The sequence below is a fragment of the Cupressus sempervirens genome, chromosome 10, assembly GCF_028749045.1.
Source record: "Cupressus sempervirens isolate cs-2001-9-10 chromosome 10, ASM2874904v1, whole genome shotgun sequence".
Taxonomy (NCBI): domain Eukaryota; kingdom Viridiplantae; phylum Streptophyta; class Pinopsida; order Cupressales; family Cupressaceae; genus Cupressus; species Cupressus sempervirens.
Genome location: NC_143127.1, coordinates 832,209,155 through 832,281,243, shown reverse-complemented (window position 1 = coordinate 832,281,243; position 72,089 = coordinate 832,209,155). Strand labels below are relative to the sequence as shown.

The 72,089-nt window shown below is 33.3% G+C and overlaps 1 protein-coding gene and 1 long non-coding RNA gene across 3 annotated transcripts; one reads left to right on the top strand and one right to left on the bottom strand.

Moving 5' to 3' along the window:
- Window positions 1-31,081: 31,081 nt before the first annotated feature.
- On the bottom strand, window positions 31,082-34,998 carry LOC149536563 (putative UPF0481 protein At3g02645). 2 transcript variants are annotated; one of them, XM_089806442.1, is made up of 2 exons: window positions 34,726-34,998; window positions 31,082-33,005 (listed from the first exon to the last, which is right to left on the bottom strand). In XM_089806442.1, the coding sequence occupies exon 2, from the start codon at window positions 32,966-32,968 to the stop codon at window positions 31,370-31,372; it is 1,599 nt and encodes a 532-aa protein (XP_089662568.1). In that variant the 5' UTR covers window positions 32,969-33,005; window positions 34,726-34,998; the 3' UTR covers window positions 31,082-31,369. The 2 variants fall into 2 exon arrangements, with proteins under 2 accessions (XP_089662568.1, XP_089662567.1); XM_089806441.1 differs by having other exon boundaries at window positions 31,082-33,009; window positions 34,726-34,997.
- Window positions 34,999-36,361: 1,363 nt separating this feature from the next.
- LOC149536562 (uncharacterized) lies at window positions 36,362-36,915 on the top strand. The gene is made up of 2 exons (XR_016358108.1): window positions 36,362-36,447; window positions 36,615-36,915. It is a non-coding gene; the product is annotated as an uncharacterized LOC149536562 (long non-coding RNA).
- Window positions 36,916-72,089: the final 35,174 nt, after the last annotated feature.

Here is a 72,089-nt window from a genome sequence, read left to right as displayed (position 1 = left end):
TTCCTAAAAATTGGCCCCTCCAAACTTGTGTATGAAGAAATAAGCTCTAATTTCTTAATAACGAGCCTTCTCCCTTTAGAGCTTTGGTTTTGCAATCACGTGAAACATTTTTATTAATTATTTTATTATATTTTAATTTCATTTGCAACCTTTTTGTAATTTAATTAAAATAAACTTTAATAGATTTCTTCTTTCTCTCTGTTATTAAATCATAAGACGTCTTTAATTAAATATTTATTAATTTAACTAATAATAATATTTAGAATTTATTATAAAAATCAAACTTCTAAATAAATTATAATAAAATAAAATAAATATAATTATGCCAAAAATTAAACTTTAATTAAATATTTTAAATTTAATTAATTTCTCAATTAATTAAATATAATTATATATTTATTTTCCTTTATAAAATTTTCATTAAATTAAATCATTAAATTATCTTTTAATTTGATTTAATTATAACTGAAAATCACAACAAACCCACAAAACTAAATACAAAAACCCATTATCAAGAACAAAGTACTAAATCAAACTCAAGGGTTAAAATCATGAATTCATGTCACTTGACAAATTTGGAAGGATAAAACTCAGATACTTGTCCTACTTTCTAGGACAACTAGCTTAAGGTTAGTATTTGGACTTGAGAATTATCTCCCCTCTTTTACCATTGAGATATTATGATAAGGCATGCTCATCTTGGCAATTCAAGGAAGTCGATGCCCATTACTTGCAATCTGCATAAAATTCAAGCATCTACATACACATGCAATCTAAATCAAACATGCAATTGAAGGGAGTGGTGCATCATGTAGATCCTGACTAATAGGTGACTATGAATCCCCTCCTCAACCACATTAGAAATGTCAAACATAAAGTAAAACATACAAATACACCATACACATGCAAGTATGGGGTAAGTATCCATGTAAACTGCATATAAATCATCCATCTATCTATCATCATGAAATGATTGAAATCATTAGATGTGTGGTGGGGGGGGGGGGGGGGGGCACGCCTACTATTTTGAAGGTAGATAAGTTGACTTATATCGAACAATTTGACACTTGAAATAAATACTATAGATAGCAGGGGAATTGGTGAGTATGTTGTTGCTACTGAAGGTGAATAAATGAGTTATTGGATTTTTCCAATATGAATATACATGTATTATTATCAAAAGGATAAACAAAAACTTATGAAATAGCTATAAACACATGAAATAAATGAGTACTGAGTAGCTCATCAAATATATCAACTGAATATGAAATAACATCTAAATCAAATCTGGTAACCAAGTACTACAGTCATAAAACATAATCATAAAATTGGCCTAAAAGAATCTGGCAATCTAGCTTGAAAAGGAAACTAGGGGTAGGGATTACATTCACCCTCTAGACTTAGTTTTACTCCTTGAAGCTTACAAGAAAGATAAAACTCTAGCACTCATTGTGCATGTCCCGTTGGACCCTTTACCCCATAGGAGGGTAAGACTCCATTGAAAACATCCTTTGTGATCTATCCATATCTCCAACCATGGGCTCTAAAGTTGTACATCTTTAATCTAAGAACTATGATTTCCATTAAAGACAATGGGATGACTCGTGTTGACTAGCAAAAGAATGATTACTCTATGATGGCCAATCATATTGGTTGTGCTTATCACACTAAGAGTACTAAGTATTCCTCAAGTGTGAACCACCACCACCACTCTGTATTGGAGAATAAGATCCTCCCTATTGCTATTGTTGATTAACTCTAGAAGAAGAAGGCTTCCTACTACTACTACCTACTCCCTAATTATCTTTGGACCTTGATGCTACAGGTGCTCTCACAAAACCACCATGTCCCAAGGTGACATTTTTCTCTACAAGGATAGCCTAATGTACTGCATCTTTTAGGGTTTTAGGTTGGAAAACCTTTACGCCCCGAATGAGATGGTTGATCAGACCTTGAATGAAATGCTGAACCATCAGAGGTGAACAGTCATTGGTCCCTGCATAAGGCATGCACTCATATAATTTTTTCTCATACTCTACCATGGTCATAGTAGATTTCCTTAGATCATGGAACTCATTTTCTCTCTGTTGGTGTCATTCTTTTGGTAGGAAGCCTTCATGGAAGTTCTCTAGGAATAACTCCCATGTAATGATGTTCATGTTTACACCTAGTTTCTTCTCCACAATGTTCCACCCTGTAGCCAAAAAGAGCTCTAGGTGGGTGATGACATACCTCTCTTTGACGTTAGATTCAAAGTCCTTCATTGCAAAATATCTATCTAATGTAATTAACCACTGCTCTGCCACATACCCTATACCAACCCCATTTAAGAGTTTGATCTTGGATCTCTGTAGGTCCTTTATCCAAGCTGCCTTAGTTGACCTCTATCGATCACCATGGAGATCTCCCCGAGGAATCATGGATCTATGTCTCTCCTCATTCCCAACATGATGTGATCCCTCTTAATCAACACCCATTGATGGAGGTAGGCACTCTAAGATTGTCCTCATTATCTCTCTCAAATTAGTCTCCTCTAAATCAACATGCTCTTCTTTATGGATGTCCTCCATATTTTCCTCTTGAATATGTTTCTCTCTATGAGTCAAAAGAGGACTATCATGTCTACCTCTCCCATGACCTCTACCTCTACCTACACTATGAACCCTAACATCATATCTAGTCTCAGACACCATCCTCCTACACCACCGAAGAAAGAACAACAAAGTACTGACAAAGTCAACAAAGACATACCACCATAAAGCACAATCATAATAAAATATGTTTGAAAACCAACTCAAGAGTTATTTAAGTTTTTCTTTTTTCTATGTTTGAAGGAATCAAACTAAAGATTTTAAGTGTTCAAGTTGTGATAAATACATAAAACTATTAAAGTTTCATTTCAATTAACTAGTTGACAACTAGCAATGCTCCAATATACCCAGAGCTCCCAATGTAGAAACTTGTTATTTGATACTAGATGTTATGCACGGCCAAGGAAACCAAAAGAAATTAACCTAAATTTTCATTAAGTTTACCAAACAACATCAACAGATGATATAGCGGAAGTAATAACTCACATACATACAATAATCCAAAATAAATAACATCTCTTAAGGGTTCTATGGTGTTGAATCATATGTATAAGTTTAGTAATATTAAATCTAACACAACCAAAATCCACATCATGGGATAACCACAAGTATGAATTTAATTAAATAATATACAATTACATAAGATGCCACTTGGCATAACTAGAATGCATAATCATCCACTATACAAGTCACATGGTATGAAAAGCTTCAATAATATATGTCATCAATGAAATACATCATCTAATAATATCTCTAATAATCAAGTATAGTATAAAAAAATATAAACATCCATCAGAAATACAAGATTAGAATGAAGAGAACAATTGCACAAGTATATCCAATAATGACATCCAACTATCAGATCTCAATGGTATAAGAAACACTACCATTCGACATTGTGGAACCTAAATGACCCACTCCCATTGTGCTTAGGAGATAGTCTCAAGTCCCATATAGATATCTATCCACAAGTCATAACCAACATCTAGGTCAAGGAAAAACCTAATAGCAAACTATCTCAAAGGGTGCCAAGACACCAATATCATCTAATCCCAGAGGAAAAAAAGATATGTGGGAAATCTACTATGTAAGTGGGAAAGTGTCATCGCATGAGCCAAATCTAAGGTTATCCTAGAAAACTCTCTAGACTTTGGCCCCCTAGTATCTTTATCCAACATCAGTATCCTTTCATCCACACAAGGCATACTAATGAAGCAAGGTCATAATCAAGCATCTTCTCTACTCCCATCCTAGCCTATACTAGCACTCAAGGCATGGACGATGAAAAACACTGACTCTTATTAATTGATTTTACTTTCATTTAATAAAATGTTATCACTTATTAAAATAACTTACAATGGGTTACCCAGGTAGCGTCTTTAGGGCTTTGACCTCCATTGCAAGCGACTTTCCAACATACACACATATTAATTACCCTAGGCTCATAAAATCACAATTTTTACCTCAGTCCTTTATAAGAAACTAGAAAGAACCTATAGGTAAAACATAGTATTCACCTTAGTCCTTTACAAGAAACTGAAAAGCATTGAAAGAAAAGTAGTTAAAACTCAAAAGTTACATCCAGAAAATCACAATAATCACCTTAGTTCTATACAAGCAATTGGAAAGCACTAACAAGCATTAATGAAAACGCATTATCGAAAACATGTGACACATCACCATGCTTGGGTATAAAAGATCATATACAAAACATCATCATAGAACAAAAATCCCCAAGCCTCTAGTAAACATCCTGACTAGTCAATGAACTAAATCAACCCCAAACCTAACACAAGGAAAACATACATCAAAACAAGTGTAGTTTCATAGATTTTGTTTGGTTTTGAAAATACATGATTTTTATTTACAAACAGGGTTCATGTTTCTGTTTCCTTTTTAACTCACTGATTCACTAAAGTTTACAAATTTCCCTTCAACAAATAACTAATTATTTAATTAAATCAATAATAGATTTAAAGTAAATGATCTAATTAAACCTTGTTGATTTAAATCAAAATCAATTTCCAAAACTTATATCTCATTAAGCAAAATTATGTTTTAAATAAATATTATTAATTATTAAAATAATAACTATTAAATATTAATAAATAATATAAATTTATTTATTTAATAAAAATTTATTACTAATATTAACTTTTAAGGAAAAAGCCTACCACAGAATAGTAAATTGTGAACCTCTTATGTGAGATGCCTTGGGTTCGAGTTTACTTGAGCTTAGTAAAATAATGATAATAAATAATCACAACACAATAATAATTAATCTTGGCATCAACCTCTTATAGATTTTTTTAAAAATGGTTTTATTTAATTAACTTAATTGACAAACAAACAAACTATATTGAAAAACTTTAATATTATAATAATTTAAAAATATAAAATAATGTTAATTTAAAAAGAAGAAGTAATTTTAATGTTTATGGCTTGTCGACCCTACTGCAGTTGATAGCCCTGGATACTTGGACAACCTTGGGTATTGCAGTAGCTACGGCTACTATCGGCAACCCTAGCTACCTTTGCAATCGGTTGTTGTAGCAGAGTGGGAAGGGGGGACAAGGAAGTCATGACCACAATTCCCTCTTTTCAATATAATTTTTTCAATATAATTTTTTCAATATATATTAAAAATATATATAAAAACAATTGCCCCTCATTTAATCGCAGAACCCAATTTTTAATTAGTAATTTCAAAAGTACTAAAATATATATATATATATATATATATATATATATATACACTTAATAGATCTAATAGGAAAAATGTGAACAACCAATCGAATTTTGTATATTAAATATATATATATATATATACACACACACACACACACACACACACACACACACACACTTAATAGATCTAATAGGAAAAATGTGAACAACCAATCAAATTTTGTATATTAAACTTTGATTTCTTTTCCAAACCCTACTCGAATCAAAATACAAATATCTAAACTTACAAAACAAGTGTTTCCAATCTTCAATTCATTTACATATGTTTCTGAAATGAAAAACAATAAAATTAACAAGAAAGGATTTCAAGCCAATTAAATTTTGTATATAGATCCACAATCATGGAGAAGATAAATAATTCAAAAGAAGAATTATCGCACAAAACTTCAACAAGATCCTACATAGATCTAATGCTAACGATCAAATGCATAGACCTCGCAAGAAAATTCCCTTTCTTTCGAAAACCCTCTTCCCTAAAATTGGCTCCTCTAAACCTGTGTGTGAAGAAATGAGCTCTACTTTCTTAATATAGAGCCTTCTCCCATTAGGGCTTCAATTTTGCAATCACGTGAAATCTTTTTCTTAATTATTTTATTATATTTTTCATTTCATGTGCAACCTTTTACAATTTAAATAAAATAAACTTTATTAAATTTATTCTGTCTCTCTTATTAAATCATAAGACACATTTAATGAAATATTTATTAATTTAGCTAATAATAATATTTAGAGTTTATTATGAAAAATTAAACTCCTAAATAAATTATTATTATTATTATTTTTGGAAAAAGTGGATGAGCCACTATATATATATATATATATATATATATATATATATATATATATATATATATATATATATATATATATATATATATATATATATATATATATATATATAGAAATAAAAAACTAGTTCAAGAGCTCAACTGGGAAAGAACTAGAAAGAACACCCAGCATCGTCTCATTATGTACAAATGTCAAACACTGATATTTACAACATATTATATCAATGAGCATAAACTAAATTACAAAATGTGGGACTATTCCCACCAAAATTCAAAATTTGTCAAATTTTTACATTTTCAAAAGAAAATCGAACATCAGGCATGAAGGGCTCAAAGCAAACCAAATACAATCATTTTCTTTCAAAAATCATTCCTGAAGTTAGAAAGACTAAAAAAGAAGGTAACCTTTCTGCAATCATTCTTCCATACCCTTGCAAGAGACACCCTCAATAGAAGTGGAAGCCATACTAGTTAGCAAAGAGTAATGCCAACCATATTCCAAGCATGGTAAAGGAGTAGCTCCCAGCCTGAACCTGACCCTCTAGTAGTGACATCAGAAATAACTATAGAAGAAGGCGCACCCCAACTTGGGGCTTTGGTATAGTCTAACTAAGATTGCTAGCTAGTTTCTTGTGTAGCAAGATGGTCTAAGCCAACAGCACTAGGAGCCAGGACATAGAAAACACCTAGAACAGATTTGGTTTGGGGGATCAATGATGCCATCATATGAGTAGTAATTGCCTAGGCATCAGAAATTAGTAACCCCAAATTATCTAACAATGAAAAACCTATTTTCTTTACACCCTCAGCCAATTGGTGGCCCAACACCTATGTTGTGACTTGCAAGGTCTTTGTCAAGAACCGTAGATTGTGCTTTTTGGAGGACTTTTGTAATGCCTTGAAGGTTGCCATAACATCATGTTTCTGTATGAGGAAAGATCTTGGGAACAAGCCACCCACCAAGGAATTTCTAGCCCACAAGTTGTAGTTCTGCATCACCCATTTTAGTTTGTTTTTAGCCCAAAATTCTGGACGAACCATCTTAACAACAATAATTTCCAACCACGATGTTGACTAGAGTAGGTCTATAACATTGGACATAAAAATCAAGACCAAGTTTGAAGGATACAACACGTGCCTTGAAGTTGCAGAGAAAAATTCTTCCCCAATAATAGTACAAATCATGTGCCGAGTAGAGTAGGAATGCACAATGAATATAATATCCAATGCAATATCATCGAAGGGATGAGGAAGTGCATTTCTTCCAATAATAGTTGAAGCATTATTCTAAAAATTTTGAGAAGGATATTTCTATGATATTGATAGCAAGAATCACATTTCACACAAGCATCATGTGGGAGTGACATCCTAAAATCAAATGTGACGATAGACACAAGAAAACTAAAGAAGACAAAATCAAGAAAAAATAGTGATTTTACACATCTTAATTCTGATGGTAGTAAAGATAAATCCCCGATCATATGCTTGAAGGATATGTTGTACCTGCTTCCATGTGAATAAAAAAATTAATGCCACCAAAATTGTAACCCAATTGCAGCCATAATGGTCAAAGTACAAAAACTAACAACTCCAAAATAATGTTGAAACGAGTGTTCTATTACCTTGTGTATTGAGATGCTACAAAATATTTCATTAAAAACTATTAGTATTGACCTTGATTAATACTTGAAGTTCCTTATGTTTATTGATAAATGAATTCGACTAAAATGATGCAAAGGTAATCCCATCGTATCCTAGGTTTAAGAGATAATCAACAACTTTATTCCCCTCTCTTAGAGTATGAGATAAATAGACCTCCTTGCATTGATCCATAAGTATCCATATCTATTGCAAAATATAATTAAGCTTCCAATTGAATATTTCTCTCTTAATGCAGGCATTGATAATAACTTGTGAGTCACTTTCAATATGAACTCTAAAGAACTACCCCTTTTTACTAGGGCAAGACTAGCAAGCAATGCTTGATCTTTTGCAATATTGTTCATACCATCTGGAATTAGAGCCATCATAATTGCTAACACAAGACCATTGCAATTTCTAATGAAAGCTCTCAATCCTAATTTACTAGGATTGCCTCTAGAAGCCTCATCAAAATTGAGCTTCACATATCTTGGACTTGGTGGTAACCAATGAATTGATGCTCTATTACTTTTAGTATGTGGAAAAAATGATGATCCCTGACTTGTTGGAATGACTAATGATTTCCATTCCCTAAGCATCAAGCTATCCCATGAAGTGATAACAAGATTTACCTTACAATGACAAAGACTCACATTCGTAACTTCTACAATTGATCTTTCAATGCCTTCCAACAACTTGACTAAGGAAATTGATTCTTTTCTGAAAATCCTCTTATTTCTTTCCCACCAAATAGCCCATAGAACTATAGCCAGTACACACTTCCAAAGTCTTGAAAATAATGCCCTTTGATGTAAACTTGGCCAGGTTTGAAAATTGTTCAATAAGGTATTTGGGAGTGGCGTGAAAAACTTAACCTTTTTAAAACAAACATCCAACATTGATATGCTGTTGGAGACCTTACAAAAAGATGATCACAAGTCTCCAATTCCTCATTGCAAAGCACACATTTGAAAGCCAGAGCAATATTAAGTCATTCATAAATTATTATTAAATTAAATTAATATAATTATGCCAATATTGAACTTTAATTAAATCTTTTAAATCTAATTATTTAATTTATTTAATTTCTTAATTATTTAATTTATTTAATTTCTTAATTAATTAAATATAATTAAATATTGATTTTAAAAAATAAAATTCTTGTTAAATTAAATAATTTAATTATCTTTTAATTTGATTTAATTGTAACAATAAATCACAACAACCCCACAAAACTAATTACAAAAACCCATTATAAAGAATAAAGTACTAAATCAAACTCAAGAGTCAAAATGAAGAATTCATGTCACTTGAAGAATTCAGAAGAGTATAAGTTAGATACTTGTCGTACTTTCTAGGACAATTGACTTAAGGTTAGGATTTGGACTCAAGAACTATCACCACTCTTTTACCATTGAGATACTGTGAAAGGGCATGCTCATCCTATCAATTTAGGGAAGTCGATGCTTGATACCTACAATCTACATAAAATCTAAGCATGTACATATACATATAATCTAAACTAAACAGAAAATGAAAAGGAGTGATGCATCGTGTAGATCCCAACTAGCAGGTGACTATGAATTCCTCCCTCAACCACATCAGAAATGTCAAACATAAAGTAAAATATACAAGTACACCACACACATACAAGTATGGGGTAAGTATCCATAAAAATTGCATATAAATCATCTATCTATTTATCATCATACACTAGTAAATTTGGACTCAATTTTTGATGAATTTTGGTCAAAATTTTGACCTAGGTTGGTTGAAATTTCAACCAAGTAGTTTGTGATAAATTTTCTTGTCAAAATTTTGACCAACTTGCAAGTTGGTCAAAATTTTGACCAATACATTCATTGAAAAATTTTGATTTATGCTAGCTTTGATTTGTCATTGTTGGTTGAAATTTCCACCAATGTTTGGTCAAATTTTTTTTAGAATTGGTGGAAATTTGACCAATTCTTGGTAGAAAACTATCAAGAATTAGTCAAAATTTCACCAATGTTTGGTTGAATTTTTTTAATAATTGGTGGAAATTTCAACCAATTCTTGGTAGAAAACTATCAAGAATTGGTCGAAATTTCCATGAATGTTTGGTCAATTTTTTTTTAATGTTGTATCAAGCATTTTTTTCTTATCAAAGCCATTTAATTTGTAACCTTTTAAATCTCTGCAAAGATAAAGTTGGAGCAGGAGAAATTATCTTCTCAAAGGTGTTCTCTAATTGTAAAGCATCCATTCCATTATCTATTGATCTCAAAGGTGTCCTTTGATTGTAAAGCATCCATTCCATTATTGAGATCAATAGATAATGGAATGGACGCTTTACAATTAGAGGACACCTTTGAGAAGAAAATTTCTCCTACTCCAACTTTATCTTTGCAAAGATTTAAAAGGTTGCAAATTAAATGGCTAGGATAATAAACAATTGCTTGATATAGCATGGAACAAATGGACATTTATGCATAAAAAGACGAATCAGAAACATATCAAACTTCTTTCCATCCTAAATTTTATTATGTTATTCTAAGAGCATTATTGATATTACTGAAATTGACATAACAAATATATTTGTTTATATAAATTTATCTCCATTATCTGAAGTAGTCCAGATATAAGGTTTATATAACTGATATTTGTTTGATCTAGATAACATCTACCAATGGAAAATAGTTAACCTCTCATATAGAAGTCTTGGGTTTGAATCTCCTCAAACTTAACACATAATAATAATTAATTACAACAAATAATGAAATAATGAAAAAAATAGACTTCGGCCCATTACTTATAAAAAAATTGGTCATATTATGACAAGTGAGGATATAGGACAAGTGTTGAAGTTCTTCAATTGTTTTACCTACCTTCCTATCTGCCTAAAGTATAAAATAATTACAAGGATGCGTAGTTATGGCTAGAACAAGTTGGAAAGAAAGAAAGTGGATTAAGAATTGATGATGTTGAAATTCTTCTTACTAAAGACATGAAGAGGAAGAATTATGAAACTTCATTGGGAGACACTTTCATAAAAAAAGAAAGGGCGGATCACAAGGAGGTAATCATTACCAAGGAGGAATGTTCATATGAGTGTTGCACTTCATATTCAACAATATCCACATTATCTATCATCCTAAATCCATTTATAGAGTGTCACAATGTATATATAGAGTGTCACAATGTCTATGACCTTACTTGTTTTCAAGAATTTCTTTTAAATAATATGGATTTTGGAAGCTTCCCATGCTATTCACAATATAAAACTTACAAAATATAATGTTCAATCATAAATAAAAGTATTAAGTACTCACTTTTTCAATTCAAAGGCCTTAGCCACTCGAAAGATCTATTCAAGTTCTCCCCACAATCAAAATGTCCTAAAAAACACCCAATCATTAGTCCTTGAATACAATTTGGATAAAAGGTATTCAGGTAGGAGGAAAAAAAGGCCATGAAAATTAAAACATCATGCATAAGAAACAAGCAAGTAGGCAATGCCTTCTCAAGAACAGGAAGAGGTGGGGCAAGTTCAATATATTGTTGACCTCATTTTTCAGTTATTTATAAATTACTGTAACTCTGTTGATCCAGTAGTAGTACGATCAAAAAAAATATGGCATCACATTTCAGAAGACAAGTAGGGGAGTTTCACATTATATTGTTGAATTCATTTGTCACTTTTTTTTTGTAGTGCTCATGAGTCATAACACAGGGACATGTAGCTAGCAGTATTCAAGCATTCAACTAATTCTTGATAGTTTTCTGCTAGCTAATGTGTATTTACAAAACTGACACAAAAGAATTAAGGAATCCTTAGGCAAGGGAAAATGTTTAGTTACCTTACATGCTCACTAATTTACATGGGAGGGTAAAAGTAAGAACTCAATGAAAAGAAAATAAAGAGCAATCCTCCTATAGTAGCAACAATCCCTTGTGAAATCTTGGATGTCAAAAAACTTCCCCTAATGAAAACAAGGGTAATGCATATTATGTGTCCCAGTGTTGCACCAACAACAACTCTAGTGAGGAACAATAGAGAGAAAAAGAATACTTAGGAAAGACTAGTGGAATGCTCAAAATAAAAACAAATGAATACTTAGTGCACAAACTTCTTTACATATAATGTGCAGAAAAAAATCCAGATAGCTTGGAGTGTTCCATAGACCCATAGAGCTTCAAGTGCATACACATCATCTTGTACAATATTTTTGAAAGGAAATTTATATAATAGTAATACATATTTATCATTTTTACTAACTACAATATAAATTAGACATACAATATAAATGAGCTATGATTATTTATTTTCCTTGTGTTCTACAACAATGATGGACATGGAAAGCTATAGATCATAAGAGATCAAATACCAATTTAGAGTTGACTAAAGATATTGAATGAGGGATAACCTAACTTGTTTATAAAACAAAGCAATAGATAAAACATAAAGTATGAGCTCCACTCACATGTCTATGGATGCTAGAGATGAGGCATGTTAGTGTTAATATATAAATATAGACTTGATGAATGCAACCTATAAGGATGATATGATTGACCACTAATTGAATTTTGCAAAAGGAAAAATGTTCTCAACTGGCCCACATAAAATATTGTGTCATTGACGATGATGATTCCATAGACAAAGGTCTTGATTCACCCAATTTAATCTTATGCAAATATAGAAAAGAATATTGAATAAAACAATACTTTTTCCATAAATGGTACCAACTGGTATGTCTTCATCAGTTTAATTATATTTTGAGGTAGGTCCTTTTCTAGTTCAACCAACTGATCTCTAGCAACGCAAAGAACAATAGTTTTACATATCAAAATCAAATATGGTTATTGATCAAAGTCCAACAATGAAAAAAAAATGAGAGACTAAAAAAAAATCTCATTAGATACATCATAGTAGCATGGTTATTCCAAGGACTTGGGGAAATGTCAAAACAATCAACCCATTGTCTCTTATCAAGAATTTTACAAAAAAAAGCCCTAGAATTAGTGGCACTACAGAAGGACGAGCTTGATAAGGAAAATAAATAAAAATAAAGCCCAACTCTAATAAAAAGATCATTTTTATTAGATTCTTCTATGTGTCCCCACATCATACTTAGCCCTCAACTACTGAAAATAGATTCCATCATCCATTCCAAACCATTTTAAATGCCAAAAACAATTGTATTAGAGTTGAAGGGGAAAAAGGGATTTTAAGAAAAGTTTGTTGGTACTACTTGAGAATTGTAAGAAATGGAGAAAAAATAATTACAAACCTCTTGGTGCCTAATGTTTTCTTCATCCTCTACAATATTTTTCTCCTCTGACAACTTCATAATCTCATTCAAAAATTTTTGCTCTAGTAATTCTACTATCTGAGGTAGACATTCTTGATAGCCAGCATTGATTTGTTGCTCATGTTTAGATCCTTTGACATCTTTGACATTTGTTTTTTCTGGCTATCCTTTAGAATCTAGCATTTGACTTGGATAGAAGCGGCTATTTGATTCAACACTTGTAGGAAGCATGTTGCCACTGCCTAGATCTGGATGACTTGGACCTATAATATGTGCACTTAGAAAGGTGTCAAACTTACATGCCTGATCCAATTTATCAAATTAGGTAATTAATATTTTTACTCTTTTTACATGTCTAATCCCATGTAGCTACTTGCTTCTTTAATCTTGACAATGCACAACTTGGAATCTTCTTGTAGAATGTTGGAGTAACTATACTTCTACAATTTGAAACTTTTGTGATAGATACATAGGGGAATTTATAATATACAAGCACTGCTACACTATAAACCTACCACAGAGCTCACATATTTTCTTTCCTCCTTTTTCACATTCTGTTCAAATTTGTCTCCAAAATTTGGTAATGAAACAAATATCACAATTTGATTATTATTTTAAAAAAGTAGGAAAAAAAGAAATTGAATGACCACTATCCCCCCAAAAAATTGAGTGCTACCTAGAGAAAATGTTTACGTGGTTGAGAAGGTTTGTCCCTACTGTAACTAAGCTTTTAGGACTTCAAGTATGATTTACTTTTGGAAGTGGCTTTCACCTCAAATATCACCTTATGCATCATCCTTCCTAAATCTTCATGATGCTATGCTATATGTTTGTATGCTATTCTGAGATTTGAATTTCTTCGAATTGCATTTGACATAGGCCTTTGCATTTATGATATTTGTTTTACCTACATTGTGTTGTGATCGGTTACTCTTGTTATGAATAGATCATGTGCATTAAATGATTATATATTTAATTGATGCATTCTTTAAAGTAGTAGCAAATATATCTCTGATAGATGTCTATATATTGATCAAAGATGCATTTCAAAAGCAATGCAGGAGCACACAAAAGTTTCCATATCTCAAACACAATAAAATTTAATAGAAGAGGCATCAAAATCCAATTCACTCTGGCCAAATGTACTTACCTATTCCTTTGGTAAATAATTTAAGTTAAAGGGCATGTGCAGGATCATGGTGTACTAAACTATGGCCTTAAGTGGCAATGAAAAATCAACAAATCAGGGTTATGTCAACTTGACACATAATTTTGAAGTTGTTATGGACTTTATATCGAAAATTTGTAATAAAATAATCTGTAGGAAATTGAATGTAGTTTCTAAACTATTAGGCCTTATCAAGAGGAAAAAATAATTGATTGGTCAAAAGTTTGAATTTTAATGTAGTACTACGAAAATTTTAGGGCAAAAATAAAAAGTAGGTGCATGTCTGACCACCTTAATCAAAATCAAATGATAATATTTTTTTAATATAATTATAGATATGAAAAGTAGACTCATGCCCGAATGTGAGACATATTTTTTGATATTTTTATTCTAAATAAATAATTAAATATGAATTTTCTACCAAAACATTTTTAGAAAAAAAAAGTCCCATGTCTGACCACCTTAACTAATAGAAAATTTTACCAAATTTTTTTTTTTCTTATACTAGGCAAAGCATAGAATGTGAAGCAACTTTTAGATTTAAAAAATGTTATACCGTTTGAAAGTTATAGCTATTTTTAAATTACTATGTCAATCAATGCTTTACAATAATCTTCATTGATAATTAACTAATAAATACTTATCGAACACAGAATTTGACAGAAATCATATCAATGGAATCTCGAGAGTGATTTTAAAAAACCCTTTTCATTTCATTCAATTTCGATTAAAATAACATTATTAGATGGCTACCCAAAGTTTGAGTATCACTAAAATCCTCTCCAAACACATCTTTTGGGTTGACCGGGTAGGCTTGGTAAATACCAAGCCTAATCGGATATCCAATTTCAAATTGGATATCAGATTTCAAATCGGATATTCGATTTGAAATCGGATATCCGATATGGCTCGGTGAATTTTGGTGGGAAATTTGAAATCCCAATCCATTTTCGAGGGAAAACTGAATTTAAGAGTTATAGCTTATGATTTATAAATTACTTTTGTTATATTACTATGTAAATATGTATTATAATTTATTATATATATATAATAACGTAATGTAAAGATATAACATATAATAATATATTATGTTATTCTTATTATAATCTATAAATATAATTTATATTATTATTATTTTACTAAATATAATAACATTATATTTTTACTAAATATAATAACGTTATATATATATATATATATATATGTTATTAATCTATATAATAACGTAATATATATGTTATTAACATATATAATAACGTAATATTTTTATTAAATATAATAACGTTATATATATATGTTATTAATATATATTATTATATTAATATGTATGTTATTAATATATAAGTATATTATTAATATATATGACTCAAAGGGGGTCATAGGTTGACCTATGACCCCCTTCGACCAATTACACAACGACATATGTCCCTAGGGGTCCTAGGATGCCTAGCAACATATTAGAATCATTCTTATGGGTCGAAGTGGGTCACAAATTGACCTATGACCCCCTTCGACACATTACATGATGACATATGTCCCTAGGGGTCCTAGGACCCCTAGAAACATATTATAATCATTCTTATGGGTCAAAGGGGGTCATAGGTTGACCTATGACCCCCTTCGACCTATTAAATAACAACATATGTCCCTAGGGGTCTAGGACCCCCAGGGACATATTAGAATCGTTCTTATGGGTCAAAGGGGGTCATAGGTTGACCTATAACCCCCTTTGACACATTAAATGATGACATATCTCCCTAGGGGTTCTAAGACCCCTAAGGATATATTTGAATCATTCATATGGGTCAAAGGGTATCATAGGTTGACCTATGACCCCCTTCGACCCATTACATGACAACATATGTCCCTAGGGGTCCTAGCACCCTTAGGGACATATTAGAATAGTTCATATGGGTCGAAGGGGGTCATAGGTTGACTTATGATCCCCTTTGACCCATTACATAATGACATATGTCCCTAGGGGTCCTAGGACCCCTAGGGACATATTAGAATCATTCTTATGGGTCAAAAGGGGGTCATAGGTTGACCTATGACCCCCTTCGACACATTACATGATGACACATGTCCTTAGGGGTCCTGGGACACCTAGGGACTTATTAGAATCGTTCATATGGGTCAAAGGGTGTCATAGTTTGACTTATGACTCTATTCGAGCCATTACATGAAGACATATGTCCCTAAGGATCCTAGGACCCTTAGGGAAATATTAGAATCGTTCATATGGGTCAAAAGGGGTCATAGGGTGACCTATGACCCCCTTCGACTCATTAAATGATGACATATGTCCCTAGGGGTCCTAGGACCTGTAGGGACATATTAGAATTGTTCATATGGGTCAAAGGGGGTCATAGGTTGACCTATGACCCCCTTTGACCCATTAAATGATGACATATGTTCCTAGGGGTCCTAGGACCCCTAGGGAAGTATTAAAATTATTCATATGGGTCAAAGGGGGTCATAGGTTGACCTATTACCCCCTTCAACTCATTAAATGATGGCATATGTCCCTAGGGGTCCTAGGACCCCTAGGGACATATTAGAATTGTTCATATGGGTCAAAGGGGGTCATAAGTTGACCTATGACTCCCTTTGACCCATTACATGACAACATATGTCCCTAAGACCCCTAGGGAGATATGAGAATCATTCTTATGGGTCAAAGGGGGTCATAGGTTGACCTAGACCCCCTTCGACACATTACATAATGACATATGTCCCTAGAGGTCCTAGGACCCCTAGGGAGATATTAGAATCGTTCATAAGGGTCAAAAGGGGTCATAGGTTGACCTATGATCCCCTTCAATCCATTAAAATATGACATATGTCTCAAGGGGTCCTAGGACCCCTAGGGACATATTAGAATTATTCATATGGGTCAAAGGGGGTAATAGGTTAACCTATGAACCCCTTTGACGCATTACATAAAAACATATCTCCCTAGGACCCCTAGGGACATATGAGAATCGTTCTTATGGGTCAAAGGGGGTCATAGGTTGACCTATGACCCCTTTCGATGCATTACATGATGACATATGTCCCTAGGAGTCCTAGGACCCCTAGGGAAATATTAGAATCGTTCTTATGGGTCAAAGGTGGTCATAGGTTGACCTATGACTTGCTTCGACCCATTACATGATGACATATGTCCCTAGTGGTCCTCAGAACCTTAGGGACATATTAGAATCATTCTTATGTGTCTAAGGGGATCATAGGTTGACATATGAACCTCTTTGACCTATTACATTATGACATATGTCCCTAGGGGTCCTAGAACCCCTAGGGACATATTCGAATGCTTCTTGTGGGTCAATGGGGATCATAGGTTGACCTATGACCCCCTTCAACCCATTACATGATGACATATGTCCAAAGGGGTTCTAGGATCTCTAGGGACATATTAGAATCATTCTTATGGGTCAAAGAGGGTCATAGGTTGACTTATGACCCTCTTTGACCCTTTAAATGATGACATATGTCCCTAGGGGTCCTACGACCCCTATGGACATATTAGAATCATTCTTATGGGTCAAAGGGGGTCACAGGGTGACCTATGACAACCTTCGACCCATTACATGATGACATATGTCCCTCGGGGTCTGAGGACCCCTAAGGACATATTAGAATTATTCTTATGGCTCAAAGGGAGTCATAGGTCAACTTATGACCCCCTTCGACCCATTAGATGACGACATATGTCCCTAGGGGTCATAGGACACCTATGGACATCTTAAAATTGTTCATATGCGTAAAAGGGGGTCATAAGTTGACCTATCACCCACTTTGACCCATTACATGATGAAATATTTCCCTAAGACCCTTAGGGACATATGAGAGTCATTCTTATGGGTCAAATGGGGTCATAGGTTGACCTATGACCCTCTTCGACACATTACATGATGACATATGTCCCTAAGGGTCCTATGACCCCTAGGGACATATTAGAATCGTTCATATGGGTCGAAGGGGGTCATAGGTTGACCTATGATCCCCTTCGACCCATTTAATGATGACATATGTGCCTAAGAGTCCTAGGACCCTTAGGGACATATTAGACTTGTTCATATGAGTCAAAGGTGGTCATAGGTTGACCTATGACCCCCTTTGACGCATTACATGATGACATATGTGCCTAGGACCCCTAGGGACATATGAAAATCATTCTTATGGGTCAAAAGAGTGTCATAGGTTGAACTATGACCCCTTTTGACACATTACATGACAACATATGTCCCTAGGGATCCTATGACCCCTAGAGAAATTTAGAATCATTCTTAAGGGTCAAAGGTGGTCATAGGTTGACCAATGACCTGCTTCGACCCATTACATGATGATATATGTCCTTGGAGGTCATCAGAACCTTAGAGACATATTAGAATCATTCTTATGGCTCTAAGGGGGTCATAGGTTGACCTATGACCCCCTTTGACCCATTACATGATGATATATGTCCCTAGTGGTCATAGAACCCCTAGAGACATATTCGAATGCTTCTTATGCGTCAAAGTGTCTCATAGGTTGACCTATGACCCCCTTCGACCCAATACATGATGATATATGTCCAAAGGGGACCTAGGACCCCTCGAGACATATTAGAATTGTTCTTATGTGTCAAAGGGGGTCATAAGATGACCTATGACCCCCTTTGACACTTTAAACGACGACATATGTCTCTAGGGGTCGTAGGACTCCTAGGGACATATTAGAATCATTCTTATGGGTCAAAGGGGCATCATAGGGTGACCAATGACAACCTTCGACCTATTACATGATGACATATGTCCTTAGGGGTCCTAGGACCCCTAGGAACATATTAGAATCATTATTATGGGTCAACGGGAATCATAGGTCAACCTATGACCCCCTTCAACCCATTACATGATGACATATGTCCCTAGGGGTCATAGGACACCTAGGGACATATTAGAATTGTTCATATGGGTCAAATGGGGTCATAGGTTGACCTACGACCCATTTCGACCCATTAAATGATGACATATGTCCTAGGGGTCCTAGGATCCCTAGCGACATATTAAAATTGTTCATATGAGTCAAAGGGGGTCATAGGTTGACCTATGACCCACTTCGACTCAATACATGATGATATATGTCCCTAGTAGTCCTTGAAACCCTAGGAACATATTAGAATCATTCTTATGTGTCTAAGGGGTCATAGGTTGATATATGACCCCCTTTGACCCATTACATGATGACATATGTCCCTAGGGGTCCTAGAACCCCTACGGACATATTCAAATGCTTCTTATGTGTCAAAGGGGATCATAGGTTGACTTATGACCCCCTTCGAACCATTGCATGATGACATATGTCCAAAGGGGTTCGAGGACCCATAAGGACATATTAGAATCATTCTTATGGGTCAAAGGGGGTGATACATTGACCTATGACCCCTTTTGACCCTTTACATGATGATATATGTCCCTAGGGGTCTTAGGACCCCTAAGGACATATTAGAATCGTTCTTATGGGTCAAAGGGGGTCATAGGGTGAGCCATGACAACCTTCGACCCATTACATGATGACATATGTCCCTACGTGTCCTAGGACCCCTAGGGACATATTAGAATTATTCTTATGGGTCAAAGGGAGTCATAGGTCAACCTATGACCACCTTCGACCCATTACATGATGACATATGTCAGTAGGGGTCATAGGACACCTAGGGACATATTAGAATTGTTCATACAGGTTAAAGGGGATCATAGGTTGACCTATGACCCCCTTTGACCCATTACATGATGACATATGTCCCTGGGAGCCCCAGGGACACATGAGAATCATTCTTATGGGTCAAAGGGTGTCATAAGGTGACCTATAGCCCCCTTCAACACATTACATAACAACATATGTCCCTATGGGTGCTAGGAACCCTAAGGAAATATTAGAATCTTTCTTATGGGTCAAAGCTACTCATTGGTTGACCAATGACCCGCTTTGACCTATTACATGATGACATATGTCCCTAGGGGTCCTTGGAACCCTAGGAACATATTAGAATCATTCTTATGGGTCTCAACCTGTGACCCCCTTTTACCCATTACATGATGACATATGTATCTAAGGGTCCTAGAACCCCAAGGGACATATTCAAATGCTTCTTATGGGTCAAAGTCTTTGACCCTTTACATGATGAGATGTGTCCAAAGGGGTCCTAGGACCACTAGGGACATATTAGAATTGTTCTTATTGGTCAAAGGGGGCCATAGGTTGACCTATGACTCCATTTGACTCTTTACATGACGAAATATGTCCCTAGGGACATATTAGAATCATTCTTATGGGTCGAAGGGGGTCATAGGTTGACCTATGACCCCCTTAAACCCATTAAAAGATTACATATGCCCCTAGGGGTCCTAGGACCCCTAGGGACATATTAGAATCTTTCAAATGGGTCAAAGAATTTCATAGGTTGACTTATGACCCCCTTCCACCCATTACATGACGACATATGTCCCTAAGGGTCCTAGCACCTCTAGGGACATATGTCATTATTTAATCAATCGAAGAGGGTCATAGGTAAAAATATGACCCCCCTTGATCCATATGAAGCATTCTAATATGTCCGTAGGGGTCCTAGGACCCCTAGGGACACTTGTCATCATGTAACAGTTTGAAGGGATGACCTATGACCCGTTTCGACCCATATGAACAATTCTAATATGTCCCTAGGGGTCCCCTAGGGACATATGTCGTCATCTCATGGGTCAAAGGGGGTCATAGGTCAACATATGACCCCCTTTGACCATATGAACTATTCTAATATGTCCATAGGGGTCCTAGGACCCCTAGGGACATATGTTGTCATGTAATGGGTCATGAATGATTCTAAGATGTCTCTAGGGGTCCTAGGACCCCTAGGGACATATGTCATCATGTAATGGGTCGAAGGGGGTCATAGGTTGACCCATAAGAACAATTCTAATATGTCCCTAGGGGTTCTATGACCCTTAGGGAGATATGTCATCATTTAATTGGTCGAAGGAGGTAATAGGTCAACCTATCACCCGCTTTGACCCATATGAATGAATCTAATATGTTCTTAGGGGTTTTAGGACCCCTAGGGACATATGTCATCATGTAATATGTCAAAGGGGGTCATAGGTCAACCTATGACCCCCTTTGAGCCATAAGAACGATTCTAATCTGTCCCTGGGGGTTCTAGGACCCCTAGGGAGATATGTCTTCATTTAATGGATCAAAGGTGGTCATAGGTCAACCTATGACCCTCTTTGATTCATATGAAGCATTCTAATATGTCCTTAGGGGTCCTAGGACCCCTTTGGACATATGTCATCAAGTAATGGGTCGAAGGGGGTTCAAGACCCATTAAAAGGATTCTAATATGTCCTTAGGGGTCTTAGGACCCCTAGGGACATATGTAGTCATGTAATGGGTTGAAGGGGGTCATAGGTCATCCTATGACCCCTTTTGACCCATAAGAACGATTCTAATATGTGCTTAGGTGTCCTAGGACCCATAGGGACATATGTCATCATTTAATGGGTTGAAAGGGCTCATAGGTTGACCTATGACCCCCTTTGTCCTATAAGAACGATTATAATATGTCCCTATGTGTCCTAGGACTCGTAGGGACATATGTCATCATTTAATAGGTAAAAGGGGGTCATTGGTCAACCTATGACCCCCTTTGACCCATATGAATGATTCTAGTATGTCCCTAGGGATCTTACGACCCCTTGGGACATATGTCATTATGTAATGGGTCGAATGGGGTCATAGGTCAACCTATTAGTCCCTTTGACCCATATGAATGATTCTAATATGTCCCTAGGGATCCTAGGACCCATGGTGACATATGTCATCATGTAATGGGTTGAAGGGGGTCATAGGTCAACCTAGGACCCCCTTTGACCCATATGAACGATTCTTATATGTCGCTAGGGGTCCTAGGACCCCTAGGGACATATATTATCATGTAATGGGTCAGAGGGGCTTATAGGTTAACCTATGACCCCCTGTGACCCATAATAATGATTATAATATGTCCCTAGGACTTCTAGGTACATATGTCGTCATTTAATGGGTCGAAGGGGGTCATAGGTCAACCTATGACCCCTTATGACCCATAATAATGATTCTAATATGTCCTTATGGGTCTTAGGACCCCTAGGTACATATGTCATCATTTAATGGGTCGAAGGGGGCCATAGGTCAACCTTTGACACCCTTTGACCCATATGAAGCATTCTAATATGTCCCTAGGGGTCTTCAGACTCCTATGGACATATGTCATCATGTAATGTGTTGAAGTGGGTCATAAGTCAACCTATGACCCCCTTTGACCTATAATAACGATTGTAATATGTTCGTAGGCATCTTAGGACCGCCAGGGAAATATGTCTTCATGTAATGGGTCGAAGGGGGTCATAGGTCACCCTATAAGCCCTTTTGACTCATAAGAATGATTCTAATATGTGCCTTGGGGTCCTAGGACCCCTAAGGACATATGTCATCATTTAATGGATCAAAAGGGGTCATAGGTCAACCTATGACCCCCTTTAACCCATATGAAGCATTCTAACATATGTCGTCATGTAATGTGTTGAAGGGGGTCATAGTTCACCCTTTGACCCCCTTCAAACCATATGAAATATTCTAATATGTCCCTAGGGGTCTTAGGATGCTTAGGGACATATGTCATCGTGGAATGTGTCAAATGGGATCATATTTCACCCTATGATCCCCTTTGACCCATATGAATGATTATAATATGTCCCTAGGGGTCTTAGGACCCCTAAGGACATATGTCATCGTGGAATGTGTCCAAGGTGGTCATACGTCACCGTATGACCCCCTTCGACCCATATGAATTATTCTAATATGTCCCTAGGGGTCCTATGTCGTCTTGTAATATGCCAAAAGGGTTCATAAGTCATCCTATGACCCCCTTCAACCCATATAAACTATTCTAATATGTCCCTAGGGGTCCTAGGATCCCTTAGGGACAGATATTGTCATGGAATGTGTCGAAAGGGGTCATAGGTCATCCTGTGAGCCTTTTCGACCCATATAAATGACTCCGATAGAAATAATATAGTAAAAATAATAATTATATATATGTATATATATAGATTATAATAATAATAACATAATATATTATTATATATTAATAACATAAGTCATAATATTAATAATATATTATAAATTATAATTTACATATGATAATAGTAATAATATATTATAGATTATAGTTTATATATGATAATAATAATAATATGTACTAATAACATATATATAATATATTACGTTATTATATTTAATAAAAATACAGTAAAAATAATAATATATTAAAATAATATATATTATATTTATAGATAATAATAATAATAATAACATAATATATTATTATATATTAATAGATTATATATTATATCTTTACATTACGTTTTATATATATATATATATATATAAATATAATATTATATTATTATATAATATATAGATTATATATTATTTTATATATAATAGTTATGTTATTATATTATATATTTATGGATTATATATTATATCTTTACATATTTCATAACTCAAATTAGTTATATCACTTTCAAATTCATTTTTCCCTCTAATTTTTGTGCCTTTTCCCTCCAATTTTTATGCCTCGGGTATCGAATATCGGATCTCATATCGGATATCTGATATGAGATCCGATATGAGATATGAGATATGATATCTGATCTCACATCGAATATCCGATAAGGCTTGGGCCTTACTTTCCAGGTTTGGTGTTTGGATAGGTGAAAAAAAGTCAGAGCGGATTTTGAAGCGCTTTTAGACGTGTTCAAACTCTATTTTTTTCACATCACCACTTTTTGGCACACCATGATGTTGCACATACCCTAAAACAAAGCAAGATATTATTGCAAACTATTCCTAATATCATCTAGCCATAATTTAGGCTTGATAGAATGAGGTCAAGATGGCTAAAAGATGAATAGACAAAAAGTTGCACCTAAAAATGGTATTTTCTAAAATCTTAAAATAAAAAAATAGAGGAATGATTTGGGGGAGAGACTCAGTAATGGTTAGGGGTTTAATGATTGTGTTATAGAAAATGGTAACATATGCATTATTAATCAATCACATAGATATTAATAGTTGATCATTTTTTAATTTTTTGGGTGATTGTTTGGTTCATTTGTGCCACAAGTACTGTATCTTTTGGTGAGCAACTATTGAGGGGTAAATATAACGAGTAATGGGTGAGTGTTTTAAAATGACACTTTTCCACTACTTCACAATTCACAACATCTACAAAGAGATTTGTAAATGCCCAAATGCTGAAATCTTAGCTTAAATCTATTCAGTCACCTAAGGAGGTACATCAAAATAATTGACATAATTCGACTTATAGTTTAGAGGAATGATTTAGGGGAACATACTTGGTAATGGTTATGGATTTAATGATTTTTCTATAGAAAATGATAACACGTGTATTAATAGTCAATCATATAGATATTAATAGTTGATCATATTTTTTCTTTTTTCTTTTCTATTTTGTCCACTTGTGTCACAAGTACTATATTTTTTGGTGAGTGACTATTGAGGGGTAAATATAATAGGTAATGGGAAAGTATTTTAAAATGGAACTTTTTCACCACTTCACACACCACAACATCTACAAAGAGATTTGTAAATGCCCAAATGCTAAAATATTAGCTTTAAGGAAGTACACCAAAATAATTGATATAATTTTACTTACAGTTTAGAAGAAGATCTAGCCCAAGGGACTACTAAATCTCTTCCCCTAGATAGCTCCCCAAAAATAAGTTCCATGAAAGGTTTTCCTAATGAAGCATTTTCTAGTGTCCATAAATATTGACTAATTCTAGCCTTCATTGGCTTCCTGAAATTGTTACAAACTTCGCCAATTTAAAATAACATTTTAAAAACAAGACACAAACCAATACCAAATTTCATAAAAGAGATGTTAGAGTAAACTGGCATAGGCATCGCAACCTCTTGAGGAATCAATTTTTAAACCATTTAATAGACCCTGTAAATAGAGCTCTGTATAGTTTTTTCTTTGCCAAAATAGAAGTAGCTTAAATAACTAATATTTCTAGTTATGATCATTCAAACTTCCTCCCACTATTGTTGATGTTTCTACAACATTCTATATGAGCCTCATCCAATGAAAAATTCTTAGAGCTCATCCCCAACTGGGTAGACCAAAATGTAAGCAGAGGTGAAACTAAAAGAATTCTACCTTTGACAAGTCTAGGATTATAGTTAGTTCATTCCCTTGAGAATTGTGAATGCCTTGACTCTTCCCATGATTGGGTGTGATTCCCAAATCATCAAGGTGGTTTGTTGTAGCTCGACTTAAAATTTTATCCCTAAACCTCATTAGTTCAACAAGAATTCAACTTCTAACTTGAACAATAATGTATCATATCAAAGTTTCAAATTGATTACATATTGATAATGAATTAAGCTTAATAAACAAGAAGTTGATATGCAAACAAAAAATTGAAACAAAAATAAAAAATCTTAATCAAGGTCCTTGGTTGTGATGCACTCCACTAAGTATTCGGTACTTGGGTACATGGGTACATGGCCCAATGGTATGGGTACACATACCCATGCCAACTATATTTTTTGCAAAGCTCTACCAAGGGTTTCAAATATTTAACCAAGTTCCAAGTCAAGTCAATCTTTCCAAGTCCACACTAAGTCCAAGTCTTGTTTCTATGGTTCATTTTTTATTCTTAGTTATCTTACATCAGGCTCCAAACCAGTTGCTAGTATTTCTAAAAAGTCTATATTATTTGGCATATCATATTTTTTGAAGGTTGTTAACTAGTCAAATATATATTTATTTTCAAATGATTTAATATCATCCATTTCTCTAACTATAAATAAGCACTGAAAAGAAAAGATAGATTAGTGATATTCTACTTAAGAACTTTTTTGAAACCATGAAGTTTAGACAAAATCTACCTTATAGCTTCAATGAAGAACAATATCAATAATGTAAGAAGAATCAAGTTAGATGCATAACACTTAGTAACAAAATAATCGCCAACAAAGAATTTAAAAAGAGACGTAGACACAAGTGTTTATATAAATAATAAATATAAAACATTGCAAAAAATTGCAAACCTCGATGTTGATAACATGAAATATAAAACAACACTAAATGTGAATTTAGATGGTTGATATCTCAAACTACTTACTTCTTTGATGTGATGCAGGGAACAAATTTTATCCAGTGTATCTAATGATGGGGAGAGACAATTATGCAAGTAGAAGATCTATAACTACCGAAAAAAGGAAAATTGGATTCTAAATATGGTGCAAAAAAAAAAATCTTTATATAGCACACCCAACCTAGCAAACTTTGCCATTGTACTTTAACTTTGATTTTTATTTACTTGACTTGCAATGAGAGCTATTCAAGGAAGGTAGTCAAAGAGATTTGTAAAAAAATTTCCACACATTTGCATTGCCATACTTTCTCAAGCATTCATCATAAAAGCCATATCTAAAAGCATAATATTAAATTCTATCAATAAGTATTGCATTTTATTGATATTAAAAAAATTGCCTCTTCTCTTGTCCATTCATTAACATGTATAATTTTTTTGAGATAAGTTTGATGTAATGAATATACTTCTCATCTTTACAAGTTGTTAACAATGCCTTGCTAATGTAATTTTACCTCTTGATAAAACATGATTTAGTTCATTCATGAACTACAATGCAAACCGTACCTAACTAATTACATCATCTCTAATATAAGAATGTATATTTAAAAAAGAAACTAGAAATATTTGAGCCCATGTTCTTCACCACCTTAATTCCATGCTAATGATTTTGACAACTTTTGTGTTAGTGGTAGAGCTTTGTGTTATTGATTTGCACAAACATCATATACTCTTCATAGTTTAAAGGAGACCATATTGCACAAATCTAGAAGGGATATAAATGATGTATTTTTTGTAACCTTCAAATGGAAAATTGTGTGTCGATTCGACTTATGTGAGTATTGACCATATCCAAAGATAAATTGCATAAACCTCATGCTGGACTTTGCAAGAACATGTAGATTCAACTTCCTCTAGCAATATCTTTACAAGAACATGTAGATTCACCTTCCTCCAGTGATTGATATCACTACAAAATTTACTTGTGAAGCCCCAATATTACCTGTAATGATACCCTACATGGGTAGGAATGAAATAATCACATTTTTATGTCGGCTTTCATTCAGAGGGGGCTTTTATCCCAAGTGCCAAACTAACTAGGGATGAAGGATTAAATATGAATGTAGGGGTTCTTTCAGTGGATTCCATATATTTTTATAGCTTAATATGTACTAGTAGACTCCCTATATTGTCAATCTAATAGCTCCATAGAAACTAAGAATAGTTCTTTGAAGTTATGCCAATATTGTTGATCATATTATGATAAATATTACTAGTGTTTTATCAATAGTAATATAATATCATAGAACCAAGAATGGAATTAGCTAATATTTGTAATGAATAAATTATTATGTCCTCAACAACATAAAATTCCCTAACTAGAAGATGACGATTTGAAAAGTATTTTTTGTAGGGCCATCAATTATATACGTCTTAGCAGTTTCCAAATTTTCGCATTGCCTATCTAGATGTGTAATTGTAGAGTACTGCATCAGTAATGTGAAGCCTCCTCAGAGGTTTTGTTATAAGAATTTTTTGTAATGCAATGCCAATTTGTTCCTAAATGAATGATTCTTGTATTTCTCATATTCATGATATTTATACTCTTCCCAGTTGTATGGTAGTATGCTTGTTACTTGAATATTTATGACATGCTAGACATGGAGCTTCTAATGTTAGAGTTTTTAATTACTATGAAGCCATTTATATTAACAGGAATAAAGGAATTAGACACTGGATTAGCTGCACCTAGTCAATGGGATCTTATGTTAGACAAGTAGATGATGTAGGAGGAGTAACCCCTGTAGGTATTTTATGTTGCCATCATCAGAACAAGAGTGGCTCTAAATCCTACAAGTGATGCTAACCCTACAGTTTTATAAAGAATAGATTTTGCAAGTACAATCTATATAGGTAATTTCCATACCATTTTTATGTACAATCTATAGACCTTATAGAATAACCTAACTCCTATGTCTATATTGTTGACATGCTCAACCTTAAATCAAACAATATTAGGGCATGTCTTTGTGAGTTCATCATTTATGCAGTCCAAAATAGGCTCCATCTAGAAAAAATCAAAATTTAGGAGTTGATCACAAAGTGACCTTATACACAGTCTTGATCTATTACTATTGGTCTGGATCAATGTTCTTCCTCCTTAGTTTAGCAATTAGGTACCTTAAAAAAGAACTCCTAGAACAACAAGAGCCACCTATAGATGTGACCCCCTCTAAAACAAGTTTATAGAGAGAGATCAGGATAGTTCATCTACATGGAGTGAGGAAAAATTCATGTCCAATTTTACTCTTTCTAATGAAATGGAGGTCATTTTTGCAAGCTACTAGGACATTGTGCTGACTGTGATTGTTCCAAAGATTCCTTCTATTGAGCCCAAGAAGCCTAAGACAAGTAAAGATAAAATTGTATAAGGGTTTAGTGAATTGAATGATGTAAAACGTCAAGCCCAATCAAAATTTTGATGAGATACTATATTTTAGAGATGCTAGGTTTTCAAATTTTGTGAGGAGGGCCACTTTGTGGGAAGATCTTGTCAAGGCATTGGGGACGTAGAAGATTAAGATGATTTGAATCATTTTTCTATTCATGACTTTCCTTACTTTCTTTATCTTATCCTCATCCTTTTCCTCTTTCTATTTCCTATAAGAAGTATGTCGCCTACATAGGCCCTACTTGTCCTATTTGTACACTCCTAGGCTACATCCACCATTATTGTGGAAGTAGAAATAACATATATGATTGCTTTCAACTTAACATGTGTCTTATGACACACTCTTTACAAATTGGGAATTTCTCAAAGTATTCATTTGGCCTAGATCAAATTTTCTTTAAAAAAAATATACGTTTTAAAAACAATAATAGAACTCAAAACCCAATATTTGTCAACTAAACTTCACATTGAAAGGTCACTGGGGAACTGTGGTACTCAATGCTTAAGGGCTTTGTATTGCATTGCCTCTATGAACCCTTGTCGAAGTCTTCACTCTTAGAGAGTGGCTGAAGTCTTCATTCTTAGAGAATGACTGAAAAATGAATTGTAGAGCACTTAACTTCTTCAAGACAAGTAAGCAATATATCCTATAAGAAGTGGCAGATAATACAATGCTTTATTACTCATTGAAAAAATCACAACAAGAAGTTAGTTTTCAAATCACCAACCCAATAAAAAATGATTGAAGAAATTGAGAAAGAAAAAAAAACCCTAAAGTTATGAAAATGAATAGAGAAAGAAAATAATCATTTAGGAGGATGAGAGAATGGCAAGCAAATGAGGGTTGCAAAGGAGAAAGAAAGGCATCCAGGTAGCCAAATCTGAGAGCCATTGGTGTTCTTACCGTGGGTTTCATTTCAAGTAGTGAAACCATCGCCATGCCACATAATGCCAGGGATGACCCAGTAAAAATATTATCCCTTGAAATAGAGGAGCTTGCCTAACTCTCCCATGCCCTTCTTGCTGTGCAGAGTGCCCCAAAATTCTGTACTAGTCTTTACCAGCTCAGGCATCATGTCTGTGAACAACCTCTTCACAACTCACCCTAGTGGTGCACCACTGACAATAACTAGGCTTTGATGCATGATAAAATTTCCAGAACTGCATAAACCTGGTCCCTGTGCCAGACTTTACAAGAACCCTCTAGCGATATCTTGCATTCAACTTCCTCCATTGCAAAATTTACTTGCGAAGCCCCCCTATATTACCCGCAATGATACCCTACACGGGCATGAATGAAATAACATAAAACAATAATATCATATGACTATTAACTTGGGCCAGTATAAGATTAACATACTTTTTCTTTCTTATGACACGAGTTGGTCAAAAATTTGACCAACTTGGGTAAACTTAGGATATTTCAACCAATACGGGGATGAGGACCCAAAAAAAATTTAAAATCATACCTTTGGTTGAAAATTTTGGTAAAAAAACAAGTGCAAATGTACTAGTGATGAAATAGTTGAGATCACTAGACGGGGGGGCACCCCTAATATTTTGAAGGTAGTCAAATTAACTTATACTAAACAACCCAACACTCGAAATAAAGTCTACAGATAGTAGGGGAACTAGTGAATATTCGTCTGCTACTGAAGGTAAATCAATGGGTTATAAGTAAATCTTGGTTACTAGCTTTCACCAATATGAACATACATGTATCATCATTGAAAGGATAAACAAAAACACATGAAATAACTATGAACACATGAAATAATTGAGTATCAAGTAGCTCATCAAATATATCAATTGAATATGAAATAACATCTAGATCAAATCTGGTAACCAAGTTCCACAATTATAAAACTGATCTAAAAGAATCCGACAATCCAACTTGAAAAGTAAACTAGGGATAGGCATTACAATCTTTAACAAAAATTCATATATGAACTTTTATTCTATATTCTTATACTTTTCTTCTAATATCGTATTTTTAAAATTATGTTATATTAGAAAATATAATTAAGTTCAATACAAAGTTATAATGTACATTAGATCAAAATTGAATTATATATATATATATATATATATATATATATATATATATATATATTTGGGTGATCCCCAAACATCATATTCTCTATTCCAAACACAAGGAAATTAAAGAGTGCCTCCATTTCAAGAAAAAAAGCATTGTCAACCATACAATTATATTGACACCTTAAAATTTTACTTGACAGCCATGCATGACCGTCAAATCCAAACCATTCCTTGGGATTTCCGAATGCAATTGGGAGTTGTCATTCATTACAGGGCTTCAAAGATCTACAAGGCCATTTGGTATTCCCTATGGAATAACACCATCTCATATCTCCTTTGCGAGCTATTTATGGAATCACACAATTTAACACCCAGGCACACACAATCCAAACAGAAGTTAAGGAAAGCAAACTGAATTAATCAGAGCAAGGTGGGTTTCGATCAAGAATTGTTCTGATTCTCTAAAAATTTCTTGACTATAGGCAAAAGGGTGGGTACAGCAGCCCCCAGAGCAAGTACGATTGCCCAAAATATATAAAAGTTCCTGAGAAGCCTGGGATGCCTGATCAAATATCGTTTCAATTGTACCAATCGTCGGTTATTATACCACTTATTCAGATCCTGTTTTACCTTGGCAAACGGGTCTTCCTGAACATCCTGCAAATTGAGTCCCTTGCACAGCCCATTGAACAAGTCGGTGACTTCATCATCTGTTCCCATGGAACTCTGAATGATCCCTTCCCTCCTTAGCACTGCCACATCTTTTTCTCCCTCAATCAAGGTATTCATCAGCAATACATAATATGAGACATGCTTCGTACTTTTTGGGCGGCACACCTCCATGGCCATCAGATTCCTCAAGATCATCTCTGAGGTATCTGTGATAAAAACTGTGGGCAGAGAAAGGGTTTTCTGCTTGAAACATATCTTCTTCTTCGATGGGACTCCATAATAAGGCTTGAACTTCACACCAGAATCGAAGAGCTCTGAGGCCGAGCCCTTTATAAATATATTGAGATCCCGGTCATCTTTGGCCTTTTTGTTAGTCTTATTTTTCGATTGCTCTGGTTCTTGATCCCTGTTTTCATCCTCTCTGTTCTTGTCACTCTGTTTTTTCGATCGCCCCTGTTCTTGATGTCTGCTTAAACAGTTTTTTATGGGAAAGCAGACATCAGAAGAATGTTTTTGCAGTTCTTGTTGGGGTTTACTCTCCTCCCGCCGAGCTAAGTATTCTTCTGTCACAAAGCAATGGAACAGTCCCAGGATGTGTTTATATTTCTCCAGATCCCCAATTTGTTCAAACGAATCTGGTTTTTCCTCGGTGGGGAATCCTCTTGGAAGGAAAGGATGAATTATTGAAACGATTTCACAAATCATTCTGTACAATTCTTTCTGAGCACTCTGAGCCGAAACCATCTCCAATTGCAGCAGATTCAGCAGAACCCTAATAGGCAGTTGATTTTCCATCATGAAAAAATCACCCAGAATGTCGAACTGGCAGGTTCTGACCCTGTTCTTATTATAGATGGGATCAGAATTCTCCTCCACCTGTGCGGTGGAAGAAAGATTGTCAGGACGATTGTTCTTCTCTTCCTGCCGGGTGAGAACTCTGAGAATCTCAAGAACAAAGCAGCCATCGAGAAGGCAAGTCCAGGCAATAGTTTCGTCCCCTGCGTCCATTTCACCTTCGTAGTTGCTTGTTATATCAGAGATTGATTCCTTGAACAGACCCACTAAAGATGCTTGATTTTCTGGCTGCAGCCTCTGCCGCATTCTCAGAACGGCGTCCACTTTGCGGCGGTCCATTGCAGACAATGCTCTGGTGGGCTGATGATGAAAAAGGCCCAGCGATACAACCCGTGGTATGTATGCTTTGCCGTTCAAATCTTTCAGAAACGTTGGAATTCTGTGAATGGAAATTGTTCGTGGGGTTTCTTTTCTCGTTGCCCGAGTCCAGGTTCCCTCATCAAACCTGTGCCTCACTTCCTCCACCCATACTGATTCACTTTCCTTGTCAATCGTCGTCCTCTCCTCCGCCATTATTGGAAATTCTTTTTCACTGTCTCAGATTTCCTCTCTGACTTCACAGGAGTAGCAACAAAAGTCAGGATTTTTATCAACCAAGCACCATTAAACGTAATACTGTTTCATTGAAATGTCATTTCCTCTGTTTCATTTATATACGATGAATTATAACTGAGAAATCAAGCACCCTTAAATCTAATACTTTTTCATCGAAATGTCATTTCCTGTGTTTTTCGTCATATCAACTCAATTACAACTGAGAAAGCGGAAACGTTAGCACTTCAAAAATGAAATCTAACAAACTTTAGAATGGCATTTCACTGTTAAATTTTGCAAATATCATTGAAGATCACGCAACTAAATTTAGGGGGAAATTTTTCAGCATAAATTTTAACTATCGAATTAATACAATCGTTAAGGGCTGATTGCGAATCAGATGTTCATAGCAACTCCTTAAGGGAGGAATCCGAATATTGTTCTCTTGAACAATTCATGAAAATTGGGAGAAAATTGGGAGGGGGCGGGGGCGTTTTGAGGCCATGGCTAACAGCTTGTTAAGACAAATTTAGTGCTCTTAATTTGGTTATCAAATCAAGAAAGCGTCTGCTGTTTGATAAATTCTTAGCTAATGTGGTTGTTGCTGGGCGACTGGGTATAGCAATTCACTTCTGAAGACTTTGGTTTTATATCTCAAACCCATCAAACCCAACAAGAATGGATCAGATGCAATTTTTTATGTCTCTCCTTAATCAAACGTTTTACAAGGAGGTTCCATTGTCTTCTATTGCGCTTATTTCAGGTGGCATTCGATCATGGCTCTACCCGAGATGGTTGTTTGGCAAAGGTTTTCAAGGAGTCAATTATGGTTGTTTCCAGCTTAGATAAGACGTTTCCCTCTAAGGAAAGGCTCCCGTCATTCCCCTTATTTCCTTCCAACTCATTTTTCATTTAAAAGAATGAGAGTTCTGCAAGTTAAAAGGAGTTGGGATAAAAAGGCAGGCTCTCTTAATGTTCCTTATTTTTTTAACATTCAGTTTAAAGAAATGGGAGTTCTAAGAAAGTAAGTTCATTAAAGACTGCGAGAAATAATAATGCGAGGGTTCAAAACATTCTGAGACATTGTAACATCAAGCTACCCTGAGTTGACTGGTATTTGCTCATTACCAATTGACGCTTCATCATGTATCTATTAGTTTTCACCCACCTCGTAGATAATAGATTGATGTCAGATTGCACCCTTATTGCTGTCTTTTTTTCCGATTTTATTTGCTCTTACTAAATTTCTGTGTCATATCTATACAAATTTGTATTGGTGAGTTGAGGGCTCGTAAAATCTTCCATTTTATACGAATTGGCATTTACTGAAAAATGACAAACTATAAACATAAAATAACTGCTTGGTAAAAAGTCTAAAAATTTGAAACAAAGTAAAGATTTCTAGTACCCTAAAAAACCTATACAACATTCAGAATTAAGAAATTGCGAACAATTGTGTAATATTTATCATTTTACGGAAGGAATGGAATGGTTCTGCAAAAGTTTTCACGGTCAGTAACAGATTGTTCAAAAGATTACTTCCATCTTTAAAACATATCATTGGTTTCTTGGTTTCATTTTTACTCCTGATCACTATTATCTTCGTCTTTCAAATCCTAAAAGCAATTCTTTTGATATAGTTCACGATAACAATTTGCAAGTTCCAAACTATATATAAATAAAATAAAAGGAGATAGACTGTCAACATAATAAAAAATAATGGAAATCAATCGTACCATATTCTAACTCAGACGCCTCAGCTTTGAGCAGACTGCAAAGGCAAACACCAACTGATTGGCAATAAACAAACCCACATCCAATTTATGAAGTTTCCAGCGGAATTACGCGTCATACATTCCCTTTATTCTCTTGTAGTTGCCCAATTTTACTTTAACAAGGAATTCGGAATTCCGAGGCCCGGTTTGCTTTCTCTTTCGACTGCTTTAATCAAAGGTTATGCCAAAGTGAGCTAGAATGATAGACACACTCATTTTCCTCCATTGATATTTCCACTGATTGCTGGAAGAAACTTGCAACTGGTACAACTCGTGCTTCTGGCCCTTAAATCTGTCGGGCGTGGAGCCTTTGTACGTTTCGTTTCTTTCAATATATCACTGAACAATTGGCTTTAAGTACTATGATGATTAGACGGACTAGAATAATTCGTAATCATGTTCATTCTTTCTTTAATGTTGTGTTTAGTGAAAAAATGCAAAATAAACAAGAGCGCTTATAGAGCTAGAGTCCCTGTCTTATGGGACATAGTGTTATGGGACATAGTGTACTGTGCAACAACATTTTAATAGAATTGTGCAATTGTTGAAGATTGTTTTGGTGTGAGCTTAAGATATGTAAAAGATGATGAATTGTGTACCTTTGAATTATTTTTTAGAATATTGCAATATAAATTCAATTTGCAATTGACAAAAAGTATAGAATTTTGAAAAAAAAAAGATCATGATCTACAATTTGTTTTTATGGCTCATGGTTGATGACTTCAAATTTAAAGAATTTGATTATTTAGTTGCAGTTATTATGTACGCTCCTCTATATTTTCATCTTGATGACTAATTATGCTACATGTGATTCTAAAAGTTAATGTAAAAAAAATTAATCTACACATTGTGAAAACTACAAAATTTTAATTGAGATGTGCATAAGAATTTCACAAAGTACTTTATTTTACAATTTATTTTTTATAAATTAATACTATTTTCTTAAATATAATTATTGTAGTCACTATTTTTTAAAACATAGAACAACAATGAATAACATTTCTTCAAAATATTGAAACCAATCACAAAGCTAAATATAAATAATGAAAATATTAATTATTTTATGAAATACATTAATATATAAATAAAAAATAAACATATATAAAAAAATTAATTCTATTATTTAGTTGTTCTTAAAACTATTAAAAATGTTCTAATTCTACAATATTTACGCCGAGAGGCGTTCTATACAATGGCAGCACGGGAATATGCCAAGATTCCTTGTCAATAAAAAAGATTTGGGAGCAGTTACAAACTTCCAAATTAAATATTAAAAAAAAATTCTCGAAATAATAGCTAGCCGAAATAATAGGAAGCCAAATGGAGGCCGAAATAATAGGCCCGAAAAAGTAGGGCCCGAAAAAGTAGGACCCGAAAAAATAGGGCCCGAAAAAATAGGGGCGAAATAATTTCAATATGATTTTTTTTTTGTTAAATATAATTTTGCATGCACATTCATGCTTATTTTTTGCGGGGAGTTGGGGAATTTGAAACAAATTCGTGGAATGTGAAGAGACATCTGTTGGGGGATATGAGGAGCCTCTTAGAAGTTATAAAACCAAGACTCCTCATTTCATTTTCATTTTATGTTATTGCAGGAAGGAAGAGGTGGAGGTTATTGGAGGATTAGATTGGAGTTTTTGAATAGGAGTAAATTGAAGTTTTGGAGTAACATTTTTGTAGGTGAGATTTCTATTTTTTATTTACATTTTCATTTAGATTTAGATGTAGATGTAAATTGAAATTCAAAATTAATTATAATATTCTACTTTGATTTAGATTTCAATTTGGTTGGCTCTCCTCCACAACAAACAGTGTATTGTGTATTTAATGGGTGCATTGGAATGCAGATTATCAGCCTAATGGCCAATCTCCAGTTTCCTGAAAATATTCGTGGAATTTCGTGGAATGTGAAGAGACGTCTATATATTACGCCGAGAGTAATCGTTCTCACATTCGTGGAAATAATTGTTTTTGGGATGCAGGGTTCGGAGCTATTGGTAAGGGAGGCTCAGAGGTCATTGAGGAAGGAACTGGTGACATTACTCGGTTCCTTAGATAAAATGGGGAAAATAGAAATTATTCTTTTATGTATGTAGAAAAAAATTAGAAAGATTTTATGTATGTAAAAAATTAAAAGAATTCTATATACATCTAGATATTTTGATTGAAATAACCATAATGTAAAAACAAAATATAAAATAGAAATGTTAATATATGTATGTAGAAAAAATTAGAAAAATTGCATGCATCTAAAAAAATTCTATTTACATCTAGATTTTTTTAGAATGGAAAAAAATGGATAATAGAAATATTAGTTGCATGTTTGTAGAAATAAATTAGAAAAACATGTATCTAGAAATTAAAAAGATTTTATGTGTCTAATTTTTAGATTTTACTTTATTCTAAACTAATTATTGATGGATATATATTTTAAAAATATTTATGTAGTTTAAAGTTTAGATTTTAATTAATTTGTATGCAAATAGGAAAAAGAATAAATATTTTATATATATGTAGATTAATTTCTATTTTTGGAATTTACAAGTAAATGAGTACTTTATTCATTTAAAGTAAACAAGTTTTTAAGTAATATATTTTTGTTTTAGAAATATATTAATCATAATGTTCATTTATTATTACTTATTTAATATACTTACTCTCAAATCTAAGACAATAGAAATGATATTTTATTAACTTTGAAATAGGGAAGTGTTAAGCAAGTTCGTTTACAAAAATACCAAAAATATATTTGGTCTTTGATCAAATTGGAGTTAATATTAGAAATATAAATATGATCATTGACAATTAAGCTAAATTCAATTCAAAACAATAATATTATTTAAATTTAAATAAAATAAGCCATGTTTACTTTGAAACATCAAACAACTAATTAACTAATACAATAATTAAAATAAATGAATCTATTATGACATAGAAAAATATTTTCGAATTATAATTTCTTTGTTTTTGAATCAATATGAGTTTTTTTTTCTACTTGAAAAGATAAACCATCCTAATTGTAATCCTTAGTTAACCCTAACAACAACCCCTACCTTAGCCCTAGCCCCAAAAATGATGTACAATCTAACTATAATCCAACATTAAACTATAATTATAGCACTAAAACATATCCCTATTGATATTCTAAACTCTAATCATAACGAAAATCTCAGCCCAAACCATAATCTAAACCAAAAACCTACACACTAATATTGGTTATAGTCCTAACCCTAAAATCTAACCCTTATCCATAATGTAAAAAAAAACTCCAAAATATTGATCAAAATCCTAAACCTAACTATAGGGATAACCATGATATTAAACTCTAAATCCAGTCCCAAGGTCCTAACCATGGTGTAAACCTATAACCGAACTCTTAAAAAATTTACTAATCCCTGATCCTAATCACATTCCCAACTTTAAACTTGAACCATAAACCATAGTTGTAACCATAATCATAAATTTAAACAAAACCCTAACCCTAAAGGTATAATCATAAAATTAATCATAGCTTAGACCCTAATCCTAGCACAAACCACAATCATGACCAAATATAAATCTTCACCTTACCCCTAATCATAATTTCAATGTTAACCCTAACATTAGTTTCAATCCTACCATGATATGAACCCTAATATAGACTTCACCTTGATCCTCACCCTAATCTTAAGTCTAATTAAACCCTGACTAAAACCTAATCTAAATGATATATCTAACTATAATCCTAACTGTAATTATCATACAACCCAATGCTAACCCTCATGTATATTTAATCCCTAATCTTAACTCTAAATATTCTATAAACTCTAGAATTGACCTTGATTCTAACCATAACCCTAAAATCTAAATTGTAACCATAGCACGAAATGTGGGGACCCCCGCTACATGGCACAATTTTGGGTCTTGGAGCCTCGCAAAAGCACTATAGAGTGAGGAAATGTCAGAAAGGTGACATGTAGTAGCATGACACAATTTTGGGCTTTAGAGCATTGCAGAAACAATGCAGCGTAAGGAGGCGCTAGAATGGAGACTCATGGAAAGAAGAGGAAAGACATTCATGTCGCTAGCAAAAAACTATGAAAAGAGATAACATGATGTCTTTACCTCCCACAAAAAATGCAAGGTTGATCCCAAGGGGGAATTTGGTTTCCCCAAAAATGAATGATGGTCATCGATGAAGGTCTTCCTCTCGAAATAGACGGCATAGATGCATCGTGAATCCTCACCAATGAAGGATTAAGTCGCAACCATTGATGTAGATTCTCCCCTCAAAAAGGATGACTGAGATGCAACGAGGAAACTCCTCCCAATGAAGGATTAAGTCACATTCGTCGATCAAGATTGGCATTATTTCCAATGGATGACTAAGATGTAGTGAAGAGATTCCTCCCAACAAACAAAGCAGATAGCACAAAAGGTGTGAACCCCCTCCATGTGGCACGATTTTGGGTCTCAAAGACTCATGAAAGCATTGTGGAGTGAGGAAATGTTGGAAAGGCAATGTGTGGTAGCATGATGCAATTTTGGGCTTCACAAAATTGAAGAAACAATGTAGCATGACGATGAATCAGAATGGAGATGCATGGTAGCATCTTGTGCAATTCTAGGCTTTAGAGTGTTTCAAAGACACTAGCGTATAAAGAAACGTTAGAATAGGAATGCATGGCAACATCTTGCACTTTTGGGAAGATGGGAAGATAGCTCGCGAAGAAATAAGAGTTATCGAATCTCGCAGCATGAATAAACCTGACCAAGAAAAAATGATCTAGTGTGGTCAATGAAGAAACCGAGCCAACACAAAATGTTAGCCACCAACTTTAGCAATGTTAACCCTCTACAAAGAACCTATCCCATTTAAGGTCTCTTAGATCAGACATTAGTGATGGGTTGAATAGGGTGAAAAAATAGCACACAATGCCCTCCTAAATGAAATTCTAAATGTAACACTAATAACCATGGTCCTACTTCTTTCCCTAACCTTATCCATGAGTGGGGGAATATACATATTATTATATAGGGTACCTTATATAATAATAAATATAATCTAAAATCCCAACCCTTACTCCCCTCCTAACTATAACTGTGACCATAAGAAAACTTCTAAATATAAACCTTCCTCTAACTCTAACCCTAACCCTAACCCTAACTATAATTGTAACCCTATCCCTACCACTAACTGTAACCCTGAATCTAACTCTACCATAATTGGACTTTAACCCTAACTATAACTGTAACCCTAAACCTAACTCTAACCTTAACCGTAACCATAACCGTAACCCAAAACCTAACCCTAATCGTAGCTAGGATTCTAATACTCTGTCTACCCCTAACTCAAACTATAGCCCTAACTATAACTCAAACTCTAACCCTAACTCATATTCTAACCCTAAACCTAACCCTAACCTTGACCCTAACCCTAACCCTAAGCCTAAGCCTAACCCTTTGTCTACCCCTATCTCTAACCCTAACCCTAACTCTAACCCTACCCCTAACTCTAACCCTAAATCTAACTCTTTCTATAAATCTAACTCTACCATAATTAGACTCTAACCCTAACCCTAACTTTAATCCTGACTGAAACCCTAACCCTAACCCTAACTCTAACCTTAACCCTGACTCAATCCCCTTACCCTAACCTTAACATTGATATAACTATCTCTATATATAACCCTAACTCTAAATATAAACCTAACCCTAACCCTAACCCTAACCCTAAATCTAACTCTAACCCTAACTGTAAGCGTAACCCTACCCCTAGCCATAACTCTAACTGTAAATCTAACTCTACCATAATTGGATTTTAATTTTAACCCTAACCCTAACTCTAACCCTAACCTTGACTCAAAACTCTAACCCTAACCCTAACTCTAACATTAACCCAACTGTAAAATTAACTCTATTGGTAACTCAAACCCTAAACCTAACCCTAATTCTAACCTTAACTCTAACTCTAGCTCTAGCTCTAACCCTAACTCTAACCATAACTCAAACTCAAACCCTAAACCTAACCCTAATCCTAACCCAAATTATAATGCTCTGTCTACCCCTAACTCAAACTATAACCCTAACCCTAACTCAAACTCTAACCCTAACTCATACTCTAACCCTAAACCTGACCCTAGCCCTAACCCTAACCCAGAACCTTACCCTAACCCTAACCCTAACCCTAACCCTATGTATAACCCTAATCGTAACCCTAACTCTAATCCTAATCTTAACCCTAATTCTAATCCTAACACTAACCTTAACCCTACCCCTAACTCTAACCATAAATCTAACTCTACCATAATAAGAATCTAATCCTAACCCTAACCTTAACCCTAGCTCAAACCCTTACCCTAACTTTGTCCCTAACCATATATCTACGTATGACTATAACATTTTACATTACAATATCCCAAAAATAAAATATATATTTTTATCTAAATTAAACTCCTTATATTAAATTTAAAATAATATTTGTCTCAAACCTTAACCGTAACCCTAACCTTAACCATGAGCATTACTCTAACCCTAACCTTAACCATAAACATAACTCTACACCTAACTCTAACCCTAATTCTAACTCTACCATAATTGGACTCTAATCCTATCCCTAACCCTAACTATAAGCATAACTCTAACCCTAGCCTTAACCATGAGCATAACTCTAACTCTAGATCTGACTCTACCATAATTGGACACTAACCCTAACCCTAACCTTAATTTTGATCCTAACTCAAACCCTAACCCTAACTCTAACCTTAACCTTGATTCAAACCTTAACCCTAACCCTAACCCTAGCCTTACTATAACCCTAACCCTAATCATAACCATAACCATAACTCTAACCCTAACCTTAACCATGACCATAACTCTAACCCTAACCTTAACCATAAACATAACTCTAATCTGAACCTTAACCATAATTCTATCCTTGACCTTAACTATAGCTCAAACCCTAACGCTAACTCCAACCCTAACCCTAATGCTAACCCTAACCCTAATTCTATCCCTAAGGTTAACATTAACTGTAATGTTAACTTTGTCCCTAACCATATATCTATGTATGACTATAACATTTTACATTACAATATCCCAAATTTTTTTTTTTTTATCTAAATTAAATTCCTTATATTAAATTAAAAGATATATTTGACTCAAACCCTAACCCTAACCCTATCCCCACTATAACCCTAACCATAACCATAATGATGACTCTAACCCTAACCTTAACCATGAGCATTACTCTAAACCTAACATTAACCATAAGCATAACTCTACCCCTAACTCTAACCCTAATTCTAACTCTACCATAATTGGATTCTAACCCTATCCCTAACCCTAACTATAAGCATAAGTCTAACCCTAGCCTTAACCATGAGCATAACTCTAACTTTGGCTTTGACTCTACCATAATTGGACTCTAACCTTAACCCTAACCTTAATTTTGATCCTAACTCAAACCCTAACCCTTTAAACTCTAACCTTAACCTTGACTCAAACCTTAACCCTAACCCTAACGTTAGCCTTACTATAACCCTAACACTAACCCTAATCATAACCATAACCATAACTCTAACCCTAACCTTGACCATGACCATAACATTAACCCTAACCTTAGCCATAAACATAACTCTAATCTAAACCATAACCATAACTCTAACAATAACCATAACCATAACTCTATCCCTAACCTTAACCATAGCTCAAACCCTAACCATAACTCCAATGCTAACCCTAACCCTAATTCTATCCCTAAGGTTAACATTAACTATAATGGTAACTTTGTCCCTAACCATATATCTATGTATGACTATAACATTTTACATTACAATATCCCAAAAATAAAAAAGATATTTTTAATCTATATTAAACTCCTTATATTAAATTTTTAAAAATATTTTGAAGCATAATTTTATAGTAACTTCATACAACTCTAATTAAAAATTAATTAACAATTTTATAGTAACCTTATCAAAATAAAAAATAAAAAGTAAATATTTTTCCTATTGCGCCACGACTGCCACTAGCTTATATATACCTCTATATATATTACGCCGAGAGTAATCGTTCTCGAGGCGCCTATTTTTATTTTCATTAATCCCAACTTCGATTAAAATAACTTTGGGATTAAATAAAAATAGGCGCCTCGAGAACGATTACTCTCGGCGTAATATATATAGAGGTATATATAAGCTAGTAAGTAGAATGCAACCATAAATTTTGACATGCAGCTGATTAGAAGCAACATGCAACCATAAATTATGACATGCAAGATCTGGGTAGTTGTCAAAACTGATATGAAAACTTCTACAAACCCTCAGGCTAGCAAGATCATGGCTTTGATACCACTAAAATGTCCCTTTTCTGATTTTTTATGATATTTCCAACCTCTAATCAGATTTTCAAGATCAAACAACTAATATCACAAAGATCCACCAAATTTCTCAAGAAACCCCAAATCGGGTATGCCAGAAATTGTGCCAAAAGCTTCACAGCTTCACCTATTATTAATAAATCTGAAAGTGGACATTTTTACAGAAATTTCAGCAGCATAACAGCCAACAAAATTACATTTCCAGATTCAAATAACCTTTACACAATAGTTATCAAATGTACGACAAAAACTATGCTCATTGAGCTCCCAAAATTAACACAAAAATGCCCGAAAACACCACAAAAACACTAATAATCTATCTCAGAAGTTTAATCACATCCAAATACTTATATTCAGCTCTATTTTAATACCTTAAAGTCTGAAATACAGCAGCAACCCAAACTGATATGAAATACTCAACTGAAAACACCAAACTCATACAAAAAACACACCCGAAAACCCACAAATCTGCACTGTTCAGCACAAAGGCAAACTCTGTATGAGCATGCACATGGAATGGCTTCAAACTCCCATCCTTAGCCTTCCTAGAAACCTTCAAACTCCCATTCTTGGGTCTCCCTGGAAACCTGTAAACTCCCATTCTTGGGTCTCCTTCTCCACAGGTTTGGCAACCTCTGAAGAATAACAAAGAAATGAGCAAAATCAAGTTCTGGAATCAGCCCAAAATGCCTCCAAACCCCTTAAAAGAGGGCATAACCATAACTCACATCCAAGAGAGGTTAATGAAACATACTTTAATAATAATTTTCATTTATTAGTCCAACGGTTTCCAAAGATTAACCCCCTTTTTCTAAAACTTCACTTTCTTGGGCCTGCCTGCCTTAGCAAAGATTATTATTTTTTAATTATTTGAAAAGGGGACATGAAAATTTGTGAGGCCACAAATGGGGGACCTCATCCACAATTAACAAAGTTAAGGCTCAACCCCGAGAGCAAATTGGCACAAGCCTATAATGACGATGGCCTAGTGGCTGTTTGAACCTTGTTGGCCCCTACACCATCACCACCACCACTTAACAAACATACGTAGTGGTGAACCTCACTTTTGATATTACTAAGTAGTAAATGAGGTATCACTGTTAATACTTTTCGATTTCCTGTCCATATTTTACTGATCCTTCATTTGAATCCATGTATGGTGCAGGGGCACCCAAGAAAAAATGAACCTATAGGGTACACCAAGAGCTATGTAGGAGATAATGAAGGTACAAGGGAAATCAATGCCTAATGGAGACCTATTGAGTTATTTGATGATGAATCATGGCTAGTAATGCCATTAAATGTAATAAATTTCACAAAGTTGACAAAATGTAAGGTATTGCCAAGAATAGGCAAATTGGCAAAAATAGGGAGTCAATATGATGTAAGGGGTCATTTAAAGTCCTAGGGTTTCCTAGGAAGAGTTATGGGTGGATGGTAGTGTTTACATGATGTAATAGGCTATATAAAGCCCCTAAATGATGTAAAATGCACTCAAAGTGGAAGATCTTGTAAAATTTCCAACATTGGTAACATAAGCCAACTTAGGCTTGAATGGGGTTAGTTAAGGTTATAGGTGTGTGAAGAGTGTTTTAAAAGGTCTTTTAGAGTCATTTAGGAATGACATTATAGTTTTCGTAAGTCTTTAGCTGAGAAAAGTTCACAAAAGATAATCAAAGGTAATGATGTTAAAAAAGTTATAAAAACTGTCTATTTGCTATCATAAGACAGTTAGAAGAGTAGTTGGCATCCAAGGGGGCTTTAGTTTAGTTTTATGAGTTAGTTAGATGGGAAAATGTTTAGAAAATAAATGTCTTTATAAGACACAAGGGAAGAAGTTGAAGAGAGGTGTATGTAACAAGAAAATAAATAAATCAAAGAAATCTGCTATTCACTATCACAGTGACAGTTTCCTAATTGCAAGATTCGACTTGGTAATCCAATAAAGTTCTTTATATTCAAGATTTCTTGTTTTTTCTCTTTGAAAATATTGTCATGATTTGTTAACTCTTGGCAAGGACTTTTTAAGTTATTTAAAAAAAAAAAACTATCTTTGAAATCTCTGCTATCACAGGGAATGTGATTGATTGTCACAGTTTTGTAGTCATTAATGGAGACAAGCCTCTCCCACTTTTTGTGAATGGACTGTAACTTTTGGGAGAGGCAATTAAGTGTATGAATATGTTTTTTTTATGGTTTTAATGTAGGACAATGCAGGCGATAGTGAACAAAGAAAAGAACAACAGGGTGACTGTTGTACAAAACAATGAAGGTGCATTTGCAAGTTACCGCATCGTGAATATGAGAAAATGGAGTTTGGAATGGATAAATGTGTGTTGAAAACATTTTAGGGAGTATTTTTAAAGGTGTTTGAGCCAATAGAAATGTTTTATGAGTTGATTTAGGGTCTTCTATAGGAAGTCGTAGGCTAGAAACCCTTAAAGGGAGGGTTTGATGAAAAGGTGTCTAGAAATGCATGGAGGGTCAAAAAAATTATGGAATCCTATTATTTATTAGATGCCTTAAGATTGTTTCAAGGTTTGGAGAGTTGGGTGTGTGTCCAAAGCATAGCTGCTTTGTTAGGCAAGGGCTAATTAGGCCTAATTGTTATAGTGATAGCCATAGAAAGGTGCAACAGTCATAGGTTGAGAAATTGATATTTTCAAGGTTTGAAGAAAACTATAAAGGGTATTTGAAAAGGTGACTAAGTCACTAGGTTGTTTGGGGAGTTAGAGATAAAAGTGCAATTTTTTGCAGGACAAGGCTACTAGACAGCCCTAGAAGGGCTAAAGTAGGAAATAGTGAAAGATGGGTTGTTGGAAGCTGATGAAGAGTTGAACCATGGTAGATAGGGCATGATAAGATGGTCTAAGGTGTTAGGGTTAGTGAGAGATGCCGGAGTTGGATTTTGGTATGATGGAGGTGCTAGGTACACTAGGTGACTTAGAAGGAAATTGATACAATAAGAGATTGTGGTAACGAGGTAGGAAGTGAATTCATGGGTATGGTGTGTGGAAGAGATCTACTAAGTTAGGGACTTCTTATTGATCCTTAAGTTGAACTCTAGTTCCTTGAGTGGATTCCTAGACGTTGTTGAATCCTCGAGTTGAATAGGGTTCCTTAAGGGGATATTAGAAGGCTCTTCATCAATGTAACTTCCAGTCCTTAATTTGAAGATTCTTTAGTTAGTTTGTGTCCACTTTCTTTAAAACTGGTAATAAAACCATTTTTAGAGGAATGAAATTCTTACATGGATCTATTGATAAGAACTCTTTTAAAACTGTGGAAAGAACACAAGAAACTATAGTTTTTGTTGACTCATATGTGCTATGTGCATCATGAAGTTAAAAATTGCAATGTCGTACAAAGAAGCTTCTTAGGTATGGAATATTTACATAGAGGTTTGCAAATTACTTAAAAGTTAAAGATGTTTAGGTGGCCAATGTCACATAAGTTACATTGTCTCATATGAATATATTATTTAAAATGTACCGCCCTCTCTTATATCTTGTCTCTTATAAGGTTGAATTGGCCATGTGTGAGGATGGTTTCAACATATGTGTTTTGACAAGTTTTTTGATGGAATTACATGGTTAGGGTGATCCCACATTACAAAATCTAGTACTCTATGACAATGGGGTGACTTACATGTTCATTCAACATAACAATATCTACCTTATGGCAGCATCAAGACAGAACTCTAATGCAACTAGCTTACTATTATTTTTACATCGAGTTGTGGATGTAAGTTCAACAATCTACACTTCTCATTCACAATTTATTTCTTGTCTGAGGCTCTATTTTCAATTATTAAATGTAACACTACATTTAGGGAACTTACTGAACCTATAGAGCTAGAGATTCTAGTGTATGCATATAATTCTTTTATTTGTAACTATTGCATGCATATTTAGGTGTTATTAGAGTAATCAAGAGTTGTTAATCTTCCTCTTTGTTTTTTTCTATGATTATTGTGTTGCAATAACTAATTCACATGTCAACTTTAGGTTCAATTTTGGATTGTCATGTGTGTTATTTTTGCAGGTATTCAAGCACTATTTTGAAGAGCTAGAAGAAGAGTCTTTGAGAGACAATTTTGTCGTTGTTGTGAGTGTACACATCCATTCTTAATCTGAGCCACAAAGGGTCAAGGGTTCAGAATTCCTTGTAATGAACTATTTGAGAATATTTTATCATGAACTTAAAATTTAAAATATGTGTATATCATTTCACCACTTTTATTTCCCATTGTGCGGTATGAACTACTAGATGAAATAATGGATTTCAGGTACCCTTAATATACAGAGGAAAATATTCTTAGTGAGTTCATCAAAATGGATGATTATAGGATGGAAGTCACTCAGCGACCTCTAATGGCTATTACAAATGTAGTTTCCTAGCGAAGTGAAGGAATACAATACAAAAAAAATGAGGTTGAAGGCTAATCCAGATTTAACTTTGTGCTTTTCTTGAATATGGCAATTGATATTTAACTAATTTTGTGCTTTTAATTTGTTATTAAAGGTCTTTTTGGATGTAGTAGAAAGTTTAAATATTCTTGTGAGTAGCAATGGGAAAATAGTGCGATCTAATGTGGTTGGAGCGCTGAAGATGAGAGCGTACTTGAGGTAGTTTTTTCCTACCCCATGCATAATCTTATTATTGAGTTATTTTAGAAATAAAACTAATAGACTATAGAGAGGAAACATGGAACTGTTTCCCATAATCTCTGCTAAGTTGAAACACTGTAAACTCTAGCTAGGTTCATGGAGAACATTATAATGTTACTACACACCTATTTTCTTAAATGTGTACCCTACTTGTGGAATGCCTTGAAATAGGACAAACCCCATTTTCTAAGCTGAAAGTCCCATGTATGTTTATACACAGCTAAACGAATAGACATATATTATGAGAATGGGATTGGCGCATGAGAGTTCAGATAATAAACATCTTGTGTTTATTTTTACGTGGTAGAATTATGAATTAGCATCAGACAAAGAATCTACAAATTGTCCAACTTTTATAAGTACAAATATTATGTTCATATTCATTGTTAAGTTTTAATAAATAACAATTTTTTGGCCACGAGACAACCAACTTCGTTGCTGGATACTTGTATTTCAAAAAATTACATGCTTCAGCGAGAATAAAACAAATATAGAAGAATAATGAACTGTGGTGGATGATTGAATAGAGTCCAATTTCTTGGAGAGTTTAGAGTGATAGATTAAAAGTCAAATTATAATGACCAAATGTTGAAGTTTAGATTATGTTGCACTGGGTCCCATTCCCAGACCAGGTTCAATTTTTATAGTTTGTAGGCCTTCCCCGGGTTTGTAATAGATGTATCTGGAATAATTTGGTCAGGACACCCATGCCCTTTCCATATCAAGGCTGAAGCTGGATTCCCACAACCGATCTTGGAAATAAAATAGTATGAAAAATTATAGAAAAAGAATAAAATACTGATATGTATATATCTTTAGACGTTTTATATAATTATTGAGTGTTGGAAGTAGTTTGACCACTAATGATTTCTTTGTTTTATACATATGCCATAAGTATTAAACCTTTATAACTTTTGATTTAATATTTGGCATTGAATTATTGATTGTGTTTCATGGTTAATTTAGTTTGTTTTGTGCAAAATGTGGTTGTTTCTAATTTTTATTTATTTATAATGTACTTTTAGCATGACTACTAAAATGTTACATAGCTAGATGTTAATGACAAGTGTATTTTGGTTCACTTTTTTTCAGCGGAATGCCAGAATGCAAACTTGTACTCAATGACAGGGTGCTACTAGAAGCTCAAGGCAAAGCATCAAAGGGTAAAGCAATTGATTTGGATGACATCAAGTTTCATTAGTATGCAATCAAGCTCATTTTCTTATTCAATTCCTTAAAATATCAATTTTATCTTATATTAAAGTGCTTGCAAATTCCTTTGATTTTGTACTTGATCTTTTTCTTCCTTGAAAAGGCATATGTTAATTTCTATTTCTTCTGTCAAGTGTGTTTGTCTTGCTCATTTTGAAAATGATAGAACTATATCCTTCATACCTCATGATGGGACTGAAATGTCCCTTTACTGATTTTTTTATGATATTTCCAGCCTCAAATCAGAACTTTAAAATCAAACAACCAATATTACAAAGATCTGCCAATTTCCCAATAAAACCCAAATCGGGTATGTCCAAATTAGTGCCAAAAACTTCACAACTTCACAAATTATTAATAAATCTGAAAATGGAAATTTTTACAGAAATTTCAGCAGCATAACAGCCTACAAAATGACATTTTCAGATTTGTATAGCCTTTACAAAACAGCTCACAAATGTAGGGCAAAACTATGCTCAATCGGGCTCCCAAAATTAACACAAAAATGCTCGAAAATACCACAAAACACTCATAAAGTATCTCAGAAGTTTAATCACGACCCAATACATATATTTAGCTCTATTTTAACATCATAAAGTCTGAAATACAGCAGCAAACCAAACTGATATGAAACACTCAACTGAAAACCCAAACTCAAACCAAAAACAACCCCGAAAACACCCAAATCGGCACTATTCAGCACAAAGGCAAACTCTGTATGAGCATGCACATGGAATGGCTTCAAAATCCTGTCCTTAGCCTTCTTGGAAACCTAAAAACTCCCGTTCTTGGGTCTCCTTCTCCACAGGTTTGGCAGCCTCTGAAGAACAACAAGAAAATTAGCAAGAATCAAGATGTAGAATGAGCCCAAAATGCCTCCAAACCCCTTTTAAAGAGGGCATAACCCTAACTCACGTCCAAGAGGGGTTAATAAAATATAATTTAATAATAATTTTTATTTATTAGTCCATTGGTTTCCAAAGATTAGCCCCTTTTTCCGAAATTTCACTTTTTTGGAGCCTGCCTGCCTTAACAAAGTTTTTTTTTTTTTAATTATTTGAATAGGGGACATGACAAGTCCTCCCCTCCCAAATATTGCTTGTCCTCAAGAAATGAAGGTTGGAATTCTCAAGAATATGTGCTCCTTCCCAAGTTGCATCCTCTAGTGGTAATCCTTTCCATTTGACCAAATGCTCTATGATGCTCCTATTTCTCAACCTTTTCTCTCTTGTATCCAAAATCTCTTCTGGTATCAAAACTAATTTCCCTTCATCATCAAGAGGTGGTAATTCTGTAGATACTATGGTTTTCTGGCCTAGAACCTTATTTAAGCAAGATACATGAAAAATATTATGTATTTTGCTATTTGGTGGGAGCTCCAATTCATAAGCTACCTCTCCTACCTTCTTGATGATTTTATAAGGCCCATGTTACTTGTCCTCTTCGAAAAGTCCTCTCCATCCTCTTTGCAGAGACCGCCTTAGGTGCTCCATTCGATAACCCTCTCAATATGACTTCTTTCCCATTGGAATGAAATTTAAACTCCATAGTTTGATGGTTCATGCAATAGCCTCCGATAGAGTGCAACCATTGAACACCCAATACAAGATCTGTCTCCCCAATACCAACCACATAGAAGTCATCACATAACTCATAATCTCCTAAGGTCATCTTGAGTTGTTTCACCACCCGTGTGCAAGGCATAGTGAATCCATCAGCTACAGTAACATTGAATCCCTCAAAATCTTCTGCTTTAAGCCCTCATCAATAAAATTGTGAGTTGCCCCACTATCAAGAAGAACAGTCAACCTTTGCCCTGCTAGTACCCCTCGAATTCGGAAGGGATGGTATCTTGGGACTCCTGATAATGCTGCTAAAGTTCCATCCTTGCTGATTTCTTTTACTTTCTCTTCTTCTACCTCCTCCTTAGTATCATGAAATTCGTCATTCTCATCTGAATCAGATTTTGAAACAACTTCAATATAGTGCACTTGACCTTTCCCCAAACATCTGTGTCCTGGAACCCATGGTTCTCTACAAGTAAAACAAAGCTTTTTCCTTCATAATTCACTCCTAGTCTCTTCATCTACCTTCTTTTTTGCCACATTTGTCACATCTTTTGGTGGTAGTGTTGGGAAAGTCTTTTTCTGAAAATTTCCCTTATGTTGCCAAAGATTTGGGGGTTTTTGATTAGTGATTGATTTCATAGGCACGCAAGTTTCAAGTTGCAAGCTTCTTTTGATAGCTTCTTGTAAGGTTGAGGGTGAGAAAGCCTTAACCAAACCCTTAATAGAATCTTCTAAACCATCAAGAAAAAGATAAATGATCCTCTTTTCACTCATATCAGGTACCATAACAGCCACTTTTTGAAATTCTTCTATATACTCATTAACTGATTTGGTTTGCTTCAACTTTGACAATTCTTTAAAGTACTCTTCATCATCCTTGAGGTCAAATCTATCTATCACCCTTTGACTGAAATCTTCAAATGTAGTTACTTGATCGTGACCTTGAGTAGTCATTCCATGATACCACCAATCATAGGCTGCATCTTCCAAGTGTAGACTTGCAAATTGAATAGCATCACTCTCTTTCATGGGGTTAAGTGTGAAGAAAGTTTGTAATTTTTGTAGCCATGCTCTAGCTGAAATTTTATTTGTTCCATCAAAAGTAGGTGCTGTAAACTTGCTTATTTTATTTTTGAGCTCTCTTCCACTTGTGTCATGCTCCCTCCTATTCTCTTTCTTGGGCATCAAAGCGTTCATCATATCCACATATTCTCTAAAAGGAACTGAACTACGAAAGTCATCATCTAAGCCATTGTAAGTAGCTCTTAATGTAATCAAATTACCTGTAACCTCTTCCACAGGATTAATGGCTGGATTTGGTACTGGTAGCTCATCTGTAGGCAAGAAAATAGATTTGGTTGATTTAGATGGTGTGAATCTCCCATTTCTTAGCTCCTCTGAAGTGCTCTCTTTCTCATTAATAGATGCAATTCCTTGTAATTTTTCTGTCAATATTCACAAAGCCTCTCTAGTTTCCGCCAAACCATCCACTGTTTGCTTCTGAGTATTTTGGATATCTTGGAAGTATTTCTTTGCCATCTCATCTGGATCAGCCATACTTTTTTCTTCCTTGGATTTTGTACTTTTGCTTTCAACTGGGGGTTTGATCAAATTTTTTTTATTCTTTTCTCGCTGCAAATATCTTTTTTCTCTTTCACTTAGTTGCATGCAATCATAAAATATGACATGCAAGATCTGGGTAGTTGTTAAAACTGACATGCAACTTCTACAAACCCTCAGGCTGGCAAGATCACAGCTCTGATACCACTGAAATGTCCCTTTACTGATTTTTTTATGATATTTCCAGCCTCAAATCAGAACTTTAAAATCAAACAACCAATATTACAAAGATCTGCCAATTTCCCAATAAAACCCAAATCGGGTATGTCCAAATTAGTGCCAAAAACTTCACAACTTCACAAATTATTAATAAATCTGAAAATGGACATTTTTACAAAAATTTCAGCAGCATAACAGCCTACAAAATGACATTTCCAGATTTGTATAGCCTTTACACAACAGCTCACAAATGTAGGGCAAAACTATGCTCAATCGGGCTCCCGAAATTAACACAAAAATGCTCGGAAACACCACAAAACACTCATAAACTATCTCAGAATTTTAATCACGACCCAATACATATATTCAGCTCTATTTTAACATCATAAAGTCTGAAATACAGCAGCAAACCAAACTGATATGAAACACTCAACTGAAAACCCAAACTCAAACCAAAAACAACCCCGAAAACACCCAAATCGGCACTATTCAGCACAAAGGCAAACTCTGTATGAGCATGCACATGGAATGGCTTCAAACTCCCATCCTTAGCCTTCCTTGAAACCTACAAACTCCCATTCTTGGGTCTTCTTCTCCACAGGTTTGGCAGCCTCTGAAGAACAACAAGAAAATTAGCAAGAATCAAGATGTAGAATGAGCCCAAAATGCCTCCAAACCCCTTTTAAAGAGGGCATAACCCTAACTCACGTCCAAGAGGGGTTAATAAAATATAATTTAATAATAATTTTTATTTATTAGTCCATTGGTTTCCAAAGATTAGCCCCTTTTTCCGAAATTTCACCTTTTTGGAGCCTGCCTGCCTTAACAAAGTTTTTTTTTTTTTAATTATTTGAATAGGGGACATGATAGGGACTTTTGATCTTATGAACTATAGACTTAGCACATAGGTTTGTTCATATATTCAAGAGAATGCAGTTGTTGTCAAATCTTTGAAGTTCTATTATGAAGGATATCCTTCTAAAGTAGGTTTCATATCATATGTTTTTATTACTTTGCAAGTAAAGCCATTGATATGGGTTGAAGCTCAAGTAGAAAAGCATTCAAGAGGCTGAGTAGAATATTTGGTGAGAGCACGTAGCCAATACAAAGATCAAAAGTTTCAAATTATCTCTTTGGCTTATGTATGCCTATTTTAGATCTGATTTATCTGTTGTTTAGATAGATCTTTCTAACATGTTAGCTTCAGGGAATGGTTTAAGTATGACTGATATTTCTGTGTATTTGCTAATTTCTCTCATGGTTTTTTTAAATTTTGTAGTATGGAAACAAATGTTGAAATTGAATTTCTAGTACCAGCTGATGCATCTACACCTCATGTACACACATCAATGGGTACTTCTGCATACTCCCTAGAGAGGGATGCTTTGCTTTGGAAAATAAAATCATTTCTTGGTGGAAAGGTATCTTGCAGCTTTCATTGGTTTTCTTGGTCAAAGATGGTTAATAGTACCATGGTTTTGGACCATGATGTTTTAGTTTCTTGATTGACTTATTATGTGGGTTTTGATTCATGAATACATATTGAGGGCTAAATTTAGCCTTTCTAGCATAACTGCTGAAGAAGCAACCCCAGAAAAGCGGGCACCTATTTGTGTCAAATTTGAGATACCATATTTTACTGTATCAGGAATTCAGGTCATTTCTTAACTTTAGTTTACAAATGTAGATTATTGCTTTTGTGAGTATCATTAGCTCATTACCATGATTTATAACGTATCTAAAATTTGAGTCGTTTCAGGTCATTTTGGACTAACTCCATAAAATTCATCATAGTGTTGGACCCTTTTGTGTGTTCACTCCTATATTTCTGATGAGAACAAGCTCATTGCTTATATTTATATTGGCCTTAGTGAAAATCATTATGCTTTTTAAATATTTAGCTCCACAAGTAAATTGATGCATTGAATAAATGGTTGAGAATTTACATTTTGTTCATTTAAATTTAGGTTGCTACTTTATAAAAACTTTCTTTTGTTGCAATTCTTTATTACAGGTCAGGGATATGAAAATCATTGAAAAGAGTGGATATCAAGCATTGTCATGGGTGAGGTACATTACAATGGCAGGTGAATATGAACTAAGAATGATCTAGACTAGTGATAACTGAGAAATGTTGTAAACAAGAGAGAATGTGGTATTTGATCATTATGATGGCTTATTAAGTTTTTTTCAGTTTCTAAATGAAGGATCAAGCAGAAGGATGTTATTTGACTATCTGCCTAATAGCTATGTCTTGTTAAAAACCCATCACAAACTTGGTTTTGTTGTGTTCATCATTCTTTCTTTTATATATTATGAAGAAGACCTAGCATTATTCTCCTATTTTTTCTTTATTTTCTATTGTGTTTACTCTTACTGCACATTTGGATAGATCTCTTTGATATCCCTCCATCCATGACTTCATCAAGTGGTATTAGAGAAAGGTTGTGTTAATGTTGGAGTTGATTATTGAACTTATTACTATGTAGTCATAAATTGATTTGGTTGTAGGGAGGTAGAATTGAGATTTGACCTGAAATTACAGAGGGAAAAAAAAATGGTTTGGGAAAGGAGAGAAGTAAATCTAGGTGTGATTAACATGTTAAGGAAAGTAGAAGCTAGGTTCCAAGTTGTGGAGACTACCAATAGAAGAGGTAGACATATTTAAGACATATGTGATGATGGAGTAAAGAAGCAACTATAAGAAATTAACAACCTAGATTTGAATAGGGAGATGAAATATTATTGAGTCTTAACTAGGATTAATAAAAATCCACATCTAAATCTACCTGATTACGATGATAAGATATATTCAAATGTATTTCTTGATTGGATTACTGAGATGTAAAGTTATTTTGAGCATGCGAGTACAAATGGAGATACAACCATAAAACTCGATAGCACTATGTTCAAAGGACATGCATATGCATATTAATGATAGTAATATTTATAGTTAGATAGTCAAAAGAGAAGCAATGACACAATTATATAATGACATAAGATAGGGAACGAGTTGAAGTTTGAATTCTTAACTTGTAATAATAAAGTAATCTTGTTGAGGAAGATGCAAAACCTAAAGAAAGAGAGTCTATTGTGATGGACTATACTATAGAGTTCTATAGATTAGATGTCAGATCTGGACATATGGATTATGAGGAAAAAATATTTTCTAGATACTTGGATGCTTTGAGTATGGTTTTTCAAGATAGAATTTATTTGTTCAAGATGAATAGTATTGATAAATCATACCATATTTCTTTGAAGGAAGAAGAAAAGTTGAACAAAATACATGAACAAAGATAGAATGGAAGAGGTGTTAGATTTTAGAGAGGTAGAGGTAGATCATTTGTAGGAGATACATCTTACTTTGATCAATACAAGGGGAAGTTGAAATGAAAATAAGATAGTTCAACTAAGGAAGAGGACGTGGATACCCTAAACATGATGGTTACAAATGAGAGGATAAAAATAGGTTTAAAGAAACTTGTTTTGAATGTGGAAAAGGTCATAGATCATTTGAGTGGAATTTGAGAATGAAGATCAACAAAAATAGCATAAATACATTTTTGAAAGAGGATTCACTTGAATCAATAAAATAATTAGAAGATGGAGAAACTCTAATGGTTAGAAGAGGCATATATAGTGAGGAATTTGACCAAGAATCAATGATGAAAGAGATCAACAAAATAGGTTAGATTTTGATTGTATGTTTGTATGTTGATGATTTGATTTTCACTAGAAATTTCTCTATAGACATGTTTATGAAATTAATGGCTGATTTGGGTTTGATGAGATATTTCTTGGGTATTGAATTTGTTCAATCTAATAAAGGGATTTTTATTTGTCAAACAAAGTATGCCAAGGATGTGATAAGAAGATTCAATACGAGAAATTGTAATCCAACACCAATTCTAGTTGTAATAGGAACAAAACTTAGCAAAAATGATTTTGGGCCATATACTAATTCAACTTTATTCAAAAAACTTGTTGGGAGTTTGATGCATCTCACAACTAAAAGACTTGACATTGTGTATGGTGTTAGCTTGATCTCAAGATTCATAGAGTCACCAAAAGACTCACATTAGCAAGTTGGAAACATGATACTTTTATATGTTGCAAGAACAAAATAATATAGAATTTAATATTCCAAAACTAATTATTTTTCTTTGATATGTTATTCTAATAGTGATTTTGTAGGTAATCTTGATGATAGAAGGAGTCATTCTAGATATATCCTTTCATTGTGGTATAGGTGCAATCTCTTGGGAATCAAAGAAGCAACCCATAGTAATGATTTCATCAGCTAAAGTAGAATATGTTGCAATCATATCAACAACATGTCAAGCAATTTGGATGAGTAGGATATTGAAGGATCTACTACAAGCACAAGAGGAGTCAACACAAATTTTTTGTGACAATAAATTGTCCATTGCACTTTCAAAGAGCCATGTTTTTCACAAAACGAGAAAACACATTGATGTGAGATTTCATTTCATTAAAGAACTAGTTAATAATAGAGAGATTCACCTTGATTATTGAAAATTTGAAGACTAGATAGCTGATATTTTTACAAAAGCATTGCTAAAAGAAAGTTATGAAAATCTACAAGAAAATTTGGGAGTAATTGGAGATGAAGAAATTAAGGAGGAATGATGGAAACTATAATTTCTTCACGCATACAATATTTCAAATCAATTTCTTCATACACCATTTTTAATTGAGAGTTTTACGCAATTGCATCCACCAAATAAAGTAACTCAAACTTAGGGATTTTAGATTTATTAAATATAATAAGAAATAAGAAGTAATAATCAAATCTCCAAGATTATTTATTTCATTATAGTTGGAATTTATTTTAGCTATAAATTTTAGCGCATGAAATAAAAAACTTCTCATGTAAAATTAATTTATTTTATTAGTTGGAGTCTTTCCATTTTATCTCTCAGTTACAAAATAGCTAGGCAATTTGCATGAAGTTCAAATAATAAAAGGATTATTGTTTGCATTGGTCTAATCCCCCATCACTAATGGTGAAGATCCTTATAAATAAAGGTGTAATGTAATCAATTTTTTGTGTTGATTAATGAAATTGCAAATTTTTTATTTTAATACTCTGCTATAGCAGAATTGGCTAAATTTGTAATTTTATCAACAATATTTTCTATTTATTTCTTTTATGTTCTTCATGCTATCACTAGGCCTTTTGGATGTAAGGATAGAAATGGAGGCAAATGTCAAACAAGTAAGAAAAGATGTCATGGTGGCTTCAGAGAAGTGATGAAAATATTGGAAGGAACGATGGAAGCTCCTTCACCACAAATAATAAGGTCTCTAGAGGTGTTGGTAGATTAGGTGGATGATTCCAAAAGCAATTTCTTTTATTAGCCTCCTTCCACACCAAGTGATTCCTTGCCAGCATAAGAAGATATTAAAAATGTGAAAAACATTATAAAATATATCAGTATATGAAAGCATTATAAATTGCATAAGAAAAAAGTAATTTTACATTCTAGTTTAATTAACAAGAAATTAAAAAAGAAAAAAAGTTGGTTGAGATATGTAGATAAACTGATGCTTAAGAGTTTGAACTAAGATTTAGTCGTGTGCATGGAATGATAAGTTGCATAGGTTTAGTTTGGTCAACATTTATATTTATTATTATTAATAAAGCATGTGGTGCATGCATTAGATATTTAGAGTTTAATATTTGCAGATTCCATACTAAAATACATTGATTGCACACATACTCTGGAGAATCCATATTAAGATATTGGAAGGAATGATTAAGACTCCCACCCCACAAATTCCAAGGTCCCTATAGATGATGGTAGATCATGTGGATGATTTTGAAAGAGATACCTTTGATCAATCACCTTCCACATCAAGTGGTTCCTTGCCAGTATAAGACACTAAAATAAATATAAAAAAGCTTATAAAATGTATCAAAATATTAAAGTATTGTACAAATAAATTGTATAAGAAAAAGTAATTTTATTTTCCAGTTGCATTAAAAGGAAATTAGAAAAGAAAAGAAAGTTAATTGATATCATATATAATTATATAATTTGATATTTGTAATAAATGTTTAAATATTTGAAGTATTCACTTTATCACATTTTTTAATTTAATTTAAGATTTTTTTATTTTAAAAAGTAGCAAGGTGTTTCATGTGGTACAAACAATAGGTACTAGATACTGTTAAACACAATATTAACAACACCTAGTACCATACATCCAATTGGACATTAACTAAGGTCTACCTCTATAAAAAATAAAGGTCCAAATGTGGAAAACCCACCAACCATGGTCCACATTGCTAAGGATCATAATGGGAAAAGTCCCTATACTAGCTACATTCTTAAACCAAAAACAAGAACAAAGGACCTAGGTGAGCCCTTTAAAACTAACAACAACCACCCAATCACAGGGGGAAAATAAATAAAAAGGGGGATACAAACTCATCCTCAAAAGGCCTAGAAACCAACCTCAAGAAACATACAACCTATTTTTCCTTCACCCATAGAGCCGTAGGTACACAACCAATAGAACCTAAAGTTTAAGTCAGCTTTTCCATGAAAAATCTCCCCCCCTCCCTCCTGCAAACTCCCTTCCCACCTCAATAAAGAAGGGGACCTCCTCAATAGAAGCAGGAGGAAGATCCTAAAATCAATGCTAGAGGAGAGAAACTCCCAAACATCAACATTGTCACAAATGGTAGCCCAAATACCTTCCCTTTTAATAAAAATAACCTCCACCAACAAAAATACAAGAATGAACTCCACCTCTATCGAAGTCAATCTCCTAGTCAAGATCTTGGAGGTAACAATTAGAAAACTCCAAGTCCACTTTGGAGGAACACCCCTAACCCACAAAAGAAGAATAGAAAAAATAGTCCTCCCATCATAGCTTCCTTTCACCTTAAGAAAAAGAAATCCCATCTCAATATGGATAATAAGAAGGAAGAGAAACCCCAAAAAAAACTTCTTCTAAAACTACTCCACCTTCCTAGCATCAACCAAATGAGGACTAATGTTCAACCCATTGTTAGCAACAACCACACAACTTATCACCACCTAAATAGTTGACATCTCCACCTCAATAAGAGTTGTGTGCATAATATGTAATAGCAAGAACCAATTCTCAAACCAAAAATCTAGTTGATAGTGCCTTTCAAACCGAAGTTGAGATTTCATCACTATAGAAATAACTACTTGGCTACCAAAAAATAGAGTCCACTTAAGAAACTCGACAATATACACAACACAGGCCCCCAGAATTGGATAACCCAACAAAAAAGCATCCCTAGGTACCTTAAGGAGAGTAGAAATGGATGAAGATTAGGATGATAAATTTTAATAATTATTTGTAACTAGAATTGATATATTTTCCTAATTTTTATAGATAATTTTTTAGTTGCTAAAAAATGTTGAAAATTAGGGGTCTAGTTCCCACCACGAAACTAGATGGAAATAAAGTTCTTTCCCTTTGATCTCAGACTATTGTATAGATAACATATAAAGATAGAACAATTAAAAATAAAAATCAGCTTTAGACCTATATTTTCTCTTTTATAATGATTAAAATTTAAACTCACCTGAAATCGACAATTTTCATCTCCCACCACATTTTTCAAAACAAATCTATTCTAACTAGGAGAAAAATTATACATTCTAAAAGAGGACTCTCTCCTCTAGAATGTCATACAATTATAAAAAATTTTGACATTATTTAATATTTTTTCCTTTCTCAAAATTGACATCTTTTCGAGTGTTAAAATACGTAGAATTTTTTAATTGCAATATACTATATCTAATTAAAGCACTATAAACTCTATATGAGAATATTCTTGACTCTAAGCTCTATAAAATGGTGTATATATGTTATTAAAAAATTATCATAGTTATTAGTAAGAGTTATTGAAATGCCACTTTTCTAAAATAATTGTATTTCTTTAGTAATTGGATACAAACTAGTATAAAACATGCATTTAATAGACTCTTCCAATTGGAAAAGTGTAAGACCCTATATAACTTAGCTCAAATGAATTTATCTAGATCATATGTTTGGAAAAAATTGATTTTTAGATAGACATACTCAAATTCAGTCGTTCTAATAAGTCAACCTTAAAGGTGACACAACTTTGGACTTTTACCTGTAAAATGAGTGTCCCAAACTCACAAATAGAGAGGCCACAACTATTACTTGGACCCACAACACTAGAGGAGTTGCTAAGAGCAACCCTATGAAGAAAAAACTTGGCTTACAAAAGAACAACATAGACAAGAAGAAAGAAAGCTTCCTTAATAAGGCCATCAAGGGAAAGAACCTAAGCCAAGATGAGTTTCCACATATCAATAACATCAATAATGGAAAATTCATAAAAAAACCTCTCTCCAAAACATCAGAGGAGCACTCTAAAGGACAAAGGGCCTAGAGCCAAAATTAAAAACCCCCACTTGTAATCACAATCCTAAGAATAGAAGCCATTTCATTATCATCAGAACAAACCCCCCTCTTCCCCTAAGATACACCATCAATGTGAACTAGGGGGTCCCTAATCTAGAATTGTGCTAGACACACACCCCATAGCCAATAGATGTTATTGTAGGATAGCTAAAAATCCACATTTTATGACCCAAAGCAGTCAAAGGAAAACCTCCTCCACTTCCCTCTGAGACAAGCACCCATTTGCACAATAATAAGATGCATTAACATGAACTTGTGATAAAAAGGGAAAACATTGAAAAATAAAATCCAAACACCCATCCATCAGGGTCATCACGCTCTAAGTCCTCTCCACTGTAATTTGGTTAACCCAAGAAGGAAGCCCTAGCACCTCCACTCATTCCATTGGTTTTTGTCTCTTCTATTTTATTTAAGATGTTTTTATAATCAAGTATTAATGATTATATTTGTTCATAAATATAAAGTGTTTTTTATGTGGAATAAATATTTATCTTTTGTTGAGGTAAGATACAACCTTTTGATTAGAAATATCTAAAAAGTGAATAATTGACAATTTGATTAGCTCACAAGTTTCATCTTCATTAATTTAATTTTTTCTATCTAAAATATATATTTATCTTTTGCCAAAGTAAGATGTAAATTTTTAATTAGAAATATCTAAAGAAATGAATAATTGACAATTTAATTGGCTCAGAAGTTTCATCTTCATTTATTTATTATTTTTACTATCTAAAATAAATATTTATCTTTTTTTTAGGTAAGATGTATAATTTTAATTAGAAATATTTGAAAAATAAGTATTTTGGTAATCTTAAAGTCATTCAAGAAATATATGATAGCGGATGATGTATAATGTTTACATATTTATCTATGATTTAGAATAATAAAAGATAATTTATATAATAATTACTAAATGGCTCTAGTAATAAATTGGTATAAACAAATTAGTCAATACATCTCATGGAATATTAGATGGCTTAACTATGTTACAATGTACAAGGAAAATATTTCTAGGTACATATTCATTACTTCTATATAAATTTTAGAGAAGGGTTATCCCACAATGTCGAGTGTCATAAATAAGACATTAGATATTCTATGTTGTGGGAAACTCAAACTAGTTAAGCATATTTGAAAAATGTTAATTCATCCAACTAATGTGTCTTTGAACAAAGATAGTGTAGTAAAAAATTTTAAAGAAAGGATTACCTTCATTCAAATAAATCATTTTTCTACTAAAGATAATACAATAATTTGAATCTCGCCTTCAAATAAATATCTTGTTTGTGTGTAATTATATAATTGAAAGGAAAAGACTTGTCATTTTTATTTTGCAATGTACATTGTAGTACCAAATACATTGGAGTTTATGTTCTTTATCTCCTATTAGCTTTAAAATTCACATGGGTGTGTTGGAACTTATTTTTATTACAAATCAAACATGTTACTTTAAATAGACTTCTTCTACATCTAACAAGTAGTTTTCAATACTAGGTCCTCATTATTTTAAATCAATAATCTAACATTCTACCAGTATTATATTTTTACCATATAGTATCTAATTTAAAGCCTACTCGAGCCAATTTAACTCTAAACTTTAAACTTTAAACCATAGATAATTGTAAATTGCAAAGAACTAGACTAAAATCATAAGTAACTATTAAGATCCCCAAAATATTCAATTTAAGCCATTTAACATTTAGTTTTAAACCTCAAAAAAATTAATTGAAAACCTAAATTAAAACTATATGAAAAAATATAAATCTTTAATTCAAACTATAAAAGCGATTTTTAACATTGAAAACTTTGATAAATAGCCTAAAAATGTTTTATTTTGAAACATCAAAATGCTGAATTCAAGCCTTAGAATATCATATTGGCACACTTCAATTCTTATCAAAATAAATTGTTGTATAACCACATATGTAATAAGTATGTTAACTCTCTCAAAGTTTAGGACATGCCTAGTCTATTTTATCTTTCTTTCTTTGGATATTATTAAGAAAGAGCGTAATGCCTACCCCTACTTGATTTTTTTAGTTGTAATGCTAGATTCTTTTAGGTCAGTTTTCTGATTATGTTTTATGATGATTGGTACTTGGTTACTAGATTAAATTAAATATAATTTTATACTTAGTTGGTATATGTTGTGAATTACTTAGTTATTTTAGTTATCTCACAATTGTTCGAGGATGATATATATGTTCATGTGGTGACTTTTAGTTATTTAATGAAGTTAGTTAGACAAATGATTTTTATGTAGTTTCTATGGATACTTACCCCATACTTGCATGTGTATGGTGTGTGTGTATGTTTTCTTTATGATTGACATTCCTAATGTGGTTGAAGAAGGGAGTTGTAGTCACCTACTAGTCAGGATCGACACGATGAACCACTTTCTACCATTTCCTATTTAGTTTAGAATATTGTGTTTGTACATGCATGGATTCTATGCAGATTATAGGTATCGGGTATCGACTTCCTTGAATTGCTAGGATAAGCGTACCCTATTGCAGTATTCAATGGTATAAGTGGGGAGATAACTCTTGAGTCCAAATCCTAAACCCTAAGCCAATTGTTCTAGAAAATAGGACAAGTATATGAGTTAGTTTCACCTTTGCAAATTTGTCAAGTGACATGAATTCATGATTTTAACCTTGGAATTCATATTGTCCTTTGTCTTCAGTTGAGTTGTCATTTTTGGTTTTGTAGGTCTGTGATGTTTTTCTATTTTAATTAAGTAAAATTAAAAGATTAATTAATGATTTAATTTAATGGAAAATTATTAAGATAATTTTAATATTTAATTAATTGAAAATTAACTAAATAAAAAGAATTAAATTTAAAGAGGAAATTAAAGTTCTATTTTTATAGCATAATTTTAAATTAATTTAATAATAATATATTTAGGAGATCACTTTTAAATAAATGCTAAATATTGTTATTACTTAAGTTAATAAATATTATATTAAAAATGCTTCAAAAATTATTAAGAGAGAGTAAGCAATTATTGAATAAAGTTTATTTTAATTAAATTGCATAAAGCTTATGCATGAGATTAAAAAATATAATAAATTAAATTAAAAAGAGAAAGAAAATAAATTTAATAAAGATATTTTAAAATTGCATAAAGTATGCATGGAGTTTCAAAAAAGATAATAAAGAGTTAAAAAGTTGTAGTCAAGGAGTTCCCTGGAGTGATTGCATAATCAATGCCTCAAATTTAGGAGAGAACTCCTTATCAGCAATTGAGGGTCTAATTTCCAGGGACCAGGAAGTTTTTGGAGAAGAGAACTTTTCAGAGAATGTCTTGAGAGAAAAGAGTTCTCTCACAATCTTTGGGTGTTGTGAATTTAGCATCAGAACCAGGTAGATCCTCATGTTTTGATCACCTAGTTAATTATGTTATTTAGTATTCCTATCTTCTTCGTGATTGTTGAAATCTATTTTCCAAATTTTGTTGTATGAATCTTTCAATCTTTCATTTTGAATCTTTTGATATTTGTATCGAATTCCATCTATATATCAGGATTGAAAAAGCTATTAGAAACCCTCGTTCTATAGATGAAAGAAATTAGTAATCTAGCCAGGAAGGGTTTGAAATGAAATCAAAATTTTAGTATATAAATTTGACGGGTTTGCCGTATTTTTCCTATCAGAGTATTGCTAGAATCTCTTATAATATATAATAATAATAATAACAATATAATATAATATAATATAATATAATATAATATAAAAATTTGATTTGGGATGGAATTGTTTTTAAAACAAAATTTACAAAATTTAAAAAAAGGGAGTTTTGAATTTATAAGAAATATTTTTTTATTTAAATAATATATTATTGAGAGGGCGGGGGTGGGTCACAAATTCCCATGCCACCCCCCCGACCTCTGTGCAACATTTAAAGCTATGGTAGCAGGTCATACTGCTACTTGCAGTAGTAGTAAGACCCATTGTTGCAGGAAAAAGGCCGACGGGCCTTCAAAAAAATGCATTCGTATTAATTTTTTTAATTGTTTTTTTATTAAACTATGAAATAGTATTAAATTTAAATTATTAATTGTTAATAATGTTATTAATAAATTAATTATATATATATATATATACATATATATATATATATACATATACATATATACATATATATATACATATACATATATACCTATATATATATATATACATACATACATATATATATACATATATACATACATACATACATATATACATACATATATATATACATATATATACATACATATATGTATACATACATACATATATATATACATATATATATATACATATATATATATATACATATATATATGTATATATGTATACATATATATATGTATATATGTATACATATATGTATGTATATATATGTATACATATATATATGTATATATGTATACATATATATATGTATATATGTATATATACATATATATATACATATACATATATACCTATATATATATATACATATACATATATACATATATATATACATATACATATATACCTATATATATACATACATATATACATACATATATACATACATACATACATATATATATACATATATATACATACATATATATACATACATACATATATATATGTATATATGTATACATATATATATGTATATATGTATACATATATATATGTATATATGTATACATATATATATGTATATATGTATACATATATATATGTATATATGTATACATATATATATGTATATATGTATACATATATATATATATATATGTATGTATATATATATATTATTAATATAGTTTTGGTTAATAATTATTAATTAATTAAATTTAGTTTTAATTAAAGTTTAATTTATAATACTTATTAGGAAGTTTTAAATTATTATTATTAATAATAATAATATTGATTTTAATAAATTTGTAGTTATTTGAAAATCAATAATTATTATTTTAATAATTTAATAGATAATTACCCTTAAATTATTTTGGAATGATTGACTTATAATCAAATAGGGCTAATTGTGCATTTTATTCAAATATAAGAAATGGGTTAATTTGTAAGGGTAAATTGTGAATCTTATCTACTTGAAACTTACATTGAAATGAAAACTTTACCTTACTGTTAACTCAACTATGTGTTTTTCAAATCATACCAAACTATGAAACTACTATGTTATCTATATGTTATCTATGTTTTGGGTTTGGGTTGAGTAGAGCGTTGACTAGTTTTAGGACATCTACCAAAGGCTTAGAGTTCTATGTTTGTGGTATTATGATGATTTGAACTTGATCTTTTAAACTCAACCCTGGTAATGTGTTTGGTATGCTCTATGATGAGTTTGGTTATATTGTTTGTTATTGCTTTTATTGTGTCATATACCCATTTTAATATAGAATTTTAATAATTATTAGATAATACAATGTTATTAAATAAATAATAAAGTTATATTAAGACTAATACTAAAATATATATTAAAAAAATAATAATTTAATCTATATTATTATTATTATTAAAATAATATTTAGTATGATATTTTAAATAATTAAATATAATAATAAAATTTCAATGAGTAAAAAAATAAATTAAATAAAATACAAGAGACAATATTGTAGAAAGTATATTAAATTTGTAAATAGAATTTCATAATAAATAATAATAAACACAAGTAAGTAAATAAATAATATAACATAGAATAATATAAATTAACTAAATCTAATGAAAAGTCAAGAGAGATTTAACAAATAGACATGACTCCTTAAAATTAAGATATAAAAGGGAGGAGAGTTTATTTTAGAGAGGGAAAAAGGAAGAGGAGAAGAGAGAAGTTCAAAAAGGAAAAATCTAAAGAGTAAAATAATATCATGAAGAAAATAAGTGACTTTTTGAAAAGGTGTGAATGATATTGAAAGGATGTGAACCTTTGAAAGGGTCATAATTATGAATGGTTGTGACTCTTCAAAAATATTGTGATTATAAAGTATTGGATTTTTTCTAAAGGATTTAGTTATGAAGTGTTGTGACTGTTCGAAAGGATTATAACTATGAAGTGTTGTGACTTTTCAAAGGATCTATATAATGAAAGGTTGTGACTCATGGAAAAGAAAAATGGTAATAAGGTAAACATTTATTATTTTAAATTTTGTTTAATATTAATTATGATAATAATGAGGTAACATAATTACATAGAAATACCAAGGTAATAAGAATGAACAATTTCTTTCATTTAACATAATTAAATAAAATAAATAAACATCTAAATGATGTTATTGATTAAGAGATTGGGTAGGAATATATAAATATATAAAGAATTATTAATAATACAATAATAACCTTCAAATTGATTATTTGAGAAAAAAATAAGACAATATTATAAGCCCTTGCAAGTAGGGACATTATAGTGGTATTAGAGCATGGTTTTGCCATCCAGTAGGGTTAAAGGGGATTTAGAAACATAACTTATGTGAAAGACTAATGTAGAAATTTAATGACTATTAGAAATGATACAAACATATCCATGATAGCAACCTAAGAATTTGGACTAAAAGAAATATAAATTTCAACTCAATAGAATAAGTTATATAATTGCTTGAGGACAAGACATTTGAGGAAGGACTAATTTTCATTGTTGGAAATATTCAAGATATAATAGGTTACTGAGAGGGGAGGGGTGAATCAGTAACAATAAAACTTTTAAGTCAACCATACACAACATTTTCTCATCTATCTTGCTGCATAAAAAACTATTAAACATTTAAACCATATATGCACAGAGATTTGGTGACCCAGAAACCTTCCAAAAATAGAAAGTAAAACTGGGGTGGGGATGATACCCACAAAGCTTCGTTACTGCAGTATGAAGTTGGCCGGTTAAGGCTTACAATGATCACTTCTGGTGATCTGCTCTGTTAGGAGCACAGAGGATTGCTAGATCCACCTGGTTAGAGGATTTACAAACATATTTTACAAGTATGAACTCTGTTAGGAGATTTGAATAAAGACGGTTAAATCTACCCTGTTAAAGGATTTACAAAAATGATTCACCTATTAGGATGAACCAATAGATCAACTTACAATTTGACTAAGTTCTTTATTGTAGATCACCTTCTGTGATTGATGAAATCATTTCCGCTCCTGGTAGACCTTGCTGAGTATTCTTTTCTGCCGATGAATTCGCATATCATATCTTATGTCCCTCCTTTTTTGCAATATTCTATCTCTTGTGTATTCTTGAATGTGTCAATTGTATATGTCTATTGAATGATATAATACATTATATATATACCATTCCAATAATTATTCATGCAAGGTCGGCCAAAAATAAGTAAACAAAATATAACTGAGTCGGCCAAATAGTAAAATAAATTCAGGTTCTTTAGACAGACTTGACGACCTTCTGATATGCGGCATCCACTACGTTACTCGGCATCGTCATGCACTTGGTAGAGGTAGGGGCTCGGTTCATACTAGTCATACAATGTTGCTTGGAACTTGGTAACCATTGGTGACTCAGTAGATAACCTCCTGAGCTCGGTTATCAGTGAGTGCTTCCTCACTCAGTTAATACTAAGTACAACTTTACTCGGTTGACACTAAGTGCAACTTTACTCAGTTAAAACTGAGTCTTTGATGCTCGGTTTGAACTGTGTCTTCAGTGCTTGGTTTGAACTGTGTTGCCAGTGCTCAGTTTGAGCTATGTTGCCATCATTCGGTCTGCACTATATTACTTGGTGTGAACTATATTACTCGGTGTGAACTGTATTACTCAGTGTTGTCACTAATGGCAAATAACTTTATGCCAACAATCTCCCCCTTTGGCATTAGTGACAAAAACAATTATGATTCAAAGTTTATGTGCAAAAATAGACATACAGTTCTGAATTTTCAAAATTGCTCTTCGCAAGTCTTATTTACACATATTTTTCTTACATGTATCTCCCCCATACAATATGCATAGTATTTACAAGTCATTACACATATTTGCACAATTATATCTCCTGGAGTGTGCTATCTCCCCCTTTTTGACAATAATGCCAAATTAAACAATATATATTTACACAGAGAGTCCAAAATGACAGATAAAATCAAAATGTACCTTGAGAATAAGAGCCAATATCTTATCCCAATTTTCTTGCAAAAGTTTGCTGGTGGAGAGTGCTATTTGAACTTCTGCAGAGAGTTCAATCATATGATCTACAATTGAGAAGTTTTTGTAATGAATCAATGTTTTGGAATGGGCAATATGCTTCTGCATTGTGTCCATGACAGGAAGGATCATATTTTGGATGTCAATCAGAGTACACCTGATCCTTGCTTCCTCTCTCAACAATTCTGCCTATTTCTCTGACAAAAATCTTATTCTAAGATGATGCGATGAACTTGAACTATGGTCAAGCTGCAACATTTGTGCACTGACCTTCATATCCTCATCAATTTTATTCAACTTTTCTTTGATTTCCTTAGTATACTCAGTAACATCACATAGTTTTCCAAAAAGTAAAGTTACATTATTAAAGGAATGTTCAAAATTACTCAAAATTGTAGACAGTTCTACTTGTTTTAATGCAATATGCTGAGCAATGTGCTCAAGCACCTTATTGTCAAATTTCTTCTCTACCTTTTCAATAAATTTTTCTTAGCCGGAGGTATCCTCATTGAATTTATATATAGCCTCTTCTAACTGATTCAAAATGTGTTGAGTAGAATCTACTTCAACACCAATAGCTTCTGTTAGAATATTCTTAGCACTTTCAATAATGCTATATTCCTGGTCTCTCTCATGCCTTAGTTGTTTTTGCCTTGCCTTTTGATCTAATAGCTGACTGATCATTCTCATTTCATCAACTGATGCATTATCCAGATCTATCTTAGGAATGACAATGTCCTTATCCAAGTCTATTTCCTCATGCACTGCCTTGCTAGAAATTATGTATCTTTTTGCTTTTCCTGCAGTTACTTCACCTTTTCCCTTTGAATTTGAAACAATAGTTGATGAGGCTGGAGTGGCTAACAAAACTGGAATAGGACTAGCTAGAGGAAAACTGAGAGAAGTGCTAACAATATAAAAAATTGATGTTCTTCCCAAGATTGATGTACAGGTTGGTATGGGAGAACTAATAGATGCAAAAATTGGAGCAGATGAAGTTATCAAAATTGAAGTACTAGTGGGTACACTTACTGTACAATCTATAGTAGAAGTTGATATGCCCGATGAACTTACTGTTGTAGCTGATGATGCCTCGGTTAATGGAGATGGTTGCAGCTCAATTAATGAAGTGGTAGACACTTGCATAGATGGTGCTCGGAGCTGAGAGGAGACAGGTGAAGATTGAGCAATTGATGAAGTTGTTGTGCACACAATCTCACTAGTAGAGGCTATCTCCGTAGTTGATGTAGCTGCTTTAGGTGGAGAGTGAGGAAGAGATGCAATGACTTTGGCTGCAATTTTTACAGGATCATCTTCTTCCTTAGCTTGATCAGCTTCTTCTTCCTCCATTTCCTTGTCGTCTTCCTCCATTTCATCTTCCTTGAATTCTTCCTCAACATTTATCATCATTAAATGCAGATCCCCTGGAGTATCTTCAATGTCATCATCATCACTGTTGTCATTGTCTTTGATTTCAACAATATCCTCACTGGATTTATGTACATGATAGACATGTTTCCACATGTTTTTTGCATCATTGACAACATGCTCAATGTCTTTGATAAATATCAAACAAGTGTGGAATCTAATCATCATATTACCTTCATGATCTTTCAGTGATTTCTTTACTTCTGCATTAGTGAGACTCGCCAGGAGATTTTTCAGGGTTTGCTCAAAGATATCTTTGACAGTTTTGGTTGCAATTTCTCATCTTGGTTGCAACCTCTCCAATAGCTCTTTAGGGATCTGAGAGGCAATCTCGTCTAGAGAGTATTTCCATCTTCCCATTTTATTCAATACCAACTCCTCAATCTACATTTTCTCCTATTCTATTCTTGTCTCAAACTTCAATGCTTTGAAGTTTGTGAAGCTAGTACCTTCTTCTAATTGCTTCAACCTTGCTTCAAATGTGAGTGGAGGCTTGACAAATACAGGTTCCTTCTTCCCCTGTCTTGTTCTCTTGGAGAAGACTGCAGTAGCTTGCTTTTTAGGTTTGGTGATAATCACCTTACCTTTCTTCCGTTGAGGCTCCTCTTCTTTTTCTGACTCGGTTTCCTCTTCTTCTTCATCATCTTCTCCTTTCCCTTCAGTAATCATCAGAGGACCAAGTTCTATTTTTAGCTTTGCAATCTTCATCTTTCCTTTGCTAATGACCTAAGGGATTTTGATTGAAAGCTCAATTATAGCTTTGGCTTCATCATAAGTTCCAAAGACTGGTTGCTTTGGGTCCACTGGTTCATTCACTAGTGCTTCTATGATATCTCCGGTTTCATCAATATTAACCTCATAAGGAAGAGGTTTCACCCATGCAACTCAGGGCCTGACTGCCTGTATGTATACTTTGCCACAATCTACCATAAAGCATACATCTTCTTTGTATTCCTCAACCAGTTTTGGTGGAATCTAGAACCTATTGTTCATTCTTTCCAACCTAGGGTTTTGGTAGTCTTAGCTTTGCTCAATATGGGAAGGCTAGTAATCTTGTTGATCATTTTCTTTTGATAAGCACTGGTTGCTCTAACCACAATTGCCCATTGTGAACTCGACTGAGTACATACCTAACCCATTTAATTAGAAAATTTATTGGCAAATGTGAAATGTGGGTTAACCCTGTTGTTTCAAGATGCTTATGCTCGGGTTTCAAATTTCCATCTACGCTCATTTCTCCTAGGGCATTATCAATTTCTAGGTTTCCAAGTTCGTGAATGGAACATTTGAAATGAGAGCGAATGTCATTTATAAGGAGTACCTTTGGAGGAATTCGAGACTGAGCACCGTTAGGGTCAAGTGATTCTGTAATCGTTGGTGCCAATTTGAAGTTTGGTGCCTTCCATTCCACATCTTTAACCAGCATTTTTGAGCCTCTCTTTGCCTTGGAGCTGCTACTTCTAGATGCCATTGTTGCTCGGTAAGTGAAGAGAAATTTTGAACAGATTCTTCGACTTTAAAAAAATTTGCTCGAAATTTCTTTAAGCTTGCTCTGGAATCGCAGACGATAACTTAGCTCAAAGTTTGTAGTGAAGAATGAGATCAAATTTTGCCCTTTTTGACGAAACATTTGTCATAAATGCTTGGTACGACAGTAGATGAAATGACAGGTTGTCATC

What these genes read in the sequence shown, in the direction of transcription:
- LOC149536563 (XM_089806442.1), bottom strand. Translation starts at nt 32,968, where the DNA reads ATGGCGGAGGAGAGGACGACGATTGACAAGGAAAGTGAATCAGTATGG.